General features: G+C 33.0%; 5 protein-coding genes across 5 annotated transcripts; all 5 read left to right on the top strand.

Moving 5' to 3' along the window:
• Positions 1-21,810: 21,810 nt before the first annotated feature.
• LOC145576533 (uncharacterized) lies at positions 21,811-22,788 on the top strand. The gene has a single exon (XM_081634278.1). It carries the CDS (start codon positions 21,811-21,813, stop codon positions 22,786-22,788), a length of 978 nt encoding a protein of 325 aa, XP_081490404.1.
• A 3,486-nt stretch (positions 22,789-26,274) lies between these two features.
• LOC145588853 (gibberellin-regulated protein 6-like) lies at positions 26,275-28,003 on the top strand. Its single transcript, XM_081645452.1, has 3 exons — positions 26,275-26,404; positions 26,528-26,576; positions 27,605-28,003. Exons 1-3 carry the CDS (start codon positions 26,339-26,341, stop codon positions 27,784-27,786), a joined length of 297 nt encoding a protein of 98 aa, XP_081501578.1. The 5' UTR covers positions 26,275-26,338; the 3' UTR covers positions 27,787-28,003.
• A 13,935-nt stretch (positions 28,004-41,938) lies between these two features.
• On the top strand, positions 41,939-43,018 carry LOC145588845 (gibberellin-regulated protein 6-like). The gene is made up of 3 exons (XM_081645444.1): positions 41,939-42,132; positions 42,240-42,288; positions 42,727-43,018. Exons 1-3 carry the CDS (start codon positions 42,067-42,069, stop codon positions 42,906-42,908), a joined length of 297 nt encoding a protein of 98 aa, XP_081501570.1. The 5' UTR covers positions 41,939-42,066; the 3' UTR covers positions 42,909-43,018.
• A 5,766-nt stretch (positions 43,019-48,784) lies between these two features.
• Positions 48,785-50,169, top strand: LOC145601731 (gibberellin-regulated protein 6-like). Its single transcript, XM_081657800.1, has 2 exons — positions 48,785-48,958; positions 49,580-50,169. Exons 1-2 carry the CDS (start codon positions 48,844-48,846, stop codon positions 49,759-49,761), a joined length of 297 nt encoding a protein of 98 aa, XP_081513926.1. The 5' UTR covers positions 48,785-48,843; the 3' UTR covers positions 49,762-50,169.
• An 11,699-nt stretch (positions 50,170-61,868) lies between these two features.
• Positions 61,869-65,445, top strand: LOC145601721 (putative arabinosyltransferase ARAD1). Its single transcript, XM_081657788.1, has 3 exons — positions 61,869-62,106; positions 62,318-63,711; positions 64,687-65,445. Exons 2-3 carry the CDS (start codon positions 62,731-62,733, stop codon positions 65,182-65,184), a joined length of 1,479 nt encoding a protein of 492 aa, XP_081513914.1. The 5' UTR covers positions 61,869-62,106; positions 62,318-62,730; the 3' UTR covers positions 65,185-65,445.
• The last annotated feature ends 6,644 nt before the right edge of the window (positions 65,446-72,089 follow it).

Below are 72,089 nucleotides of genomic sequence, written 5' to 3'. Positions count from 1 at the left end.
GAGAATATCTAAAGGGGTGGTATTATTATATGCAAGGATTTATAATTAACGTTCAAAGGTACTCTGTAAAATATGAATCATATTAGGTGTTAAGTTGATTAGATGAAAATAAATTGCAAAAGGATGAGATTTGAGTATAGTAACATGAGCTCAGCATATCAATTGATAATGACAAGGATTGATTACATGATATCTAAACCAAGATTTAATATAATTCGAGTTGGAAAGACTTGACTTTCTTATTAGCTTCATTTTGGTGTATAACTGTATAAGCAGTATAGTAGCTAATTTTGAAGGGTCGCACTTGATACATGTTCTCACCTGTCTTATAATTGTTATAAAATAGATGACGATATATGCATGAGTTAGCATTTTGTTAGGTTATGATTAAAAATATTTAAATTGAAGTTTTAATACTCGTAATAGATTTATTTATAAATGGTATATGCAAAATTGATGAACTACATAACTATTTGTTCATTTGTTTATTAATAGCAAAATTGATGAACTACATAACTATTTGTTCATTTGTTTATTAATATTACCGAAGTAATGTTTAAGGAAAACAAGCATTTTCATATGCGAGAGTGAGAAATTGCTCAATTACTTAAAGCTTTTATTTTGTTTATACAAGATCTTGATATCGATTCTCATTACTTGCCGTTGTATCTCTCTAAAAAAATTTTTTAAAAAAAAAAATCACATGCATTTGTCTTGTTACGTAATTTCAAATATCATCTGTTGTAGAGATCATTATTAAAGTTCAAATCAGTTAATCTATTACTTAATCATTTAAAGGAAAATATATCAATTTTTTAAATGTCCTAATCAACATTGTGTGGCTATACGCTTAGCAAACACACCATTAATAAATCAAGCTAATAGTATTTTTGCATTTTAATTATTATTTCAACATGACATTATGGTCTTGAAAAAGATTAAATTCTATCATGTGTCCTTGCGAATTAGATGGCCACTAAGTTTTCTTAGACTTTTGTGATTTGAAGTTAATGGCTAAATACCTTAATTAGGTTAATATGTGAATCTAGTAACGGGAGGTACATATATGAACCTTGTAATAAGCACGACACACCAATTTTGCACATGTTACCTTTACTGCTTTACGATAAAAAGAGAGAGAGAGAGAGAGAGAACAATAAGACATGCATTGAATTGACAATTAGTTTGTGCTTCATGCCTCCACCAAATAAATAATTCTAGATTCGCCTCTATAGATTGTTGGGTATGAAAACTGAACATGTTTGAGGCTATATATGGATCCTTGGCACGATTATGCAAAGGCAAGGCACAATAGAATGGTCTTGATCAAAGAGTTTTTTTTTTTTTTAATGGATCACAATAAAGTACACATTGTTGCAATGAACTTTTGTCACCTTCGTTCCATATGCCAACATATCTATGCAGTTGATTGTAGCACTTAAAAATTGAGATTCATAATTTTCTAAAAATTTTCAATCTATAGAGGCGATGTTATAGAGGCGACATTACTGGTCTTTATAATTGTAGTGAATCTATGTAATTCTCCAAAGAATTGGAAATTTTCTAGATATTGTTCATATTAACCATATATTATAAGCAAATGTAATGTCTTGACACCAGTCATAACTCATAAGTGAATTAAGTCTTCGTGAACAATTGAAGTTTTTCCATGCCAAAAATCAACAAGAATATTGGCCAAAAGTTTAGGCCGGACTCAATTTTGGGAAGAAAAAAAATATATAGAAAAAGTGTCAGTCCTTAGAAGGTAATAGTGTAATACAACTATATAAGCCCAATTCTAAAGCCCATTTGTGATCCATATTTAAATATTTTAGTAAATTGGATCATAATCAAAGTTGGATTGATTAAGTACAAATTTTTACCTAGACTCTAGGGTAGGTAGAAGTCCCTACACCCCCTCCCCATTTTATAACCCTATACTCTTCCATCCTTTATCCACCTCTTACAAATTATTGCAACTATCACCGCATCTTATCCCCAAATTATATACCTATCTTTCTTTATCAACTCTAACTATAGCATAGTCCGTCCATTTCTGGCGATTTCACCGCTATTTTCTTCTTCTCCGGCGATATTCTATAACTCGTTCCGTTTGCACTATGAGCTCCGGTAAAATCTCAAGATTGATCACTTTAAAACACTCGATTTGTATAAAGAATCTCGGATCTTCGAAATTAAATTTAGTGGCAGTTTCAGTCGTGCTTCTAGTGGCAACAGTTGTGGTTATGGTGATAGTCGTGGTTATGCGGCGGTAAGCGTATTGAAAGCAGAGAATTAAAATAAGGTTTTGATTACATGGAGTGATGGAGTAAAAGTAGATGTGGAAGATGAAATTTCATCGCATCACCACCACCATGGATCATTTGTCACTGAGAAAGCATGGCAGCTTGAACTGATTTGGCTTGGTAATGGGGCTAAAATATCGAACAAAGGAATTTCGAAATTGTTGGCAAACTTTTTATTATTGAACATTTAATATTTTTTAAATGAACATTTTTTTAATGGTTGTAAAAATGAACATTTATTTATGTATCGGAGCATTAAAATAACCTATAGCGGTTAACGTATCACTTGCAAATTTATTCATTGACGAATGAAAAAAACATCTTTCAATTAAAAACTAAGTACTCCATATCTAAAATTTAATAACATAAAAATAATAAGACATGCTAATTGTAAAATATTCAATAATATGAAAATGAACATTTAGTATTATGAATATGTATTATTTTAATGTTCATTTTTATATGCGTAAGTGTTCATTGTTACATAATATAACAAATTTTATAAATATAACTAATACAGTACATGATATAATAAGTGTTTTAGTATCAAAATGAACCTTTAAATATATGTAACTGTTCATTTAAATAAAATGCATGTAATTGTTTAGTATGAAATTATCATGAATAAAAATAAAATGCATGTATCAATATGAAAATGAACATCTGTATATAATAAAAAAATTCAATACTTTTTATATAAATTTTTTAGAAAGGTTGTTTGAAGGAGTTCTAAAAACTTTATGAGAAGGAATTTGTAAATTAGAAATAATCATATTATCAGCTTTCAAAATTTACATATATATATTTGTCTTTTAAATTGAACATCCTAGTATATTAAAAATGTACATATTCATATTAGACAATTGTTCAAGAAAATGTTTTAAAAAAATGCTAAATCATTACTTCAAGTTGTTTAGATTTCTGAACATTTTTTATCTTATTTATGAACATGTTACTTTCCTAATATGAACACTTTATAGTGTTTAGGATGGAGATCATCCCATAAAAGGTTGGTGTGTCACTAACTCATTACTTTATCCATTTTACTCTTAGAATTTAAATTTATAGTATTAATTTAATAATTTTTTTTGTTGACGAATTGGCTGGCAATTTGGGACATCTTTCCCTAAGATTTTATCATTATTTAGGTAGGATTTATCAATGAAAAATAGTAAAGAATCATGTTAGTAAGGAGTACAGTTAGGATTTATTTTGTAATTTTGATTTTAATCTTATTATTTGATTGTTGCCTTTTCAGTTTTGTGCGTCTTATATGAACATCTATAGTTGTTATAATATTGCTAAACCGATTATTTTTATCACCTTGGTGTGTCATTTAAAAATAATCTTAGTTAAAAAAAATGATCACTTGTGTAATAGTAAATGTCCAATTATGTTTAATGTATGTTTCCGTAGTAAACTATAAGTTTATTGTAGTCGTATACGAAAATATATGTTGTACTTGTGAATTTCAATTATTTTCATTCTTTTAAAGACGCTCATATAAATTTTAACTAGTGAACATAGTTTAACATTTGTTATTCTGTTTTGTTGTATAATAATGTTCAGTTATGCAATTATAAATGTTCATTTATATATACACTTGTGTTTATGGAATTATAAGTTGTACATGTAACTTTTAATGATTATCACTGTTGTGTAGTTTCATTAATAATGTTCAGTTATGTAACTATAGATGATCATTTATATTTTTACATATGGTAATTTTACTGTAATTGATCAAATGCATTATTGTAACTGACCATTATTGCTACTGTATTTGTTCATTTATTACATGTTTAATTATTGCAGTGGAAACATAGGATGCTGTTATTTTTGAAGAAGTAGGTCACTTTGATTTTTGGGGGAAACAATTTTCTTCTGAAAATGATGCTTATGAAATGTATAATGAGTATGCTTTTATGAAAGGTTTTGGGATCAGAGTTGGGAGGAGTAAGAGGCGAAGGGATGACTCATTTTTTATGAAAGGATTTATTTGTTCTAATAAGGGTTATAAAGATAATAAGTGTAGAAATATTAGGTCCTATGAGAAACTTGATACAAAAACTGAATGTTTAACTTTTGTACAGTTTCCTATTGATCGTTCAGGTGTGTTTTTGAACATATAGTGTCAAATATTCTAATATAGTTAGTGAATGATGGTTCAAAGTCATCAAAAAGATATTAGTATTATATATATACTATTTAAATGTTTGCTTTTGAAGGATGTGATTTGTAATAATACTTTGGGAAATAAAAAAGTTTATAACCTTCTTATTAAAATCAAATAGAAATTGTATATCACCAAAAATTAAAATACTGAATATTAAATATACAACTCAATTCTACACATATTATTATACTGTAGGGAATAATTTCAAGCCTTTAAATCCCACTAGCTTGAACCCCACTGTGATCATACACTAAAGTACGGTGGCGTCCAAAAGGGAAGAAGATAGAGCAAAAGAGTCGCCAACAAGTTTTTAAGGAACTTGTAAACCGTTCACGAGGTGAAGGTTACACCCCTTAACGATCCAAGAGATCGTCAACTCCATAAGGTCATGAACCAAATAAGGGTTCGGGGATGATGGTACAAATCCAACCTAAAAGAGATTGAACCTGCCCTAATAATAGGCTTCTACTTTATTTTGCTCGTATTTATGTGCGCTTTCTGATTAACATACAATCAATAGGTTTAACCCTAAACCTGTTTATCTATGTTGGTTGAATTTAATGCACAAATAAACTATTATTGACGATCACTTGAAATTATAATCAATGTTCACCTAACAAGATTATTAATTATCTTATTAAGCGTGATTACAAATACAAATTCCCTTTAAACATGCATAAAAGGTGATCAAGCAATAACAAATAAAATAATAAGCATCAAGCAACATAATAATAATCATGAATTATAATCATAATCATGATAATCATAGCAATCATAATTATAACAATATTCATGTTAGAGCATAATAAAAGTAAGATCCTAGGCATGATACTAACAAGATTAATAACAAACCCTAGCATGTCACTAAACAATAAAAATCAAAGCTTTAACCCTAACATGATACTAACAATCATAAATATTAGGAAGAGAATAAAAGGCATCATAGCAATCATATTTAATATTAAAATTACCCTAGACATGATACTAGGAATCATAATAACAATATAAACATGATATCTACATCATAAAATCAATTAAAACCATTAAAGTACTTACTTGGATGTCTCGTACCTCTTTCTAATAACAAAATACACGCGTTAGTAACTTCAAGGAAAATAATAATCAAAACAATTAAATTAAATAATTGAAAAAGAGATTTGGGACCAAACCCTCAGAAATTAAAACCTTTCACGTCTAGGGCGAAGGCAACTTCGAATATGGCTAGGTGTATCAAGATCTTGTGAATGCGGAATTTTGTATGAAAAAGTAAAAGTTTAGAAAAGAAAACTAAAGAATTAATATTATTGAAAGTTGATGAATGAATGAATGAATGAAAAGAATTGATGAAAGAAAACTTGTGAATGAAGAGAGTAGATGATTAATAGATGTCGATGATGAAGATAGTTGGTAATTGGTGAATGAAGAGAGTTGATGAGAATTGATGAGAGTTGGTGAATAAAAACGGAGTTTTTGATACGGTATTTATAGAGAAAATCATCCAAAAAAGATAATTTAACAAAACAGAGTCTGAAGATCGTAAAACCACATTGGCGCCAGCCCTGGCTAGTTGGCGCCAGGCACCAGTGGCTACCGCCAGGCGCCAATGGCTAGCGCCTGGCGCCAAGCCTGGTTCCAGGCGCCAAGGCCTGGGGTTGGACGCCAAACTGATTTTTAACACGTTTTCGAAAATCCGATAAATTTCCCGTACTGGAAGATAAAATAATATAATTTCAGTCGAAAATGCTATTTGATCTTGATTAAAACTCTGAAGAGTCCTAATTGAATTAGGAATGAAAAGAACCTTCTAGAATGTTCTAGAAGACTAAAACCATTCCTAATGCAATTAGGAATGACAAATTATATTAGGCCCTCCCCTAGATCATTGGGCCGTACATAAAGCTCAAACCGGACTCAGTTTAGTAAATTGGCCATAACTTCCTCAATATTCATCGGAATTGGGCTTATAATATATCGTTGGAAAGGTCTTTGCAAGCCCCATCCAACTACACCACTATTGGACCCATATCATGGACCAAACAAACTAGATCGACTGTTTTCTTAAAATAAAGTTTTCAAAATCAGGGAGAAGAGAAAAGAAATAAAACTTTCCGCAACACTAGACCTTTCCACACTTTCGTTTCATTCGATTATGATTCGACGTGAAAGGTACTCATCACTGGGTTTGGTTTTGGGGAGACACAAATGGGTGTCTACATATACACAATGAATTCTCGATCCAAAATCGAAAAACTCAAGCTAGTGTTATTGGTTGATGTTGCGCAAATCCATGCATTCTTGATTTCCTTATTTTTGTCGTCTTCCTTTTTTTTTTCCTTGCTATCGTGTGGTGTAACTCACTATATCCACGATTCTTTGTATAAATAATAGACAAAAACAAGAATTGTTAGTTAGATTTGAGCAAGAATAAGTGTTGAAATGAACCAATTTTTATATTAATATGAAAATATAACAATTGAAATGATCGATATGGAAATGAACATATATTAATATATAAATGAACATTTATATGTGTCGAAATGATCATCTATTAATATGGAATAAACAACTATTAATACAATAATGAACATATTTACATAATTGAATATGAAAATGTACATCTATTAATATATAAATGAACATGCATTAGTTTAAAAATGCCTATGAAAGATATCAATCAATGTACATGAAATATATACGTGAATAACTCTTGAAGCTATCAATATGTGATTTATCATACATGCATCTGAAAAAAAAAAAAAAAAGACGGACATATATTGAAACTCAAAATTTAACCGAGCATGAAATATTTGAAGAAGATGACCAAAATATAAATATTTATCAAAATTCTAGCAATCGTATATTAATATGGGAAAACCATATACTTTTATGCGATTGAACATATACCAAAATACAAATGAATATTCATCTACAATGACTATGTAGTAATAATTTTCCACTCCAAACTATGAAAAAAGAATGAACATTAATACAATGACTATGTAGTAATATATAAATGTAGTAATATATTTATATTAATCATCTATTAACATGTGAATGATTGTATACTAATATATAAATGAACATTTATTAAAACGGAAATGAACATTTAGTAAAAAAGAAACACTACGAACTAATTTAATTAATGCTTACTTTTCTCCAGATTCTTTAATGTTCTTCTCTGAAACTATTTCCTTCAACTGCAAAAAAAAAAAAAAAAAAAAAAAAAAAGGAATATTTCATAGTTCATACCCAAAAATCAAAAGGTACTTATTCAGATTACTAGTTTTTAAACGAAAATTACTAAAAATTACTAAAATGCAATATTTCATACTCTTTTTCTATGTTTTATACTTCGATGATGATCCTGTAACACATTTGCAACAAAAATTACTAAAACTAGGGTTTATACTCTTTTTTCGAACTGAATATGAACAAAATCACTTTCTCCTTTGAATTTCGACTTTGTTAGTTGAATTCTGTAGTAACTGAACAATTTTTTTGATAATTTGTCATAATTTCATAGAAATTTTCAGATTTGAAAATGCAAAAAATAAATGTAGAGAGAGAAAATGTAGAAAATGGGTGAGGAGAGAGAAAGTGAAATGATAATGACTGTTTTTTTTTTCTTTCTTTCTTTTGTATGGGGTGGGGGAAACAATACGGTTATTAGTCTTAATACTATGTAGTTACTGTAAAAGTGAGTATTTGGGGGAAGGGGTGTTAAACGATGAGTTTAGGGATGGGGTGTAGGTGTAGGGAATAATTCAAGCCTTTAAAATCCCACTAGCTTGAACCCCACTGTGATCATACACTAAAGTACGGTGGCGTCCAAAAGGGAAGAAGATAGAGCAAAAGAGTCGCCAACAAGTTTTTAAGGAACTTGTAAACCATCACGAGGTGAAGGTTACACCCCTTAATGATCCAAGAGATCGTCAACTCCATAAGGTCATAAACCAAATAAGGGTTCGGGGATGATGGTACAAATCCAACCTAAAAGAGATTGAACCTGCCCTAATAATAGGCCTCTACTTTATTCTGCTCGTATTCATGTGCGCTTTCTGATTAACATGCAATCAATAGATTAACCCTAAACCTGTTTAATCTATGTTGGTTGAATTTAATGCACAAATAAACTATTATTGGCGATCACTTGAATTATAATCATATTAACCCTAACAAGATTATTAATTATCTTATTAAGCGTGATTACAAGTACCAAATTCCCTTTAAACATGCAATAAAAGTGATCAAGCAATAAATAATAAGCATCAAGCAACATAATAATAAATAATCATTATAATAATCATAAAAGAAAATAATCATCATATTAATAATAATTGAAATAATTATCATAAATAAAATAATCATCAAAATAATAATATTCATAATCATTATAACAATTATAATTATAATCATAATCATATTCATGTTAATATTAAAGCATAATAAAAATAGCAAGATCCTAGGCATGATACTAACAAGATTAATAACAAACCCTAGCATGTCACTAAACAATAAAAATCAAAGCTTTAGCCCTAACATGATACTAACATGAATAAATATTAGGAAGAATATAGGAAGCATCGTACTTTTAATCATACTTAATATTAAAGTTACCCTAGACATGATACTAGGAATATCATAATAATAATATAAACATGATTTCTACATCATAATATCAATAAATCAATTAAAGTACTTACTTGGATGCCTCGTACCTCTTTCTAATAACAAAATACACACGTTAGTAACTTCAAGGAAAATAATAAAACAAAAAATCAAATTAAATAATTGAAATAGAGATTTGGGACAAAACCCTCAGAAATTAAAACCTTTCACGTCTAGGGCGAAGGCAACTTCGAATATGGCTAAGTGTTTCTAAATCTTGTGAATGCGGAATTTTGTATTTGAGAAAAGGCTAGTTTAGAAAGAGAGAGAGAGACTAATCAAGAAAATCTTGATGAGAGTTGGTGATTGAAAAGGGGGAGATATGACCTCTATTTATAGGAAAAAAGAGGGTCGAAGAATTAAGAAAAGAATCCAAATTCGAATTGAAATAAAACTCGTAGACAGCAGTTTTTACGGGTTTTGTTTTTATCATATCTTTTGATCCAGAAGTCCAAATAAAGCATATAATATGTCGTTGGAAAGATATTGAAGTCTACTTTCTAATCCAATTAAAATCAGATTAAAATATGTTGTAGAATAAAAGATATGAACGAAATAGTGAGACGGTGTCAGTTTTGGATAGAGTTTGATATCTTATTCATATCTTTTTCGTTATAGCTCGGAATTATTATTATAATATATCATTGGAAAGATAATTTCAAGATCTATCCAACCATATAAAATTTGGATAAAAATATGAGGCACGAAAATAATATCTGACTGTCTTTGAACATGTTTACATCCGAATAGAATTAGGACTTTAAAAAAGGAAAGTTTTATAAAAAAGGAAAGTTTATATTTAAATCAAATTCCTTAATCTTATCTTTTCAAAAAAGGATAATTAAGATATTTTAGAAACTTATAGAAGATTCTAATCAATCCTAATTAGTGTAGGAATAGGATTAAACCTTTGGACCCTCCTCATGATCATTGGGTCGTAGGCAAAATCCGGTTTGGGCCCAGTTTAGTATTTTGGCCATAACTTCCTCATTATTCATCGGAATTGGGCTTATAATATATCGTTGGAAATTTCTTTTCAAGCCCCATCCAACTACACCATTATTGGACCCTTATCATGGGCCAAACTAAACTGGAATGGACGTTTTCATAAAATAGAGTGGGTTTTCGAAAACAGAAAGAAAGAATTTTAACAAAAACTAACCGCAACACTAGACTTTTCACACTTTCACCTCATTCGATTATGGTTCGACGCGAAAGGCACTCATCACCGGGTTTGGTTTTGGGGAGACACAAATGGGTGTCTACAGTAGGGTAAGATGCCTAGACTAGAGTCTAGCCATATATAATTATTGTTTAAGAGCTCTACGTTGGGCCGAGTTAAGTTTACTGAGCTTTTCGGCCTTTATCTATCTCTCTTCTAAAATAAGCTTTTACAGTTTGGGCCATTTAAACTAATGTAGTCTCCACCTCATTATTTTTTCTTTTAAATTTGTTTGCTTAATCTAAGAATTATATTTACCAAACCTGATGTTATATGAACTGTTTTTTTTTTTTTTGGTTAGAAGGAACAACTAGATTACCAAGTTAACAGGAGTTTAATACAGTGCGGATGAGAGTTATAATACATGCCAGCAGTAGTTTCTAGTTTTGCCACGCAGGGCCAAAATGCACATTAGTACCCTCAGACCCACCATTACACAAAAAGGTAGGTAAGAAATTTAGCTTAACACCAGACTCCAGCCAGAGCACATTTGGGTGAGTGATGTTGGTCGATCTAGGAAAGACCCTTGTTGCTGCCTTGGCTTGAACGTCCACTAGATTCAGCTTCTCCCTTGGCACTTTCATCAATTTGCATCCCGGAATCTCTTGCATCAGCTCCCTGCAAGTAACATATAGTTGATTTGCTTCATCAGAGGGGTAAACATGATTATTAATCCCTGTTACAGCTCTTTGGCAGTCAGACCATATGGCAACATTAGACCACTGCCTGACTTTAATGAGGTAAATGCCAGCTAGGATGGCTAAAGATTCAGCAATAAGGGGGCTAGTTGCCTGAGAGTGTATAGAAAAACCATCCACCCAGGAGCTATCTGGGGCTGTACAGATACAGGCAATTCCTGCAGACAAGGAGTTGATCTTGAAGGAGGCATCAACACATACAACATAATCTGAGGCCTAACTGAGGGAAATAGGGATATTAATGATCTGATTTTTGGCAGAGGAGGGAGAGAGGTAGGCAGTTTCATAGGCAAGCCATATGCAGTGTTTTACCCAGGATTCTGCTGGGATCGATTTTTTTTCAAAAATCCATTTGTTTCTTCTAAACCAAATTTTCCAGCAGATTATGGAGAAAGCATTGTTCCAGTTGCAGGGAAAAGGTTGAACAACATCAGAGATGGAGAGGTTTAGACTAAGCCAGGAGAGGAGGGATGATCCATTGAAGAAATTTTGGGGAATAGGCATAACATTCCATATTTCTACAGCTCTGGGGCAGTCCCTGAGAACATGGAGAGAGGTTTCAATTTGGTTTGGGCAGAAACAACAGAAGGGTGGAATAGGAACATGCCTAGAGTGCAGAATAGAAGCAGTAGGTATTCTATCCCAAGCTACTTGCCAGAGGAATATCTTGTTTGCTGGGAGAGTTTGGAGATCCCAGATAAGGTTCCAGATTGTAGGATCATGAGCAAGGGGGGCATGCATGGTCTTAAGGTACTCATAGGCTTCCTGGGAGTCAAAGAACTTGCCCTTCCCAAGAGAGCAGAAGGGGGAATCACTCAATAAAGGAAAAATAGGAATAACATGAATCCACATATAGAGGTCAGGGGGTAATTGCACAGACATTCTCTTAGTACACCACCCATCCCCATCAATGATTGAGTCAAGTTTTAGGTGAAGCTCATGTTGTGGGATAGGGCCAGCTATTAGATCTCTCAAAGCCCCTTTCCCTATCCAGTTATCAAACCACAGGGAGCAATGATTTCCTTTACCCACTGCCCACTGATTAAACTTTGCAAAAAGGTCCCAACCCTTCCCAATCGAATGCCAAATGTGTGAGCCATACTTAAAACTTAAGGGAACTTCTCTTCTGCAGTATTTTTCCCTTATGATCTAGGCTGCAAGGTTATCAGAATTATGAAGCTTCCAGCAAAGTTTTGCAAGAAGGATGGTGTTTTGGAGGTGAGAATCCCTGAACCCTAGGCCACCAGCAGACTTTGAGTTACAGAGAGAATTCCAGGCAATCAGTGGGATCTTTTTCTTCTCTTGGTCAGAACCCCAGAAAAACCTACTGCAAACCTGGTCAATATCTTGACATGTTTTCTTTGGAAGGGCAATTGTGCTCATTATGTATTGGGGGATGGAAAGGAGAGAGCTCTTAATCAGCACAGCTCTTCCAGCCTTTGATAGGCATTTGGCCTTCCAAGATGAGAGTCTAGCTTTCATTTTTGAGATGACAAGGTTAACTTGGGAGGGGGTAGGCCTTTTGTCAGTGAGGGGAAAGCCCAAGTAGAGACCTAGGTCTTTGGATTCTTGGATGTGGAGGGAGGAAGTGAAGAAGTCAATGATATGGGCATCAACATTCCTTGAAAAGTAAAGTTGGCTTTTTGAAGTGTTCATTTTTTGTCCTGAGACAGAGAAGAATTAGTCAAGGATGTTTGAAAGGGAGAGGAAGGTTTCATGAGAGGCTTCACCAAAGAGGATGACATCATCTGCAAACATTAGGTGGGAGATAAAGAGAGCATTCATCCTGAGGCTAAAGGGAACCCAAGATCCAGAAGAGCAAGCTTCACTGATTAGAGAGGAAAGGAACTCCATACAAATGATGAAGATATAAGGGGAAATGGGGTCCCCCTGCCTGATCCCCCTAGAGGCATGGAATTTATCAGTTGGTTTTCCATGAACCATCACTTGGAAAGAAGAAGAGGAGATTGCACTCATAAGAAGATCAACTGAATTTTTATCAAAACCTTGTCTTGCCAAACAGGTCCTTATAAAAGGCCACTGAAGCCTATCATATGCCTTTTCTAAATCAAGTTTGAGAGCAAACCAAGCTCTCTTACCCGATTTCTTTTTCATGGAGTGGAGAATTTCACTTGCTGCAATGTAATTATTTTCACAACCTCTGCCTGGGAGGAAACTACTTTGATTTGGAGAAATGATTGACTGGAGAAAAGGCCTGATTCTTGCAACAAGGATTTTTGAGATGATTTTGTAGGAGGTATTACAAAGGCTTATGGGTCGATACTGTTTGATGGTCTCAGGGTGCTCCACTTTTGGGATTAAAGTAATTGAGGTGGAGTTGACCTCATGGGGAATGGAAAGTGTAGACACCCATTTGTGTCTCCCCAAAACCAAACCCAGTGATGAGTACCTTTCACGTCGAATCATAATCGAATGAAACGAAAGTGTGGAAAGGTCTAGTGTTGCGGAAAGTTTTATTTCTTTTCTTTTCTCTTCTCCCTGTTTTTGAAAACTTTATTTTTAAGAAAACATCCAATCCAGTTTGGTTGGTCCATAATATGGGTCCAATAGTGGTGTAGTTGGATGGGGTTTGCAAAGACCTTTCCAACGATATATTATAAGCCCAATTCCGATGAATATTGAGGAAGTTATGGCCAATTTACTAAACTGGGCCCGGTTTGAGATTTAAGTACGGCCCAATGATCTAGGGGAGGGCCTAATATGATTCATTATTCCTAATGTAATTAGGAATGGTTTTGGTATTCTAGAACATTCTAGAAGGTTTTATCATTCTTAATTCAGTTAGGACTCTTCAGAGTTTTAATTAGATCAAATAGCATTTTAGACTGAAATTATATTATTTTATCTTCCAGTACGGTAAATTTATCAGATTTTCGAAAACGCGTTGAAAGCCGGTTTGGCGTCCAACCCCAGGCCTTGGCGCCTGGAATCAGGATTGGCGCCAGACGCCAGCATTGGCGCCTGGCGCTAGCCACTGGTCCTGGCGCCAATGAGCCAGGGCTGGCGCCAAGGTGTTTTTGCGATCTTCAGACTCTATTTTGATAAATTATCTTTTTTTGGATGATTTTCTCTATAAATATCGTATCAAAAACTCCGGTTTCATTCATCAACAATCACTTTATGAATTACCAATAATCAACTCTCTTCATTCATTAATTCTCTTCATTCATCTACATCATTCATTCATCAATTCTCAATAATATTAATTCTTTTAGCATTCTTTTTTCTAAACTTTACTTTTTCATACAAAATTCCGCATTTATTAGATCTAGAAACACCTAGCCATATTCGAAGTTGCCTTCGCCCTAGACGTGAAAGGTTTTAATTTCTGAGGGTTTGGTCCCAAATCTCTCTTTCAATTATTTAATTTAATTGTTTTTATTGTTATTTTTCCTTGAAGTTACTAACGTGTGTATTTTGTTATTAGAAAGAGGTACGAGGCATCCAAGTAAGTACTTTAATTGATTAATTGATTTATGATGTAGGTATCATGCTTACATTGTTATGATATTCCTAGTATCATGTCTAGGTTAATTTTAATATCAAATATGATTGCTATGATGCCTTTTATTCTCTTCCTAATATTTATTCATGTTAGTATCATGTTAGGGTTAAAGATTTGATTTTTATTGCTTAGTGACATGCTAGGGTTTGTTATTAATCTTGTTAGTATCATGCCTAGGATCTTGCTATGCTTTAACATGATTACTATTAATGATATTGATTATTTATTATGTTGCTTGATGATTTATTTATTTATTGCTTGATCACCTTTATTGCATGTTAAAGGGAATCGGTACTTGCAATCACGCTTAATAAGATAATTAATAATCTTGTTGGGTTAACTGTGATTATAATTCAAGTGATCGCCAATAATAATTTATTTGTGCATTAAATTCAACCAACATAGATTAAACAGGTTTAGGGTTAATTCTATTGATTGTATGTTAGTCAGAAAGCGCACATGAATACGAGCAGAATAAAGTAGAGGCCTATTATTAGGGCAGGTTCAATTTCTTTTAGGTTGGATTTGTACCATCATCCCCGAACCCTTATTTGGTTCATGACCTTATGGAGTTGACGATCTCTTGGATCGTTAAGGGGTGTAACCTTCACCTCGTGAACGGTTTACAAGTTCCTTAAAAACTTGTTGGCGACTCTTTTGCTCTATCTTCTTCCCTTTTGGACGCCACCGTACTTTAGTGTATGATCACAGTGGGGTTCAAGCTAGTGGGATTTTAAAGGCTTGAAACTATTTCCTACAGAAAGAGAAGCAAAACAAGACACTGCAAACTGATGAATATCACTCCAGATTTCACCCCAATGTTCCTGGAAAAACAAAGGGTGGTATCCATCTAATCCAGGGGCTTTCAATTTGCCCAAGCTAAACACAGCAGAATAAGTTTCATGCAGCTCTGGAATATGAGAAATTTTGATGGAGTCAGAATATTGCAGAGGTATAGAGGAGGTGTCTTGAGACTCAGAAGTGAAGAGGGACTGAAAATAGGAAACCACATAATGGTGGAGCTGATCAGGAAGGATCAGATTACCCACCTCAGATTTGAGATTTTCAATTTTGTTTCTCCTCCTTCTGATGATGACAGAAGTATGAAAGAAACTGGAATTCTTATCACCACAGGCTAACCAATTCACTCTTGATCTAACTGACCAAAAAGCCTCTTCTTGGGCATAAAGCTCAGAAATTTCCCTAGATAAGGTATCCTCCAGATCCAACATAAAACCATTGTTTGGTTCAGAATCAAGAACTGCTTGCACATCATTAATTCTTCTGGTTAGCCACTGAATTCTTTTGATAGGATTTGGAAAACTAGATTTTTCCCAAGATTGGATGCAGGTTGATAAGAAGGACAGTTTGGAATGAAGATTGTCATTGTTGTGGGGCCAGGATAAAGAGACCATATTTTTGAAAGCAGGGTCCAAATACCACATGGGTTCCAGTTTAAAAGGTTTCTTGACTAGGGGGGCTTGAAATGGTTTGGTAGAGAGTTTGATAAGGGCGTGGTCAGAGGTGGTTCTAGGAAGGTGGAGAATGTGGGCTTCAGGGAAAAGTTGGAGAAAGGGTTGATTAACAAAGGCCCTATCCAATCTCTGTAAAATAGGTCGTCTTTTCTATTTATTTGACCAGGTGAATTTGTTTCCCCTATAACCTAGGTCAGTCAGGCCACAAGAGGTAATACAGTGGTGGAACTTGTTGACTCTTCTCAAATTTAAGTTTGAACCCCCAAGCTTCTCACTATTACAGAGGACATCATTAAAGTCTCCTATAACCACCCAAGGCAAAGACATACCATTTGCTAAATTCTCCAGATCAAGCCAAGTTTCTAGTCTACGCTTAAATTTAGGACTTGCATAAATAGCAGAAATAAAGAAGAGCTGAGAAGATTTCAATACCTTCAAGACTCCATGAATAGCATGTAAGTCCTTGCCGCAAGGTTGGATGTCAAGAACCTGAGAATTCCACATTAGCAGGACACCCCCAGTAAGGCCACGAGGCTCAGCTAGCTCAAAACTATCATAAGGCAACCCTTTGATTATTTGCTCAGTATGAGCTCTGCTTGTCTTTGTTTCAGATAAGAAGAGAAGGTCAGGCATGTGCTCCGAGATCAAGTGATTGAGGTTTGTAAGGAAGCCTTTCCTTGCAATGCCCCTCGTATTCCAAGCGACCACAATCATAGGTTCAGGCACTGGGTTTTGGAAGAACAATTCCTTCCTGGTTTCCCGAGGGGTGTTCACCCCTAGCTCGATAAATTTCCCCTTTCTCCTGCTATATAATTCCTTGTTCCTTGGAGTTAGAGAGGCTTCCAGGACCCACTCTTCCAAATTCACATCGAACAGGCAATTTGCCTGAACTTCCAATTGGCGGAACTCCATCTGAGTTTGCGCAATTACCAGGGCATTTGTCGCTACCCCCGCCACAATGGAGAGAGCACGTGCTTTCAGAGTGTAGAGGTTTCGCGATTGCGGCAACATTGGAGCTGGGTCCATTATAAAGGACAAGTGAGGAGGAATTGCCCATGGTAAGTTTTGGAATTGGGCCATTTCCAGCCACCAGCGGGTGTAAGCTTCCAGGACAGGGCATAAAGCTTTCAAATTTGCCAAATCCGGGGAGGTGAGCTGGGCGAGTCACTCCTCCTTCCCTTTCTACCATCACAATTTCCTGGTAGGGAAAGTCCACTAGATGCGGCCTTAGGATGAACTGGCGGATTTGTTTCAGAGGTACCTTTACCCATTTCGAAGGAGTTTTGAGGTAGATGTCCATTTTGTTGATGTCCGTTTCTGGCAGGGTTGAAATTGGTGGTTCGAGGAAGGTCAATTTGTCCGGAGTTTGCACCTTGGTGTTGCACAGGACTGGGAATGGCGGTTGAAGGGGTGGTTGCTGAAAAGGTAAGAAAAATTAGGGGTTTGGGGTTAAGCGAGCAATTTGCATCTTTGAGACGATTGGGCAGAAGACAATCGACTCCTCCTCCGAGTCGGTCCCTTGGTGACAGGGGCAGCACCCCTCCGAGAACTGTTCCGATCCGTTAGACGAGACCATGAATTGGGGTAGATGATGAAGCAGGAGCTAGAGTTTGAGGGTTTGGGTTTAGGAAAGGTTTAGACTGGGAGGCGGCCGTTACATCTAAGGCAATTGAAAGAGAGGAGAAGGATAGGTGAGCATTTTCAGCCACATGATTAAGAGTTGACTTAGGAAAGTTGGACGGGTGGGGATCTGCCACTTGGTTTGGTGGGGTTACTTTTGAGAGCAGATGTTTTTGTTTTGTTTGGATATTTTTGGGAGAAGAATTTGAAATTCCCGGGTTTTGAAAAGTGTTTTTCCTTTTTTGTGTAAAATTCTTCACAGGCTTTCTGCGATGTTTCTCCACAAAAGTCCACTCCCCTGTTTCAGGTGGAGATTAAACAGGCTCGTGAGTGTTTGACTCACCAACTTTTTCCGGCTGAGGAGGAGGTTGTTAGGTGTTGGAATTCGAATCAGTGGTTTGTTCTGGAGAGGGGTTTTTTGGGCATTTAGCCAAGGAATGTCCAATTGAAGAACATGTAGAGCAGAAAGGAGGGAAATCCCCATACACAATTTGTTGGTGGCATAGACCCAAACAAATATGACTCGGAAGATTAAACCTCAAATCGATTAATACTAAAACTCGAGCCTGGTGGACTTTTTTGGAGGTGAGGGGAGCATGATCAATTTTAAGGAAAGTACCAATAACATTACCAACCTTTTGGAGAATTGCTTGTGAATGGAACTCAATAGGTAACTCAGGAAAGGATATCCAAATTGGAACAGAGGAAATTGATGCTTCAGAAGGCTTAAAGCCAGAAGTCCAAGGTTGGACATGAATGGCGAACTTACCAATAAACCAAGGACCACCCGCAAGAATTGCTGCTAGGAATTCTTTGGAAGGAAGCGGGAGGTTGTAGAAACCTTTTCCAAGGGTGAAGATTTTTGCTTCAGCCGGGATATTCTAGAGCTTGGAGACACTCTGTCTGAGGAAGTCAAAGGAGAGTGATTTTCCGATGACCTTGAAAATGATAGCATGCTGCCAAGGGGAAATTGAAGAGGATATGTCCTTTTCCAGCAAGGGGATAAAGATTTGAGTTGCTGGATCAAAATCCGCCGGAGGTTTGTCCGCCACAATTGAGGAGATAAGTGACGGAGGAGGTTGGAGGCAAGAAGAGGAAGGGGTGCCATTTAGAGATTGAAGGTAGGATTTTGGAGTTTGATTATTTGACGGGGTGGGAAGGGGGTCTGAAGTGGAGGGGGTTGAGGAGGGGTCAGGCGGTTTTTGAGGGGGTGGAACAGGGGGGTTGCTCTCACTTTCTCTCTCTAGAGTCTCTCTCATTTTTTTCAATTTCACTCTCGTTTTTCTATCTAATCTTATGTTATATGAACTGTTATATGAACTGTCTCAACTGACAACTTCTAGCAGCAAACAGTTCATATATGTTATATGAACTGTTTGCTGCTAGAAGTTGTCAGTTGAGACTTGGCACATGCTCCTCTAAGTTCTAAGTTCTAAATCTAACACTCTTAAATTACTAGTAAAAAATTATTCTAAAAACCTCATGTTTAATTACTTATAATGTAATTCAATTAGGTAAGTTGCAATCACTATAAGGGTATGTTCTGATTTACTGAACTGAGCAAAATTGAACTGAACTAAACTAATCTGAAATGAAGTGAATTGTTTATGAAATTATGAGAGAAGGAAATTAGGAACTGAACTGAACTGCAATTAAGCTGAAGAAAAGAAGCCCTAAATTAACTATAGCTTGAAAAAATTTGAAGAAATGAATCAGACCGTAATAGTTGTCAACAATTATATTTTTAATTTATAACACTATTTTAAATATATTTCATCTGTTCCATATTATTTGCGTCATAGTATTTTGACAATTATTTTAAGAAAGAGATGAACGTATGAATCAAAATAATAATTAAAACACAATAAAGAAAGCAATTATATGTTTCTAGTGTTAAAGTTAGTTTACCAATTTAATTGTTTAAGCCCTCAACCTCTTTTCTTAAATGCATTCCAAAGTGCTTCGCTATAAATAATGTGAAATGGAGGAAGTTAAAATGTAACAATGCTAGATTGCTCACCATAGCTAAATCTTAACCTAAGCAATTTTTTTTGGTATTTAGAGAGCCACAAGTAAGGGCGGGGGTGAGAACCAATCCCAGGGCCTCCTGAAATCGAGAAGGAAGCTATAACCACTTGAGCCATCTCTCACTCTCTTAACCTAAGACAATACGCATACTACAATATTTCTATCTCCTAAACAAGCAAAGAAGCATTTATTTTAACATGGAATATCAAAAATACATGCTCTAAGTTTAATTAATTACTTCTAATCCTCTTTAGTCCTCATCAATGCTCCTAATTTGCATCTTCTAATCTCATCTTTAAAAATCAAATTACGTATATTTGTATGTTGATTCTAATTTGGCAACAAGTTGTGCATATGAAAATCTTTCTTATATTGATAAGAAGAAAAAAAGGTCAATGAAGGATGAGTTATTGTAGACAGAGATAAGTGCAAAGTTGAAGGATTCAATCTTTGAAAAATGAATTTACGCAATAGCAAGAAAGCAACAACATTAGATTTGGCGCCTTAAATGCTGGATCTGTGATCTACTTGTACTAGTTATTATTCATATACTTATATGAATATGTTTTATTTTTGGTTGATATTATAGGCACATGCAATTATGCAACCAACATGTTGCAATGCAACTTGTTTATTCCTCAATCCTCCTTCACATATATATTTTAATAATCAACATTTTAGTGTTGTAAATTTATACATATTGTGTATAAAGTTGGTAACAATTTAAATTTAGCAATCAATTGAATAGTTAAAAAGTTGCCTTATTAAATTTTATAAATAGTACGGAGTAATTTACAAAAATATTATATATCGACCTTTGAAATTGTTCTAACCTTACTAAAAAAAACAAAATTAAATACGACCATATATAGAATTTAAGATTAATGTTATGATAATGATCAATCTTGATTATAGATAGCCCCCTAAAACCTTTATCTTACGTATTCAAGTTAATTTGTATATGTTGAGGTTTTCTGTTGACGTTTTGGTAGTTCCTAGATACTAAGGAAATGGCTTTTATTTGGCAATGCTCCAAAAATATCTATTATGGTGCAATAAAGCATCACTAACGCTTACGTTGACGCATGCGAAAGAGCTCTATTATTGCATCATTTAAGCAAAATATTAGCGCTATTGATAACACACTTATATCTCTAACACCGTAATAGCATTGCAACAACTTCATTTTTTATGACATGTATCTACATTTTATATTATGTTATACTTACATTTTCAGTTTTAAAATTTTAGTTATAAATTTAGAGGATTCGGGAGACATGATGATGAGCAGCGGAAGAGAAGATGGGCGATTGTTAGGGAGGTTGAAGCCAAGGTCGAAACCTTTAATCTGATACCATGAAGGAAGATATAATGCAATTGCTTGATTTCATTCGAAATGTTTGGCAGAATATATACAACTGTACAAGGATAGTTAGGCCTATAATTGAGGCTTAGATTAGGGAGCTAACCGAGCCATTCTACAGCTATACTTCTTCCTAAATATATGCACTAGATAAATACAAGGCATAAATAGATATATACAATAAATCAGAATATAATTAATATTATATTCTAACAATATAATTAAATATCCTCTAGTCAAATAAAAGTTGTATTCGAATAAAAGGGAAAGCGAAAGCGAAAGCTTACATCCATAAAAGAAGAAAAGAGTGTACATTTTGTAACGCTAAATAGTTTCTATAACTATGGTTGACACATCTTTAATTAATGACAAGAGTGTGGAAAACTAAATTTTTTTTTAGGGGAAATTTAAAGATGTACAGTATAATATGTAGTTATGTATAGAAACATGTTATTTAAAAAGTGACTGTTAAATTAGGACGAGTTTAAATAAAAAGTGTTAATGTATTATACTACGTAGTAAGTTAATGTGAGACCTAGAATATAGGTTGTGTGAAAGAGAAAGGACACTTTTTTTGTTTGTACCAAGATTGAATATCTTAAAACACTATTCCTTGAATCCAAGTATGAATTAGTTGAAGGAAGTAAAACACTACTTTGAATAAACTACAGATAATACTACAGTCTCGAATGGGTGATATGAGCTAATTTGTTTAGTTGTCAAGTTACATCATGTGTTGGGCTTTCTCAAAAGATGGGCATTACTCGGTCAAAACAGCATACATGATTGGGAAGAAGTGTAATCTGGACTTATTTCACAAGTCCTGGGTTAATTTATGGAAGCTGGAGACCACTCCCAAAGTACGACATATGCTGTGGAGATTATGCACAAACTCCCTTCCTGTGCGAGCTCTGCTGAAATTCAGACACATGACTGAAGATGACAAGTGTCCATGGTGTAGGAGGGAAGCCGAAACAATGCAGCATGCCCTTTTCGATTGTGAAGCAGTAAAAGACTTATGGGTTGAGGCAAAGTGCGAGAAATTGGTGGGTTTCAGCTCTTTTCCAGATTTTAAAGACCAATTTGAGCTGTGGTGTGCAGAGGATTTGAAGATGCAACAACGAGGGGCTGCTCTTCTTTGGCTAATATGGGCAAGAAGGAATGAGAAAGTTTTCAATGGCAAGGAGACACCTCATAACATTGTGATAACGAGAATGCAGCAACTTGTCTCTGACTATGACCAATACAACACCCGTATTTATGGGTCGAAAATTGCTGCAAAAAGGAAGAGCTCTGCTACTTGGTTTGCCCGCAACCACAAGGGGGAGGTTCTCTTTGCTGGAGTTAGGAGAACCAAGTGTAGATGGTCTCCCGAAATAGCTGAAGGCAAAGCTTTGCTTTTTGCTGCCCGTCTCGCGCGTAGGCTGGGATTCAAAGACATCATCCTTGAGTCTGACTGCATGAACATCATTTCTCGCCTCCATAAGGCTAACATTTTTCTCTCTGATCTAGATTCTATCTTAGAAGATGTCTTAGATGTGTGTTCTTTTTTCTCATCTGTTGTTTGGTCTCATGTAAAGCGTAGTGGGAACTTTGTAGCGCACCATTTAGCAAAATTGGTGCCTTTCGGTGACGAGCAAGTCTGGATTAATCTTTGTCCTAGTGATGTAACACCGTATGTACTAATGGACAATTTGTCCGCTTCTTAATAAAGGTTCCCTCTCCTTTGCCTCAAAAAAAAAAAAAAAAAAAAAAAAAAAAAAAAAGTTATATCATGTGTACATATTTTTCACCCCATATTAACAGACTATTCACTTATCGACATTGTTTTTAATGGTATAAAGAAAAAAGTCATAAGTGGTTAGGTATGAATTACAATATTCCCTAATTTAAGTTACAAAAATTATTCTTAATAAGAAATAAACACACCTATTATTTTGAAATACAACAAAATGAAAAATGGAATAAGAAATTGTGACTGCTGGATGAGATGTATGCATTTAGTTAAATAATTGGGAATCTATATAGAATGAATTAAATTGCAAAAATATATAAGAGTTCAATGATTGGAATTCAGATTAAAAATGCAAATAGATTAGATCTTGCATCTAAGATTAATTCCAATTTCATAAGTAAGAAATTGTAAATAGGCATGAGAGTTGTGCTTGGAACACGCACTGAGTAGTGGATAGATCCATGTGATGTAGGGCAAAGCACATGCATTATGTTTTCATGTTTCCATCAATTTCAATTGAAAAAATGTACGGTTTCCAATGTTTACGTTATTGGACTCTTGTTTAAATGTATTCACATGTTTGCACTTTGTACTCCATGTTAGTTGTATAACTAACTTCTAATCTCCATCTTGTTCATACGGACCACTCCGTATTAATATAAGTACAAGTGTACAAATATAGTACTACAAAACTACGTATTATAAGATATTTAATTAATTATGTTGGTGATAGGCTAATTATGTTTTCAACTTTTGCTTCTATAATCAATAACATCGTTTTTAGCTAGATCAACTTGGAAGTATTATTTACAATATTTGAAACTCCACCTTATTTTTTTGACAAATTTGACGATGGAAATTCTTATGTAGAGTTAAATAATAAGAATGAAAATCTATTTTTAGATACAGCGAGTCATGCGGAATTAAGTTCAAAATGAATCTAATATAGGTAAAAGCGAAGAGTTCAAGTAAGGGTATTATGGTTAAACTCGTTCCAAATCCGTTTTTATCTCTATAGAGCTCGAATTTGTCAGGTTCAAAATTTGAGGATCGATATCCATGATAATGGATTTGGATTCATGGATCTGAGTTGGGTCTAGGATTTACGTTACTACCATCTCTACATAACACCTAACGTGACACCTACTTGCGGATATTCTACAAGTACTCAAATTACCTTCAATATTCATATCACATAAAACATACTTGATTATCAGAGCGATTTTTCTCGAATAAGCCCCAAAGGCTATTGATATACATTACCTTTAATTTGTAGGTATCAAACTTGGTTAGAGACACTAACAAGCCCTAAACACATGTTTTCAAACCCTTACAAGAACAACAATGTAACTTAATTTAGATATAAAGTCCTATGAAATACAACCAACCATAAAGTATGGATAAAAATCATTATATAACTATTATTCCTTTATACGGATACTACTCAATACTAGGATTACTGAATTATTGCAATTTGCAAATGATCCCATCTTTTTATCATCTTGCAAAGGAAGAAAAGCACATTGAGCTTTTGCCACTAACTTCAGTGCAAGCTTTTTGATCTGAAGCATGAGTCAAGTTTCGTTACTTTAAGCCTTTCAAATTTTCATAAGATATTAGTATATCGTATAGTATAATTTGAAGTGGCGTATATTCAAAAGTAACTTTCGAGAGATCTTTACAAAGACGGTTTAGCCATGTTCATTTATAGTGAACGTGATTTGAGAGTATTTGTTAGTTGGTGCACTATTTCATACGGAGTTTATGATATGATTAGGTGTGCCCACTTACAATTTGTCAATTTGCACTAGGACTAAATTCAATTTCAACGCAAAAATAAGAGATATAGCGGCTATTGGATTGCGAAATATGGTATTTATTTTACTTAAATTATTAATTGCCATGATGTCATTAATGCAACATGTTACATCATAAATGAAGTACTTTTGTTCGTTTGAGAAAAATAGTGTTAAAGAGAAATTTAGGATGTTTCTTCAATAGGAGGTAAGTTGAAGTAAAGAGTATTTATTAAATTAACTATCCTCCTTATTATTATAGAAATATCCTAAATATAATTAATACTTGACCCTTGTGTAGTTGTGTGTGGCTAGTTGCACAGTTGCACTACTACGTGACCGCATTTGTTTATGGAAGTAGCCCTTTTTATTAATATGAGTAGCCTTATTTATTGATTAGGGTTCTCTTGTTTGTCCATAAGAATAGCCCTTATTCTTTTTATTATATTAAGGCGGCTAACACGCGTGATGTGTATGTCATAGCTAGTCATGTTCGGGAAGCACTTTCGCTTTGACCTTATATCATAAATTTAATTCATTATTGACAAAATTAATGAATGAAAATATGTAAACAAATATTTTAGGGATATAAATGTCCGTCCGCACATTATTTTTAAGAGTTGAAAAAAGAAACAATTAACATTAATGAGGACAAGTAAGTAAATAAACATTTTAAAAATATTTAATTGTCCAGGATTGTGTATTTGTGTATTTCAGTAACAAGCCTCCTATTTAACCTACCTCACTGCACTGACATATGTAGTATCAACGTTTATAATTTTTCAAATCTAATCACTTCTATCATTTCTTTTTTTGTATACATGTTGAGTTGTTGACAAAGGCCATTTTAGTCTCATTGGTACAATTAAAATGCATCCAATTATCCATTTGAATTTATTTGTAAAAAATTATGGATCTTTACAATTAATCTATGAATGATACTGATTTTACTTGGTATTATGAAAATTATAATTAGATTTTGAATATGCAATATGATTTTAGTTACCAACTAAAACATACTTCGTCTAGGTTTATACAATAATTATACCTAATTCATATACTTTTTAAAAAGTTTGAGTTACTCTTACCAATAGTGTTTGGACGATCATATATTCTAAAATTTATTTACTTATTTACCCTTATTAATGTTTTTTTTAAACTCTTAAAAATAGTTTGCTTACATTTATAACCCTATAAATATTTTATTATATAAGTTCCCTCATTAATCCTACCAACAACTAAAGTTATGGCATAAGGCTATATCGATAAACTACCTAAAAGTGACTAGCTATGGTCCGCGCGTTAGCTACCCTAGTCAATACAAGTATAAAATTAGTCATAGTTGTCTTATTTTAAGTGAATCGATCACGCTAGATTCTATAATAATGATTAATTATATTAGATAACCTAATTATTTTCAACATAGTTACTAACCTAAGTTACACTACTCCTCACAACTTCACAAGACAAGCTCAGCGATATTGGCGGGAGAATCAAAGGACAGTTATGGGCTTGTAACGTTAATAGCATGACCATTAACTAAAAGTCAATGCGAAAGTATAGTATGTTCATATAGGGCTTCCAAACATAGTTAATTAACAACTAATTAGTCTATAAATACTCCATTAAGAACACTAACCTTGGCATTCCACATTAAGTGAGTTCAAATACTTTAGTTAATTTTTTCCAAACTCCCTCAAAAACTTCCCTTCCTAAGTTTGAAGCAAAATGGGCAATATGAAGGCCCTTTCTATGCTTTTGGCTCTCCTTGTTCTTTCCATGCTTGCCACTGAGGTAATTTTGTTTATACCTTATTCTTTAGTTTGAGGCATTTGTTACATAAATGGAGTACATTCTTAAAAACAAACAAGCTAATTTTTTTTGTTGTTTTGCGTTATTTTTTTGTCTTATTTCTAGGCTTTCGCAAGGCATTACCAATACGGAAATGGGAGTTTGAAGCTTTACCGTAAGTAAACAATACAATTAATATGATGTTCTATTATACATTTTATGTGACACGATTAAAATTTTTTTGCTCTTCTCATTTGGTATATGTCATAATGTCAACCACGCAATATAAACAGATACATGAAAGTAAATTTTATCAAATAAAAAACTAACGATAATACAAACGTATAATAATTTTACATATTTTATGGAAATTAAAGGTACTACGTATATTGTAATTGCGAATATGATTCTAAAGTAAGGTAACTGGTACGTATATATTGTGATTGCAAAAATTATTCTAAAGAAAAAAGTTTTATTCAAAGAAAATGTACTCATATACGGAGTACATTATTATACTATACTACATTTCGTGATTCCTTCACAAATGAGTTTAAATTTTATATTTGATAGAGTATAAAACATATTTCTGGGCCTCAAACATCAGCTTAACTTTTTGGTTGAGATGGTCTATTAACATGGTATCGGAGCTAGCGTGACACAAAGGTCACGAAATTAAATCTCATTCACCCCTCTTTCAAAGTGAAATTAATTTGCGCCAGGGTATGAGAGGGTCTGTATTGCATACACATTTCAAGCCTAAAGGGTTTTTCATGTGAAAGGGAGTGATAGAGTATAAAACACAATATTATGTAGATTATTAAAGTTTTTTAATCTAAGATTTCATTAAATGACTCACACATGCATGCACATATTTCTATAGAAATCTAAAGCCAATAGAATAGTGCCAATTTGTTGATACAAGTATACAGCATAAGTATCTTAATTAATGACCTTAAAACTAAAATAATATTCATGTCACACATTGGCCTTATACCTTCAAGCTTAGCTTACAAAGTAAATACACTTGTGATAGTCTTATGAATTGTACTTAGTTTTTATTTATTGTTACAACAACAATTACCATTTCTATGTCAACGCACAATTTATATCTTTACTTTTAAAGTAAATTCTTAACAATTCTATAGTGAACTTTATATTTAATTTGTTACATTAATAATATAATTTGAATATGAAAATGAACAGAATGCCCAAAGCGATGTAAGAAAAGGTGCTCAAAAGCTCGAAAAACCGAGGAATGCAAGTTCTTTTGCAATAAGTGTTGCCGAACATGCCTTTGTGTTCCACCAGGTACCTTTGGTTACAAATATCTCTGCCCTTGCTACAACAACTGGAAGACCAAGAGGGGAGGCCCCAAGTGCCCTTAATTACCTTCACGTTCTTCTTAATAGTAATAAATTCCGGTAAAAGAGAATGCTAAATCTACTTAGTAGGTAATCTATATAATGCCCTAATGGGTGGACTACGTAGGGTATTTCCAAAATGAAGGACGTACAAATTCTATCATCTGCTACTAAGTTCTTTAGTATACTAAAATATGTATGTGTGCAACTTCTTCTTCTTCTTTTTTTTTTTTTTTTTTTTTGTCATTGTATTACGTGTTATTACTTCATTGGCTAATTAATCCAATGCTCCATTTTGGGGTCTATATTTGTAAACCCCACAATCGAGAGCGTGATTGGACGATAATTTTTGGCCATTTTGTATTCTGTTTGAATTTATATAATTTTAAACATTGCTTATCATTCAATTCAATGCTTTTTCATCCTGATTTGAATCATATTATGATATACTTATAATTCTCGATTTAGGAACCAATACAATTATAATAACTTGGAATTTTACACCCAAAATTAAAATATTAGCTTATGAATAATTATTGCTCTCTATATAGATAAATGTTGTTTTTACAATAAATTTAAGATAAAATTAGCTTCAACAACACCAACAATATATGGTTTGAGTAAGCACCAACTATTTTTATTTATAGGGTCATTGAATTAAGACTTTAGAACTAAGAAACTTTGGTTACTGATCATTTATGCCCTGTTCTCTTCACCATATTCAAATAATATTTAGTGAAAATAAGTGATATTAAGTACTATTAAGTCGAGTTTAGTAAAAAAAAATGTTTTAACCAGTGAAATAAGTTACTTTAAGAATAAATATAATAGAGAATCAATAAAAATACGTCTTAATTAGCTCAATTATGACGTCACTTATGAAGTATATAATCATTAAAATGTTATGGTAGTCATATTTCAAACGACTAGTATAAAATTTTTAGATTTTTTCTAATTAAAACTTATTTTATTGAACTAAACTTATTATACTGAACTTAACCTAATTTTCTAAAGTAAAATTATTTTCACTATTTATTATTTGAATTTGTTAAAGTGAGCAAGGCCTTAGTAAAATGATTATATTAGTAACTATTGATTATATTACACCAATTGACACGTAATTATATCATAAAATTATCAAACTATATACGGAGTACCAATTTAAAATTGATGTATACATATGAATGGTATGATGTTTATATGCCGCAAGCACAACTAAGTGTTGTAAATATTGACAATACCTGTAAATTTTTTATTACTTTCCTTTAATATTTGGGTAAGAACAAAGAAGTACATATCATATCACTAATATATGAAGCCGGTCATGCAGTCAGGCCACAAGACATCGACACTTGACATTCTAATTTTTTGTCAAGTGTCGAGCCACGTATGCGTTAAATAGGTATTGTTGTGACACATAGGATGCTAACTAAGCGAATTTTGGATAGATTTTTTAAGATACAAATGTTGTATAGTGTTTTATTATCGATATACTTTTAATATTTCATATATAAAAAATTAATGGGAAAATACAAGTTAATCTGCCAGATAAATGAATTTTTGTTAATCTGATGGCATTTTTGTAAATATATTAAAAAAGCAGGGTCATTTATTCAGTACTTTTGGTGAGTTGTCCAATTATTGTTTGCCTTTTGCTTTTACTGTTTGGTGAGAAAATTACACATGTACCCCTCAACTAGTACATGAAAAGACGCATATACCCCTCCACTGGTATTTGAAAAAGACAATTATACCCCCAAATAAACAAATTTTGTTTAATTATAAATTTTTATAAAGATCTTATAACTCAGTACTATTCCCATCATAAAATTCGTTTAAAAATTTCTTTAAAATGAGATCCATTTATAATATGTTTATTAAAAATAATTTAAGTGCAATAAAAAAAAATATCAAGTTAATAATAATATAGATATTTATTTACAAATAATACTACAAAAAGTACACTATATAAATAAGCGATATGATATCGAATGTCTAAAAACGTTACGTAATCAAAATGAAGTTATAATATCGTATTTAACCTTCAAGCAAAAAAGTTTAAGACAATCCGGGTATCGCCCGGACACAAACTAGTATAGTATAACTGTTAACTATTTGTACATCTTCCCTTTTCAAAAAAGATACAATATTAGGTAAATTCAATGTTTTGTTAATATGATACGTATGATAGAATCATAATTAACCTATGCACCTCTATTTAACTATTGGTTTTTTTGGGTAACAAAACTAACAATACAACGGCCAAAATTGACATGTTGGTATATATAGTTAGGTATGAGAAATTGTTGTAAAAAGTTCCCATAAAACTACCCTAAAATACATTCCTAAAATTTGCTCTGATTAATTGAAGGCAAAACGTTCAGAACTTCAGTTCACATTAGGTCACTATATGACTATACTCATTAAACAACCCTCTAAATTTTCTTTTTTTATGCATCAATATATGTGTGCTCTTGCATGCACACCGATCCAAGACCACTTGAACCGATAATTTTATGACTCAAAAGTCGAAGACTGACCAGTAATACACCTTCAAATCGGACCGTTAAAACCTTCAAAATCCATATCGGACATGTTTGGAGTGATCATAGACATTTAAAAACTCGTGATTCAATTCAAGCTTTGTTTGATACATACAATGATTTTAATGTATTCCCTAGTAATCTTTCCAACACTTTTAACTAGACATTTAATCTTTAATTTGCAAACATGCAAAGATTGAGCCTCATTATGACCATATATATATAATTTGGTCTATTTGCACCCCTTTAACAAAAAAAAAAAAAGGTATAATTTGCCCCTTCACTTATGTATTACACTTATCTATACTACTATATAAAGAGAAAGGGTATTTTGGGTGATAAATTTGTCTTTTCCCAAAATGCCCTTCTCAATTTACAAAACTACTTATTCATTAATTAATATTTTTTTTTTAAAATGAAAAAAATTTCATTCATAACTGCTCAAAAAAAAAAATCTATTCTTTCAAATAAAATAAAAAAAAAAACCTAAAAACTAAATACCCACTCACCAGAATTATTATCACTAAAAACAAACAAAAATTATCTACTTTTTATAAATAAAAAAAGGTAACTAACCACAAACCCCATTTACTTTTTTTTTTTAATTGAAAAAAACCACCTTAAACTTTGTTGAAAGATAACTACATCATGATTTTATTAAAAATAAAATAATAATAATAATAATAATAATAATAATAATAATAATAATAATAATAATAATAATAATAATAATAATAATAATAATAATAATAATAATAATAATAATAATAATAATAATAAAAAGGAATATAGTTCCCTCAAAAAAATCTACTGTTAAAGGACCATCTCAACCAAAAGCTTAAACTAATGGTTGAGGCCCAAGAATATGTTTTATACTCTATCACTCCCCCTCACATGAAAGACCCTTTGGGCTTGAAATGTGGATGCAACACAGGCCAACCCATACCTGGTGCGAATTAATTCCACTTTCATGGGCTTCAACCATAAGCTTAAGCTTTTGGTTGAGATGGTCCACTAACTTGGTATCGGAGCCAGCGTGACATAAAGGTCACGGGTTCGAATCTCATCCACCCCTCCTTCAAAGTGGAATTAATTCGCGCCAGGTATGGATGGACCTGTGTTGCATCCAAATTTCAAGCCCAAAGGGCCTTTCATGTGAGGGGGAGTGATAGAGTATAAAAACATATTCTTGGGCCTCAACCATAAGCTTAAGCTTTTGGTTGAGTTGGTCCTTTAACATGGTATCGGAGCCAGCGTGACACAAAGGTCACGGGTTCAAATCTCATCCGCCCCTCCTTCAAAGTGGAATTAATTCGCACCAGGTATGGGTGGGCCTGTGTTGCATCCACATTTCAAGCCCAAAGGGCCTTTCATGTGAGGGGGAGTGATAGATTATAAAACATATTTCTGGGCCTTAACCATCAGCTTAAGCTTTTGGTTGAGTTGGTCCTCTAACATCTACATTACAAAGAATAAAAAACCTTAAAATTTATTTTAAAAATAAAAGGAAAAATTATACATCTATCTAATTTTCTATATACGTACTATTACTGTAGATGTTTACTCTATAATTTTCAATCTTTTATATAAAAACTCAACGATCAACAATATTTTTTAAGGTTAACTGAGGTACACGAAGTGGAGTAGATGTCTTCGTTCTTAAATTTAAAGTTTATGTAAGTATTGATTTTCGAAAAAAATCCACAATAACAATATTATGAGTAACTTAATAAATTTCATATAGTGTACACGCGTAGCGTGTGTCTCGTACCTTGTCTACATAAAACAAAAGGACATCATCGTGCATACAATTTGTGCCTCGTTTTGTAACTATAAATGTATATGACCAACTATAAATGTATATGACCAAATTGACTAGATGAGTAGATGGATCGGACTGTGTAATACGTATTTGATTACAAATTTACCACAAGTAGTATATACATACATAAATTGAGAGAATCATTTATTTTAAACCATTCCCAAATCTAACAAGGTGTGGTAAGCCGGTAACCAACAAAGCTTAAAATTATTGAAGATAGGAGATTTTAGTACGTATATGATTACGACTATTTTTGGATGATGAATGAACATTATTACAGTTTACTTCAATACTCCAATAATCAAATATGATTAATATTAATTAATAGTTGATTAATTAGCCAGCCTACACTAACACAACTCTTCACAAGAGGAGGTCAGCGATATTAGCGGAGAAAGGGACATATGAATATGCATCTAACCAAAAAGTCAATGCATGCATGCTTAACTATACTTTAGTTTATTTCATGTGAGTCTTCCTAATTTAGTAATTGTACCAAAAAAAAATCTATAAATACCCCTTCTTAAACACAAACCTAATCATCCACAATTCTTTCTCTTGTTATTTTTACATAACAATAACCTCAAAATCCTCTTCTTTTCTCTCCTTTAATTTGTAGCAAAATGGCCAATATTAAGGCTATGTCATTGCTTTTGGCTTTCCTTGTTGTTGCTATGCTTGTCTCCGAGGTAATTATGGCCAATTTAAGACATTCTTCCTTTAATTAAGTAGATTATTGTTATTAGCATACTAATATCGATTTTGTAATTTGTCAACAGGCTTTTGCTGGGACCAACTACTATGGGAATAACAGTCTGACACTAGCTCGTAAGTAACAAAAATTATGTTTATACGGAGTATAAATAATAGAATTATAATTTTCACGCCACTTTTTGAATTATATTCTTTTTATTTCGAGTTTGCTATGAATTTTGTGAAATTAAATTACTAGGAATAACGCATGCATGCATACGTGACAACTAACATTAGTTTCATGAAATTGAAACAGAATGCCCTGGACGTTGTGCTAAAAGGTGCTCAAAGGCTCGTAAAACCGAGGAATGCAACTTCTTTTGCAACAAGTGCTGCCGAACATGCCTTTGTGTTCCACCAGGTACCTTTGGCTACAAAGAACTTTGCCCTTGCTACAACAACTGGAAGACCAAGAGAGGTGGACCAAAGTGCCCTTAATTTCATTTCTTAATCTTCTTAATAAAACTATCCAAATTGACTTAATTTTAATTTGAGGCTACATAAAGCTCTAATATTAATGATAGAGGATATATTTTGACAAATCATATTGAAATATATCATCTATCAATTACTATTTATGTATTGTTACGTACATTGTGGTTTTGTGAACTAGTACTTATTAAGCTTTAATTTAGTACGTACTAGAATGTTTTTATTTTGAATTGTAATTTTAATTTAGGAAATTTTGTGAAAAACTACCTATTATAGTCCAGAATTTGCGAGAAACTACCTATTAAAAAAATGTTGTAATTAACTACCTAATTTTCAAAAATTGTTGTAATTTACTACCTTACGCCGAATTATGAAGGAGTTTGACCAAAGTTCTCCGGCGTTGACTTGTTCATGTGACCATCACGTGACACTTATTGACCCTTTTCTTTCACCAAGTGTCACATGACCAAGTCAACGTCAGAGAATTTTGGTCAAACTCCTTCATAATCTGGCGTAAAGGTAGTAAATTACAACATTTTTAAAAAATTGGGTAGTCAATTACAACATTTTTTTTAATAGGTAGTTTCTCGCAAATTCTGGACTATAATAGGTAGTTTTTCACAAAATTTCCTTTAATTTATGTCATTGCTTCATTGAGGGGTATTAATCTTGTAAACCCTTTTATTGAGAGCGTTATAGGGCAAATATGTTTGGCCATTTTCTATTATTTTTTACATTTGGCAATTATATTGTTCATTGGATTGGTTATATTGTTCATTGGATTGGTTATTTAAAATAAAAATATTGATAATATTCTGATCCAAGAGGTTCATTTTTTTTTTTTTTAACATGTATCATTATGATTGGTTATTATTGTTGTAAGTTCATAACACTAATATCTGCAATATGGTAGAATTTGTTATATACACCCAACTAATCCAAGGTTAGTTTTTGCACTTCATTTGATGATTAAATGAAAAACAATCATCAAAATGAGTACAAAATACTCATAGGTGTACCGTACACCTGGGTGTATATAACAATTTCTCACAATATGGCTCTATTAAGTTGTCTAGCTCATAGAAAATCATTTAAATGCCAAATACTTGGAGAAAGAACGAGGCAACAAAATATGCTCATCTTCAGTTATTCGAGTATCTTAAACGATCAATTAGTACCCGGAACAAAAATTAAACAGAGTTATAGATCTAAGAAGTACAAAATCCATAATAGTTATACTCTCCTTAAAAATTTTCTATATGCTAAAACATGCTAAACCAATATTCCCTGAGGCAAAACTCTATTATTAAAAGACTATAACATTATTAATAACTTGATCAAAACACTAAAAATTATATTAAATATTAAGGATCGATATGAATCGATCACCACCATGTTATCTACTCGATCGTACATAATTTGGAGAATAATTAATTAATAATCAAACATTACTTCCTAGAATATTACGTAATGTTCGTTGTCGCCTATTTATATGAAGAAGAAAGTACACTAATCATACAAAGATACGTGTTTACGTTAATCTTTTTTAAACTAATTACACATGGTCTTATTCAAAGATCTGAATTATTGCATAATTAAAGACATAGAGGAGACTTCTGTACCATATACTCCGTATGAGACAACATGATGAATGTTTTACATTTTAAAAAAAAAACTAAATAAATTGAGTAAGATTTAAGATTATTGAATGAGAAAGGTTTCTTATTAGAGAAGTTAAGGTGAATAAAGTGGAATAATAATATAGCTGAAAGTATACAAGTGAGACAGAATATATAATCTCTTATAATCGTCAGTAGCTTAAATAGCTTATATAGATGAGGTACAATAGAGGTTCAATGATATAATCACGAAAACTAATTATACGCCTAACTACTTTCCCCTTTTGTTCATGAATGATAGATATTATAGGATTATTATAATATTTGTCGCAGAGTATGATATATTTGTGATATAGTTTGTATTCTTATCGCACTAGGTTTCCTAACATGATTAGGACTAGTATTGTAACACTATATATATTATTTAATGGTACACACTCCAGTCCAAGGAGTTTTCCCGAAATCTAACATGGTATCACAGCCTAGATTTTTTAGGATTCCACAAAATTAATTTTTTTTTTCCTAAAAAATCCGATCCTTTCTTTCTTCCGCATACTCTAATCTCTCGTGGTTAATTCATCACCTAACTTTGCTACCTTGTTTTTGTCTTGTTTGCTGCCACATCAAGCCCTCAAATTATTTTTCTTTTGATTTACAGTAGCATATTGTTTCGGTTTCCTTAGCAATGGCCAAGGATGATGATCAACCACCCACACCTCCTCCTCCTCCACCCTCCAATGACTACCACCCTGCTAATTCCATTAGCAATATCAAAAATGAGGTTCCAGAAATTCTTGACCTTGACAAAGGGAATTATGGTAGTTGGGTTGAACTTTTCGAAATTCATTGTCACTCTTGCAATGTTATCGATCATATAGATCCTAAATCACCCCGTCCTACGGACCTCACAACGGCGCAGTGGAACCGCCTTGACTCAATTGTGAAAAAGTGGATCTATAACACAATTTCTGCGGACTTACGAAGCACGGTGTTGTACAAAAATGCTACGACACAAGAAACTTGGGATAGGCTTGCCAATATTTTTCAAGATAATGGTGAAATTTGTGCAATTTATCTCGAAAACCAATTTAACAATCTCTTTGTTGGAAATTTCCCAGATGTGTCTTCTTACTGTCAGAAATTGAAGGAACTCAAAGATCAACTAGCTAATGTTGGTCAGCCCGTGTCCGAGAGAACTTTGGTTTTACGTCTTTGTGCAGGTTTAATTGACTCCGACTATGATGGAGTCGCTCAATCTATCACTCAAATTCGACCTCTTCCCGGATTTGATGAAGCAAGATCCCGAATTCTCTTAGAAGAGTCCCGCAAATCCGCAAAAGACAACTCCGGGCAGGCTTTTGTGGCACAAGCTGGCAGCACCACCACCACCACCGCGGCGGCCGGCCAGCAGCAGTAGCCGCCGCAACAGCAAGGCAGGGGTGGTGGTGGCAATGGCCGTGGCAGTAAAGGACGTGGTGGCAAGTCCAAACCCAAAGGCAGGGGGCGTGGACAGCAGCAACAACAACAACAGCCCCAGGCCCAGTCCACCCCGCCAAACCAACCAAGCCCAAGTCAGCAGCAGCTATGGGCCAGCTTTCAACAGTGGGCTCAGCAATCCACTTGGGCCAGGCCGCCAGCTCCTTTTCCAGTTCAGCAGCAACAAAGGTCCATCCTTGGACAGCCCAGGCCACAGCAGGCTTACACGGCCCAATATGGGCAGCCCATGACTCCCACGGATTTGGCAGCATCTTTCTCCACAATGACACTTCCAAATCCCGACAATCAGTGGTACGTGGATTCGGGTGCCACATCTCACATGACAAACAACGCTGGTAATCTCTTACCCCTGTTTAATTTAAGCACTAAAAATCATATTTTAGTTGGTAATGGTCATCGTATTCCAGTAACAGGTTATGGTCATGGCTCCCTTCCCCATCCCAAAACACCTCTCATCCTTCGTGATGTCCTCCTTGCACCTCAACTCATAAAGAACCTTATTTCAGTTCGTAAATTTACAACTGATAATTCTGTGTCTATTGAGTTTGATCCCTTTGGTTTTTCTGTGAAGGATCTTCGTACGGGGACAATACTAACGAGATGTGATAGTTCGGGAGACTTATATCCAGTCAAAACCACTAACTCCACTCCATCAACCTGCCTTGCTACCTCACTCACTGCTGTTTCACCATCTACTTGGCATAGTCGTCTAGGACATCCTGGAGCTCAAGTTTTTAGCTTTCTAAAGTCTAAAAATCATATTTATTGTAATAAGGAGCATGACTCCCAGTTTTGCAATTCTTGTCAATTAGGAAAACATACTAGACTCCCTTTTGAGAATTCTAATAATACTACTATTTGTGCTTTTGATATTATACATGCCGATTTATAGACTTCTCCTATTCGTAGTTCTCAAGGTCACAAATATTATCCAGTCTTATTAGATGATCATACTCACTTTGTGTGGACCATTCCGTTAAAATACAAATCTCAAGCTTTTCAATCCTTTATCAATTTCCGAAAATACGTTGAAACCCAATTTGAACGTCAAATTAAATCCTTTCAATGTGATCATGGTAGGGAATTTGATAATGACCCTTTTAAACAAAAATGTATTGACCATGGAATGATATTCCGTTTTTCTTGTCCACACACTTCCTCACAAAATGGCAAAGCCGAGCGTATGATTCGTACTCTTAATAATATTAAGCATACTATTCTTTTTCATGCGTCTCTCCCTCCCTTGTATTGGTTTTATGCTCACGAAACGGCCACTTACCTTCTAAATATTTTGCCAACAAAAGCTCTTAAAAACAATACTCCTGCTTTAGCCTTGTTTGGAAAAACTCCTTCATATGATCACATTCGTGTCTTTGGGTGTCTTTGTTTTCCCAACTTATCTTCCACAGCTCCTCACAAATTAGCTCCTCGATCTACGCCACGTGTGTTTTTGGGTTATCCTATTGACCATAGAGGGTATCGGTGTCTTAATCTCACCACAAATAAAATAATCATATCACGTCATGTAACTTTTGATGAAGCGACTTTCCCATTCCGGAATGTCGCTCAATTTCGTAGCCTTGATTATGATTTTTTGGGTGATGATTCCCCTTCCCCTCATTTGTTGCATCCCACTCTTCACACCCCGCAACAACAAAACCCACGCACACCCCACCAAGAAAATGGCCCAGCCATTTCTGCCAGCCCACAAACCGGCCCAGCAGTTTATTCCAGCCTTCAACACGGCCCAGTTACCACAAACAGCCCACAACACATCCCTGCCCAACCCAACTCCCCTGCCCAGCAGCCAATCCAGCAGGCTACACCGCAGGCAAGCTGCGGCAACCCAGCGCCAGCCGCGGGTAGCCCGCGGACCCCACTGCCCTCACCACCCTCGGCCAGCAGCGCCACCACACCCACCCTTGCTTACTCCCCGCCACCTATGCGTGGCATTCCGCCCATACAACCCACTCGGCCACCACCTCCCACACCCCGAGTCACCCGTAGTCAACGGAGAATTTTTAAGCCCAATCCGAAATATTGCAACCTTACCGTTCAACCTTCGATCCCCCACCATCAAAAATCACCCCTTCCAAAGTCCTATAAACAAGCTTTAAATGACCATAATTGGAATGTGGCGATGAATGATGAATATAGTGCTTTAATTAAGACAGGGACATGGGAATTGGTGCCTAGGCCTACGGGGGTGAATATTGTTAATTGTATGTGGCTCTTTAAGCATAAATACAAGTCTTATGGTGACCTTGAAAGGCACAAAGCTCGTCTTGTATGTGATGGCAGGTCACAGGAAATTGGTGTGGATTGTGATGAGACTTTCAGTCTGGTAGTTAAACCGGCCACTATTCGTACTGTTCTCAGCTTAGCCTTGGCTATAAAGTGGTCGATACATCAACTAGATGTCAAAAATGCCTTCTTACATGGTGACTTACAAGAAATTGTTTATATGCATCAACCTCCGGGTTTTCTTGATCAGAGAGCCCCCAATCATGTTTGTCGTCTTCGCAAGGCTCTCTATGGTTTAAAGCAAGCTCCCAGAGCTTGGTACCAACGCTTTGCAAATTTTCTTATTAAATTGGGTTTTGTCATTGCTAAGAGTGACACTTCTCTCTTCACTTTCCGGCAGGGTGATGATATGGCATATTTGCTTCTTTATGTTGATGATATTATATTAGCTACCTCATCTGACAGGTTGCGTGCAGGAATCATTTCTCAGTTACAAATTGAGTTTCCTATGACTGACTTGGGCCCGTTGAGTTTTTTTTGGGTATTGCTGTGACCCGAAAACCTTCTTATTTGCTACTTTCATAGGAAAAGTATGCACATGAGATTCTAGAGCGTGCAGGTGTGGCCTCTTGTAAACCTGCAGCCACTCCAGTTGACACTAAGTCCAAACTTAGTGCCGATGCAGGGCCACCTTTTCGGGATCCTACTTTGTATCGCAATTTAGCAGGTGCTCTTCAGTATCTCACTTTCACCAGGCCAGATATTGCATATGCGGTACAACAGGTGTGTCTCTTCATGCATGATCCCCGGGAACCTCACTATGAGGCATTGAAACGCATTCTGCGTTATGTTCAGGGTACCATTGATCACGGCTTACATTTATATCCGACTGTTTCTCATCGACTGATTACTTATACTGACGCTGACTGGGGAGGTTGTCCCGATACCCGGCGTTCCACATCGGGCTATTGTTGTTTCCTAGGGGGCAACCTCGTGTCTTGGTCATCTAAGCGTCAACACACTTTGTCTAAGTCGAGTTCAGAAGCAGAATATCGAGGCGTCGCAAATGTTGTCTCGGAGGCATGTTGGCTTCGTAATCTTTTACTAGAGTTACATTGTCCTCTACGGCAGGCTACTGTTGTTTATTGTGATAATGTCAGTGCAATCTACCTTTCTGGCAACCCGGTACAACACCAACGCACCAAACATGTGGAGATGGATATACATTTTGTTCGAGAAAAGGTTGCTTTGGGAGAAGTTCGGGTTCTGCATGTTCCTTCCAGATATCAGTTTGCAGACATTTTCACTAAAGGCCTACCACGAGATTTATTTCTGGAATTCAGGTCCAGTCTTAGCGTACGCCCTCCTCCCGCTACGCCTGCGGGGGTGTGATAGATATTATAGGATTATTATAATATTTGTCGCAGAGTAGGATATATTTGTATATATTTGTGATATAGTTTGTATTCTTATCGTACTAGGTTTCCTAACATGATTAGGATTAGTATTGTAACACTATATATATTATTCAATGGTACACACTCCAACCCAAGGAGTTTTCCCGAAATCTAACAATGAAAATATCTTCATGTTAGGTTTTGAGTTTTGACATGCATATATATTAAGGAATTCAGTTGGATGAAGTGCAATGTCGTCGTGAGAAAAAAAAAATGTAGGGAGAGGTCCACATCATATAAGTTTAATAAGACTACTTTTTATACATAACTAGAAGTGGTTTTATACACCTGGATGCACGGTGCACTCAAGAGTATTTTTTGCTCATTTTGATGATTATAGCTCATTTTATCATCAAATGAACAAACAAAAACCCTTGTGTCTACCGTACACCCGGGTGTATATAACAATCTCATGCGTATATATATACTATATTTATATATTAAAAAAAAAATAGATCACTTAAAAAAATACAAGAATATTATTATTATTATTATTATTATTATTATTATTATTATTATTATTGAATGAATGAATGAGTAAAAAAGATCTTTAACCTTTTTTTTTTTTTTGTGAATAGTAATATTATTTCAATAATAAAAAATAATATCATACCAAATCTATACAGAAATTTAAATTTAACAAATGCAAAATATATTGAATCAAATTAAAAAATTATAATGATCATGACTTTTAAATAGATCTTACACTGTGTAATTAATATCCTTTGATTCAAAAATACAGTCTTATATGAGAGGTAATCTCACGTTTCTTTGTAGTCGCGTGGATGTTTTTCATCTAATGGTTGTATTTGGAAAATTGGTAACTTTAGAAAACCTGCATTATTGATGTAAACTTTGGTATCTTACACATTAATTTTGTATTTTCCTAAAAAAACAGTTATTCTGTATCTTAATAAGGTGTACTGTGTTTAAAATTCACAAAATCATAATTTAATGCATATATTGGATCGTAAAGCAACTGATTAATCAAAGAAAAGATGTTATAACACTTACTGCGCATTGATGTATTATTAAGATTTTTTTTTTTTTAAACAACTTTATGTTCATCTTGCGTAATGTATACTAACTACAAGTCTACGACTAAGGAAGCTACTTTATGAATCTTTATTCCCTTTTTCAAAAAGACATGCATCAAATCATTAACCTGTTAAAATTGACCATGCATATATTAATTAAGAGTTAATATAATATGGATAATATAATGTAGGTTACTCTGATCCATATTTTTATAGATATTGAAAAAATAATTTAAGAGTTAAAAATTTGACTAAAAAAAAAAAGTTTATCGAATTATCCCAGAAAAAGAACTTAAGATATGAAAACAAGAAATGAAAAGGTGAATCTTGTATTAGTAATGATCGGAACCTCATCTCTTGGGTTGGAGGAGGTGAATCTTCCAATTAATTAAGTACCAACAAAATTTTAAACAATTATTTGAAAATGAAGGAAATACTTATAGAGAATATGTATATTTAGTAATTAAATTTTTTGGTTTTTAATAAATAATTGAAGTATAAAATTTTGATAATAAGAAATTATGTGTAGAAAAGAATCTATGAAGATTTTACATGATAACTTTTTTACTTATAATCTTACTTCGTCTCAAAAATAATTAACCAGCCTACACTAACACAACTCTCCGCAAGAGGAGGTCAGCGATATTAGCGGGGAAAGGAACATAAGAAAATGGCCGCTAACCGAAAGTCAATGCATGCATGCTTAAGTGCTTAACTATACTTTGGTTCATTATTTCATGTGAAGTTTCCTAATTTAGTAATTTGTACCAAAAAATATCTATAAATACCCCTTCTAAACTACAAACCTAAACATCCAAAAATCTTAGCTTTCTCTTGTTATTCATTCATAACAATAACCTTAAAATTCCTCTTCTTTTCTCTCCTTTAATTTGTAGCAAAATGGCCAATATTAAGGCTATGTCATTGCTTTTGGCTTTCCTCGTTGTTGCTATGCTTGTCTCTGAGGTAATTATATATAGCCAGACCAATTTTAAGATATTATTTTCTTTAATGAAATAGATTGTAACTTTAATTTGTAGCTTATACTAATATCGATTTCTTGATTTCGTCAGGCTTTTGCTGGGACCAACTACTATGGGAATAACAGTTTGAAGCTTTCTCGTAAGTTATAGAGCTTATGCTTTCACGTCACAAAATTGTTTTTTTACGTACTCTTTAATGTCGAGTCTATGAATATTGTGAAATGACTAGGAACGACTTGTGCATGCATGCATACGTGACAATTTAACATTACTACCATCATAAAATTATAGAATCTCTTGTCTTAATGGTTTATATCTTGAATTTTTGATCGTATATTTGTCAGTGAAATTTTGTTATAATTCTGCTAAACGAGACAAGCATCGTGATCTTAATAAAAAACATGCTAACTTCAAATGTTACCAAGATGTAAAAAGGAGTTATAATTAAACATTTTAATCACGAAATTCCGTATTGGCCTAGATTAAGTCCTACATATATATTGCTGATATATTTTGGGGAATATATTAGGGAACATTTGTGACATTACTAAATTGATTTGGTTATGAATTTGAACAGAATGCCCGGGACGTTGTAAGCAAAGGTGCTCAAAGGCTAGAAAAACCGAAGAATGCAAGTTCTTTTGCAACAAGTGCTGCGCAAAATGCCTTTGCGTTCCACCAGGTACATTTGCCAACAAAGAAGTCTGCCCTTGCTACAACAACTGGAAGACTAAGTTAGGTGGCCCCAAGTGCCCTTAATTAGAACAATATGAAATTCTAATATTACTAGCTATATACGTACTTAATTACTACATTATGCTTATTTTTGTGAGCTAGTACTAATTAAGTATTAGTTAGTACTAGAATATGTAACTTTTTTTTCTTATTGTGATTTCGAACTATTACTACGAATCACTACTTCATTATTAGCTAATCATCCCATCGCTTCATTAAGGGGTAAATTTGTTGTAAACCCTTCAATTGAGAGAGTTATAGGGCAATTATATTGTTCATTGGATTGATCGTTATACTAAATTTATACAATTCCAAAATGTTCTTTTCAATATGAGTATCATTATAGCACGGTTGTTATTATTGTAAATTCATAACCCGGGTACCTGCAAAGCGAAAGGCTACTAATATTATGCTTAGATAATTGAGAAGCTCTAACTGAGTTAACTTCATGACACTAAAATAGAAAACCATTTAAATATCAAATAATGCATTTAGAGAAAAATCGAGGCATCAAAATATACTCGTCTTAAGTAACTTGTACCCTTAGATATGCTAAGTGGTTGAAATGAGTTTGTTTTTTTTTTTTTTTTTTTTTTTTTTTGAAAGAGTGGTTGAAATGAGATTAAACATGTTATATATCAATATTCCAGAGGGAAAAATCAATAATTAATTAAACATGAATAACGCTTAACCAAAACACAAAATCATAAAAAGTATTAGGATTTGAATCAACACCATGCATGTTATCTACTTGCTGGTAATATGGAATAAGTATATAGTTAGTGATTAAACATTACTTCCGTAGAATATTACGTGATGTTGTCGCCGAATTTATGAGAAGAAAGTACATTAAAGAATAATGTTACATAGATACGTGCTTATGCATGTAAGGGAGTAAGGGACACCCAAAAAAAATCCGTTTAATAAACTAAATCAGGGACATGTAAGTAAGTTACAGAGTAATTGTCACAAAAAAAAAAAAAAAAAAAAAAAAAAAAAAATATATATATATATATATATATATATATATATATATATATATATATATATATATATATATAAATAAATAAAAAAAATTATAGAGTGACTTATTTACCAATGTACCATATACTCCATAGTAATGATTAGTTTGAATTAGTAGTATTATTCAAGCACACAATATTTTCTATATATAATTTCAATAGAGATAATAAGGAAAAGTATAATTAATGTTGTTTTTCTTTGTAATCTGATACATCATTACATCCTATATATGCATTTTTGAGCTAAAAAATTAAATTAAAAAAAATATTTAAAAAAAAAAAAAGAATGAGAGGGGGGGGGAGGGGGAGGTAGAGAGAGACAAAAAAATGAACAAAGATATTTCTACTAAAATCTAAAAATCCTATTCACTCCAACAAAAAAAACAATAGAAATCCTATAAATATCTCTAATTTATTTTAGAAATAAAAATATCTTTCTAAATTTCACAAACAAATAATCTTGTTTGATGATATCTACTATGTATATGTAAATTCATGATAAATGTCTAACGTGTACATAATAATTATTTTGATAATGAAATACGAGTAGCATTCTCTTCTTGAAAATATCCGTAAAGTAGATCGAATAGTTAAATTGAATTCCATCAAGAAAAAAAAAAGCTCCAATATACTATTTCGTACAATATGAGCTTTTAGGCTGGTCACATGAAAACAATATGAAACAGATCGAACATAACTTTGAATTTCCATTTCCTTTTGGGCGTCATTCATGAATGTACTTGCATTATATTGCATGTGCTTAACTTCATATGGGAGCACATGCTCCCACTCTCAACTCTTAAATGGGCCCTAGCACTAGATGCAATTATAAGCTTCACCTTTCATCAATCTTCGTTTGCCTAAATTTTATTCAAGGACCATTAATGAATTAATTATCACCTTCTAATCTTGCCTAGCTAGATACAATTGAGGATTACCATCCATATGGATTTTACTTACCTAAATACAACTTAATTACAAGCAAAAAAAAAAAAAGTTTAACATGATTGTGATGAATGTTTAGACACTAGCTGACAGACATTTTGTATTAGGCTTTGTTCTTTTGAGTTGACTAAACTAAACTGAATTAAAGTTGAAAAATGAACTAAGACCATGTTCACATCAGATTATTTTCATTTCAGTTCAGCTCTAATAAGTTCAGTTCACTTCACCTCCTAATTTCCTTCTCTCATAAAATATTCATTTCGGTTCAGTTCAGCTCTAATAAATTCAGTTCAACTCATTTCAGTCAATGAGAACAGACCCTAAGTTGAGTTATGTTGATCGGATTAAACTAACCTAATTTGAAATAGGTTCAAACGAACAAGATCTTAGTATTCTATTGATTTATACAGAGTACATAATTAACTGTCTTGTGAAGAATTTTGGTGGCACAATTAGCTCTCCCTAGTATTGTATGTCTAATAAATAAAAAATGTGTGTAACACTATGTCGCATTATTCATCTCTATTTATTTGCCTTAGGCCTATTCTGATTTATTGAATTGAGCTGAACTGGACTGAACTGAATTGTTTATGAGAGAAAGAAATTAGAAACTAAACTGAACTGAATTGAGCTAAGTTGAACTAAACTAAATTTAGCTAAGCTGAACCGAACTGAACTGAAATTAAGCTGAAAATTACAGCTTCTTAATACTATCTCTCTCATGTTTAATTAAGTATATGCATAGTATAAAAGAAATATCACTAACTCCAAGCATAAATTGAATAATCTAAAACTTTAACTACTTAAATAAGTTCACATTGGGAAAAAGTATGAACATATAAGCAAAACTTTATCACAAAATAAAAGTATATATAGTGTACTTATTCTTTATCCAATTAGTCGTAATTTTCACTTTACAGTTAAATCTAATTATATATAATCAGCTCTAAATATATCAATCTAACCAACCCCAAAACTTATTTTATGAATATGAGCATAACGCATCCATCCTCATTAACATCAAATGATGGTGATTTTGTCACACAATGTATGTAAACAAAAAATAGCTGATATTATACGATATTTAATTCAAAGATAGGGTATAACAGAAACAGTTGACGTATTTAGCTTTGCGATCTTCCAAATTGTGTGTGAATAAGGATTTTTCTTGATTCATTTATGTTGGAAAATAATAATTCACCGTCAAATTCGAGATTTGCAGTGTTATGGGCCCACAATCCCATTTTCATGAATTAACTCACTGAGAGTCACTGTCCAATGACCATGTTAGCTTCACAGATCTTGTAGTTGTAGGACTCAATTTATCCTTGGCCATAATTTATTTGTTTTTACTTACTTTCTCCGTTTTCTTTAGGATGCAACACACACTTTTTCACAATATTTAAGAAATGTGGAGTTCACACGATATAATGTATTGCAAGTATTGTGACATTTCCTTTTTAGGTAAGTGTTGCAAGTAAAAGAAAACGGAGGAAGTATTATTTATGGGGTCACATTATTTTATTTATTTGGAAAATTCTTTTTAATTTTATAAGTATATTTTTTGAAAAACATGGTTTGATTGGTTGTGTTTCTTCGTTACTAGTTAAGCAACATGTAAAGTACTACGTATAAAATACTCCCTTACAAGTTACAAGAAATAGATACGGAGTATATAACAAGTTTAATGATCTATTAATATGGTTACAAAAATTGTTGTCAGAAGGAGGAAGATAATGTACAAAGAAACAACTTCTAACTCAACTAGTTTGGCTTAGTGAGAGTTTTGTACGTCCATGAACAAATGAAATACTGTTTAATTTTACGGATCATGCCGAAAATAAAATTACATAATACGATAACTTTAGCTCTTATTTGACATTAGCTTTTTAAATAGTACCTAGCATTTTGATTAGCTAGTGAGTATTATTCGTCCAATACATCTTAGGAGTTTATTTATAGTTATTCTAAACTAATAACAAAATAAGCTAGGTCCATATAAAAAACCCAAAGAATTCAGTATACTCCAAAATAAATAAATGGTGTAACAAAAACCATTTGTTCCAAGGCATAGAGGTTATATAGAGGACAAATATATTTAATTCAAAGCATATTCTAGCATGTAATTTCACATATTTTATACTCCATTTGTAAACAACTTTTACATCGATCACTTAGCATACGTACAGCCCTTGGCTAAATTTCAATGGGATGGTGATACACAAGTCTCTTTATTAGTCTATATGTAAGGTCTAAGGTGTAAGGAATATTCCCATATAGACATTACATATAGACAATCATTATATTTATTTTGCGAAAAATATAAAGAGTAATTGCACTTTTGCGCGATTTGCTCAAAACAATCTGACCTACACAAAATTTGGAACCTTTAACCCCGTATGTATAACGATCATTAAAAAGTACTTGATCCGTTCATTTTGCTGGTTTGCCTGGTTACTACGCTTTTTCTTTAACACAAAATATATATATATATATATATATATATATATATATATATAGTAGTTCACAAAAACCTTCTTTAGTTAGTTTTTATAACTCAACAATCGCTCAAATTACCAAATTAAAATCCCTCTAAAGACAATACTGACACAGTGACACATAGTAGTATAATACTCCGTACAATATTCCATAACAAACATTTCAAGGGAAAAAAAAAAATCTCCAAGCATTGCGTTTTGTAGTTATGTGTATATGTGGTAGATTATTATTATTATTATTTTTTTTAATATTTTAATTTTAATTTTAATTTTTTTTTTTTTTACATTAGTATGCATATGTGCGGTAGATTGAGGACACTAGGTTTGATTGATACGATCTTGGAAAATTGACACTCCTCCTAGCTATTTAACTAAATCACAAAATATTTTGGTCTCATAGTGGAAGTGTTAAACTTTTAGATTGCCAAAATCACTTTCAGCAAATTGACTATACACATGGAGATTAAACAAATAAACAAAATACAAAATTATCTTTGTTTGACATAGAGTACTTGTTTCCAATCGTTGGTGTAAACAAAATTGCTAAATATTTAGTACAATATCAAATACCAAATCCAAACCACAATTTGCACAATAAATACAACCTCCATTTCAAATTAATTGAAACAAAAAAATATTTTATCTCTCACAAATAATAACCTTTTGTTGCAATTAATATGAAATGGGAGTAGTATATGATCTTCTTCAATTAGATTTTGCAACCTCATAGGATGTTCAACCTAGTTCACTAGCAATTATCTTGCACTTAAAACTCTAGTTTAAATTACCTTAAATTTCAACTTGAATTCAAAACTTGTTCTATGTTTACAACATTTATGTGCTAATTTTTAGCCTCTCAATAAAAATATCATGTACTCGTATAATATATAGTACGGAGTAGTTTTATTAAAATAAAGTGAGTTTACAAACTAGCAAGCTGAGGTTCATATTTATAACTATTTTTGAGCTATTTTTTAGCCTTCTCACCGAGAAATAAAGTGAGTTTACAACCTAGCAAGCTAAGGTTCATGATCTCACATAATTGCAACATACTCAAACAAATCAAGGTACAGTATACAAAACGAACATCCCTACTCAAACACTGTGCGGTTAGTATTTACCAAGCCACGTTCGAACACTAAATAACTATAACTACAACTACTCGATACTTACCAGTTACCACCCTTCATTAACATTAACCAAAAATGTTAAAGACAACAAATATTAAGGACAAAAAAATAAATAAATTAAAATAAAAGAAAAAGAAAAAAACATAGAGCAAATGGTGGTAAAAGATGATAATTTAGACAATTTTATAAAAAGTAGGGCCACAAAGAAAAAGTGTCCTTATGGGGCAACTCAACTTGGGTGTACCTATTCTATCTATAAATACCCTTTTACTCACACTATCTTACTCATTCCAACTTCACTTCATTTCTTGTTTTTTCATTCAATACTATACTACCCTTTAAAATCTCATCTTTTTGTTCAAATATGGCCAATTTTAAGGCTCTTCCTCTCCTTCTTTTGGCTCTCATTGCCTTTTCCATGCTTGCTACTGTGGCCTTGGCCAACAATCCTTATGGACCCGGAAGTTTGACGATTAACCGTAAGTAACCATTTATACTCGTGTTCTTTTCGTGTCATGTTATTTCGCTTTAAAACGAAGGCTATATAGCTAACTGTTAGTGTTATTTTTGTCTTAAAAGACATTGACAATTTTTGAGCTGTATATTTTGATTTATCACGGCTTTCTTAGTGATATTCTAATATTGTTACGGTCAATTCATAAAAGACTTTGGTCACTGTCACACAATATTACCAAATCTAATTTTTAGTACACTAGTCCTTTTGCCAATAATGCTAACAATCTAACATAGTACTCTCATAATTAATAAAAATCGAATGATAGTACTATATTTTATTATTTTGTCAGTATATTTTCAGAATCACGAGTATTAAAAAAATTCGATATCAACATAAACAACTATTAAAGTATTAATCAATTCATAACGACAGAATAATGCTCTGGCAAAGTATTTAAACATTAAATTTAGATTGACTAGTGTCTTAGAATTTTGAATGGAACAAGATCGGATAAACCGATTACTCTATGTTATAAGACCGTCTCATATAAGACTTGTTCAGTAGATAATCGTTACAAGTTTAGTGGAAAACAGAATTAATACACATTTGCTTAAAATTTATTTGTTGGTTTGTTTGAAAACAGAATGCAGTCCACAATGTACAAGGAGGTGCTCGAACACTCAATACCGCAAACCATGCTTGTTTTTCTGCAACAAATGCTGCAGGAAGTGCCTTTGTGTTCCACCAGGTTTCTATGGCAACAAGCAAGTTTGCCCTTGCTACAACAACTGGAAGACCCAACAGGGTGGCCCCAAGTGCCCTTAATTTCTTTTACGAGAACTACTTACTTCCTCCGTCCCAAATTAAATCGTTACATGTAGTATGAGTCGTGTAACGACAACAAAACAACAACAACGTATGTACTAAATTGGGACAGAGGGGTTCTACTACTTAATTCTTGAGGCTAAGTATTAATATCTCATTAGTACTAAATATATGTAATTTTCTTAATTATTTATGTTGGTGTACGTTATTATTATACCTAAGTTTTTTATATAATTAAATATATGTAACGATCCATTGGGGGTGATGGGTTATGTATCCCTCCAATTGAGAGCGTAAAATGGCTGATAATTTTGGCCATTTATCTGTTAGACACACTTACTAAAATGTTGTCTAACATTATTATTAATTTATTGAATGAAAAAGTTAAAGAATATTTTCAGCTTTTTACTCATTTTATAATCTTTGACCGTTGTCCATTGTCTTTTTAATCATGCATTTGTTACCGTGAACTGTGAGAGGGCGGTGATCTGCCATGACACGTGAAAGTCTGAATAAAAAATGAATGCCAAGCTAATACCAGCGTACTAATAACTACCAACAACTAGTAAACCATGTTTGGTTCATAGTACTGCAATAACAATGTGGGGTAAACAACCAAATAGGGTAAACATTGAGGAATGGTAAATATCAAAATGTTACTCCGTACTCTGCTTTTCACGAGTATCAAGTTGAATTTATTTACTGATTTGTTGGTTTTAGTATTTGTTGAGGTGTTCATTTGGTTTTTAATTTGAATTTGAGAATGATTGATTCAATAGCATGATTTGATTTTGATAGATATTATACTTGTGATAATATTTGTCGCAGATTAGCATAATATTTGTATATTTTCTGTATCCTTATCATAGTAAGATTATGAGTTTTGCAAAACTTAAGGTCTGTTCTCTTCAGCTTACTTTCAGTTTAGTTCAGCTCACCTCTAATTAGTTCAGTTCAGTTCAGCCCTAATCAGTTCAGTAAATCAGAATAGGCCATTAATATATATTGATCAATGGTACACACTTTATTGAGGAGTTTTTCCCGAAATCTAACATATTATCAGAGCTGTAGGTTTAGAGATTTGTACTTTCTTATTTGGCTTGTTCAAACATATGGAGTATTCTTTTGATTCTTTTACTTCAAATTAATCCCTTAAAAGTTAAAATGTGTTTTAAAGTACGAGGTAAGAAATTAGGAAACGTAACCTAACAATTTAATTTAGTTTGAGCTTATATTTTTAATAACCAACACATTAATTCCTTTTTAATATTTAGTTTGAGCAACTTTTATTAAACTGTTCGTCTATTGTATCAAATCTCTTCGTCAAATATTGTGAATGATGAAGATTTATGTTTCAAGTATTTATTAAAAGGAGAAATAAATATTACCAAATTTCCATAAATTACTTCTATCTCTTACTCAGTATTAATTACAACAAATTGTTTTTTTTATATCTCACAAACAATAATTTTTTTTTTATAAATAATAAAAATTAGAGGTAGAGTCTGTGATCTCTTTAGCTTAATTTCAGTTCAATTCAGTTCAGTTTCTAATTTTCTTCTTTCATAAACAATTCATTTCAGCTCTACTTAGTTCAGTTCGGTTCAGCTCCGCTCAAATCTGTTCAGTTTAACTCAGTTCAGTAAATCAGAAAGACTCTGTTTTATTTTTTTTTACATATAAGTAATCTAATTCCTCAAAATGGTAGGAAAATTTCTTTGACTAAGGCCGTATTTCCTTCACCAAAGTAAAGATGCATAATGAAGGAAGACTGCCATGGAAAAGGAAATGAAGTGAAAAATCGCGAGAGACGAAGGAAAAAAAGATGGAAAACTAAAAATTAAAAATCTTATAAGTTAATTATTGGCTTGAAGCCTAAGATGATTAATCTTATAAAAGGTTGGGTGTTCGAATGTCCTTATCCTCATGTTTAATAGCTCCTAAAATAAGAAGGTAAAGAGTAATAAAATTTTAAACCCACACGCAATGTGCTAAACTGCTAATCCAACAAGCCCAAGTGTCTCTCTGAGCTTTATTACTTGAAATAAAAGTGTACCTTAAGAAAGCCCAATCCAATATCCTAAACATCTACGTAGTAAAAAAGGTATCAATTGGCTCATAAGATAAACCATTATCATAGATTGTGCTTAGCAAAGCTTTTATACTTCTATTAACTCTTGGAGCTTCTTGATTCTCATAAATTTTACTTGATATCACCTTGAGATTTTGTTTTTGATCCTAAACTAGTTGCCACGGGCGATGTAATTCCCTTATCTTCCCCCTCTATCGTCCCAAGAGCCTGAGTATGCATAATTGAACTATTTAAACTACCAGAGGTTTTTGGCTACTTGATGTTACTAGAGTAACTTATGAAATATAGTTAAATGTCATAATATGCACCAAAATAATCATCCTAACGTTATGTGCTGAGGGTTTGACTGGTATGTCAAACTCTAGTAACATTGGTTTATACAACTAATACAACTATACAAGTATATGTATTACTTAAAATTGAAACATGAGGATAAATGCTATTTTCGTTAAATGTTATGTGTAATTATAGAATATTTAATGGAGGTAGTATTTAAAGTCTTAAGAGGATACAAAAGGTTTGAATTTTGAGTTGAGGCTGGGCTACAAGTTGCCGATAAATGTATTACTGGTACAATAAATATCGTGGTAAATTGAAGGCAAAGTAAAGCGGCAAGGCCCACAGGCCCACAATATTTACACTTGCGCTGTTAGTTTTTGTCTGCATACCAAAATTTAAGCCCAGGGAATGCGCAAGTCATGACAAAGGCGAAAACCCAATACAGAGTATAATAACAATTCAAAGTTTCAAACGTACCGAAGTACTGGTAACTTAGGGTATGTTCTCATTTACTGAACTCAGTTGAATTGAACTGAATTGAACTGAACTGAGCTGAATTAAACTGAATTGAACTGAGCTGAACTGAACTGAACTGAAATGAATATTTTATAAGAGAAGGAAATTAGGAACTGAACTGAACTGAACTGAACTGAGCTGAACTATACTGAACTGAACTGAACTGAACTGAATTTCAACGTAAGAGAACAGGCCCTTAGTAAGCGTTTAACTTGATAAGCGTTTAAGGTAGAGGTTAACATTTTGACTAGATCAAAATATTACTTGGAAAAAAATATATAAGAGTGTTACGTAAGATAGTGGTTTAGGTAGTGATCAATATGCCACATGGCAATGGCAAGTGAGAAAGTTTTTGTGAATTAGCACGGCATTCGTCCTAAATTCAATTGGTGAAGGTATGAGTATAACTTAATGGGTATTGAATAGCAATGTGCCAATGTGATATGAATTTCAAAATAACTCATATTGACAAAAAAATAGTAGGTAATCCGGTAATGGATTTATTCGAAATATAAATAAATAATTTCTGCATCCACCCGCCTACGTGATCCCAACTTATAGCCACAACAATTTCATAAGTTTCTTTTGCTAAAAGCAAACCCTCCCAATCGGGCACAAGTGGATAATAAGTGGGCTCAAGCAAGTAAAAATATACGAAGTATTTTTGTAATGGTAAGAAGATGAGTCCTATTAGACCGGAATCTCTTATAGGTTTAATCTGATCCTGGTTAATGGACTAGATAATTTGGGAGAGGGAGAGGGGGAGGGGGAGGGGGAGGGAAGGGTAAGAGCCCTACACCAAATTGTCCCTACGGTGGAGTTTGATCCTATAACCTTTTAATTGTTACTAGACTAAACTTTGTTTGGTTTTCATTATACTGGTTAAGCAAATGTATACTTAGTAATTAAATTTATAAATACTTGAGCAAACATGAATGTTGTGGTTTTCATTATATTGGTTAAGCAAATGTATACTTAGTAATTAAATTTATAAATACTTGAGCAAACATGAATGTTGTAGATCTACCCGGCATGAATGTTGGGTGTATAATTTATAGACCCACCTCACGTGTTTTCATCCCTAGCTAGTTACATACACATGGAGATGAAGTAGACCTATGGAAAAGAAAACGATGGACTATTGGACTATATAATTATGAAATAAAGGTCCCTTATATTACTTTGAGGTAGGGCTGGTAATTTCACCCGAAGTCATGGATAATTGAACCACCCGACCCGATTGAATGGATGAAAACCCAACAAAGCATGGATTTTATATGGATGGTGGATGGATCGGGTGACGGATCGAGTCGAATTCGGATGGAGCATCATTTATCAGTCACCCGACCCATCCATCTATCAAGGTCCCTTATATTACTTTGAGGTAGGGCTGGTAATTTCACCCGAATTCATGGATAACCGAACCACCCGACCCGATTGAATGGATGAAAACCCAACAAAGCATGGATTTTATATGGATGGTGGATGGATCGGGTGACGGATCGAGTCGGATTCGGATGGAGCATCATTTATCAGTCACCCGACCCATCCATCTATCCCCTTATATTTTTTTTTTTTTAAAAATTACAAATGTTTTATTATTTTTTTTAACCTATTTGTAATACTACACAAACATATATGACTTCGTATATAGAACTATAATAGTAATATTAGTTAGACTTCGTATAATAATGTGAATATTGGGAAATATAAAGATTTTGTTGGCTATATATCAAATTCTTAGTTTATGTATATTAGTATTATAAATAAACGATGGTGTCTTTTATTTCATCCATCATTCACCCGATCCACCCTATTCATCCGCAAATGATGAACGGGTTGGATGTGGATGAAAATTTAAATGGTGATGGATGGGTTGGATAAATGACAAATGGATAGTTGGCGGATCGGATGGAGGTGGATTGAGCTCCACCTGATCCACCTCCCCCCGATTCACCTCCGATCCTTTACATACCAACCCTATTTTAAGGTGAGCATATCTCACTCATCAACACCCTTTATCTAACAAGGGCCTCAACCAATTTTCCTCAATTTTGAAGGTTGTTGAAGAAAATTAAGGGATAGAAAGAGAAAAGAAAAAAAAATGATTCGAAGTACCTCAAATATCGTACTTAGTTTGATATTGGGTTTAATTTAAAACTAGATGTAAGCCCGTGCGATGCACGGTTTTTTTGTATTTCATTTTGTATATTATTTTTTAATTTCTTATTATCTTTTATATTAGAAATAGAATATTTTAAAAAATAATTAAAAAAAATTAATTTTCTTTAAGAGAATTAAAAAAAATCTTTTGATCGATCTAAATGATTTTATTTAACCACCCGACGAATGAGATAATATTTTCATAGTTTATTTCAATTTAAAAAATTCAAGTTTTGCATACTTGAATAATGAATAAGAATATTTTTTTTAAAAAAAAAAAAAAAAAAAAAACTTAAATTGATTTTTCTGTTTCGTATGCTCAACAAAAAATATTATTCCAAAGCTTTACATAAACTCGTTTCCCCTAATAAATATTTTGATAAGAACATTAAAAAAAATACACATAAGCAAAATGTAAAAAAAAAATTATTAGATACACATAAATATATGTAAGAATATTATTAAAACCTAATAAAAAATATTGATATAATTGTTGCGAAATAGATCTAAAAATTGTAAATGTATAAAATCAAATCTATGCATTGGAATTTTTTCATCATTTATTATTGAATTATTATTTTGTTGTCGATATCACAGCGCGATATTGCTTATTATTTGGAATGACTGAAAAGTTTCTAAAAGAGTAAACATTCCATAGTCTTCAATCAAGTTTGGACGAAAATGTTGAACACAATTGGCTTTAAATTGAGGCATGAACTTGTGTAATCACCCTGAAATTAAAAATAAGAAACTAAAATAATTTAATAAGTTGATTATGCAATCCAAATCACAATATTTGTTTTTAAAAATACCTCTTTGTCCAATATTACCATATCCAGACTTATTAAGCTATTTTGTTTGCAGAAATTTAGTACATCAAACAGGTGAAAATAAAACTCGTACTTTGAATTTTTAATCATTTTTGCTCAAATTTAATTCTCTGATCTGCATGTAAAAACGAAATTCATCAAACAAAACATAAACATATGAAATTAAGCTAAAAAGTACCCTACCATTGATGACCTAAAACTGACACAAAATTACTAATACAAAATTCCCTAGATGTGAATTTTGTATAAATATGAAATTTTGTTGGTGTCGTATAATGTGTCAATTTATAACAGTAGGTATAATAAAATTTAATGTAATTATGATTAATGAACAATTTTAATTTCTATCATAAACACTATCAAAATTTATCTTATAATGATACTTTATCATTTAAATATAATTTTTTTCGGAGGTATTATTTAGTATTTGTGATATAGTGTCACAAGCTAGGGGTTCGTTTGGCATTGTTGCGATTTTCAATTTTTTGGTTTTTTGTATTTTAAAAGTGTATGATATATGTCATATAATGAATAAAAAAATTAGTCAAACTTATTAAAATCATGCTAATTTTGAAAACTGACAACAGAAAGGTGAAAACACCTTTTTCTTGTTTCCTGTTTTTGTTTTCAAAAAAATGAAAACTGAAAACAAAAAACAATGTCAAACAAGCCCTAGATAATTTTCCCTCAAATTTTTATTTGACTGGAAGTGTTAAGTATTAAAGGGGAATTATCATATTTATTATACTTTAATGGTTAAAAAATTAAAAAAAAAATAAAATTCATTTATAAGATAATTTTGATTCGGTTGCATTATTAAAGTGGAGTTGTCATTCCTATTCTACGTTGGTAAAATTTGTGCACTTTTCTTTTAAGATAATTTTTTTCCAAAAAAATTATTATAAGACAAATAAAGATAATGATAGATAAAAATTATTATAAGATAAATAAAGATAATGATAAATAAAATTTGTGGTTTTTAATATACGTGCCATTAAGTTTTTCGTCTACGTGGCATTAAAATTTTAAATACCATATCTTATTCGCTACTTTTACCTATGTGGCGATAAAATTTTTTATTCAAAATTAAAATACAAATCTAATTTATCATTGGACGAAATAATTACTTTTCTTATGTGGCGCCCCGAATGCTTCCGAAAAATGCCTACTTTATTTATATAATATATTAGATTATTCAAGCAAACTTAACGCTATTATGGGTTCTTTAATGATTGAAATCATATAAACTAGGTCGAGCATGTAATATTTTACTTATTGTTCTTAAAATCTTTTCCTCAAACAATAGCAAAGAACTCACTAATGAAGTTTTTTTAAAAAAAAAAACATTATACTATCCTCCGATTCAAATAAAAAAAATAATAAATTGCAAATTTTCACAGATCAATCCAACTTGAATTAGTGACAGAGCTTTGTGGGAGCGGGGGAAAAGGTCAAGGAATTCCTAGCCTAATAAGGGCGTGTTCGGTGTTAGTGTTTGATTAGCTTTTAGGTAGCTTTTAGTGGTTGACTAAATCAAACCACTACTTAACAAAAAATGTGAGTGTTTGGCAAAATAGTGGTTATGGTAGCTTTTAGTGGTGGAGGTAACTTTTATGAAAAGTTAGAAAGATTAGCTTTTGAAATTAGAGGTAGCTGTTGAAAACTTAATCTATAGTTTTAAAATTAAAATATTGATTTTTTATATGTAACAGCTAGTCAACCGCTACTTTACTGAATACTCATATCTAAATTATTTATCTTTACAACTAACAGTTTGTTGACAGCTTACAGCTACCTACACAGCTACAACTACCTTCACAGTCATATATTATCGAACACGCCCAGTTACCTACTTACCTCTAGTAAAATCTGATCTACAATTTTCATGATTCAGAGATAAGGAGTACAATTTAACTACTAAAGCAACTAAGCAAGTACTACTCAGTGTATACATCACGTAATTACCTAGAATGCTTTAGCTTCTAATTTACAGATAAATCTTAGGATTACATTGATCATTTTTTCTATACAAAACAAAAACAATAGGTAGATGTTTTAAATTAGGTGCTAGAGTAGTTAGTTTAGTTAGTGGATAGTTGGATACAGGATGATACTACTACCTCCCCAACTCCAAAATCATGTAATTAAAAATTAAAACTTTCACGCCTTACGTTGGCACGTCAACTAATTTGCATGAGCAAACTGAATCAATTCATGAGACTTCCTCGTGATTCGTTGATACTTTATACTGTACTGTTCTCATGGCCCATGACATAATCATTTGTCTACGAGCAAAATTTTTTAATTCGTTTGTATTTTGAATTTTAATCCTAATCACGAGCTTCACTTTCATCGTTGTTTGTTTCGGTTTCCTCACCCATAATCGGAGTATTCAACACATCTGCCGAGAGGCAAATTGAGTAGTAGATTGGATCGTTAATGTAAGTTATGCGCTTAATATTCTACTTGAAAGTGGAAAGGTGGATATTGTTTTTACAAGGATCCGATGACCCAACTCCAAGATCCAAAGCTCAAGTATATAACCCGCTTTGCTCCTATCGGCCAGATGAGAACCTATACACAGAAAAGAGATTAGCTAGTCCCGGGGTGAATCCAGGGATAACCACTCCGATGATTAAGTCAGTAAATATTTAGAAGATGAAAAGAAGAGACATAATTTAGAGAGAGAAAGAAGAAAGAGAGAGAGTGTAATAAATCTTATGAGGTAAAACCTGATTATTTATAGCTTGATTAAGTGACGGGTGGCTGCGTAATTTGCAAAGTAATTTTCGCCACGTGTCAAATTTGAGGACGACACGTGTCAGTTGCCGATAAGTCGATATGTTCACTTATTCCATAAATGCCGATATGAACCAGAATAGCTGGTGAACCGGATCCGAGTAAGATATCGGCCTACCATAAAATATCTATGTAAATATCTTCCCATACAGATATGATTCGAACCCGTGACCTAAGTGTTAGACCGGCTCTGAAACCATGTTAGAGAACCAACTCAACCAAAAGCTTTAAACTTATGAGTTGGATTTTTAACAATATTGACATTGTAATAGCTCTACCTTATCCCCTATTCTTTCTTCAGATACGTTAGTAATTTCCCTCGTGCGGAGGACTTCCTTATGTTATTTTCCATACATTAAAAAAAAAAAAAAAAAACCTTAATAGTTGTTTGTTATCCAAAATATAATTAAATTTATTTATCTTATCATGATAAGTTTAGTAGAAGAAATTGTTTTATACACCCGGGTGCACGGTGCACCCAAGATTATTTATTGCTCATTTAGATGATTATTGCTCATTTAATCATCAAATGAACAAACAAAAACCCTTGGGACTACCTACACGGCTACACCCGAGCGTATATAATAATCTCTTGGTAAAAAGCTTTATTTTTCAATGATCAATGCAATTCAGATCTGTACTTAAGCTGTTTTATGTGAAGTTTCGCTTCCTCTTTTCCTTTAACAAACTCTTACCTATTGATGATTATTTTACACTAAAAACTTATTAGTAACAGTAATGCACTAATACTCATATGAATGATACATTTCTAATTTTATTAACGATCGTGTTGTTTGATGTTCATCACCACACTTATTGAACTAACAAGTAACAAGTCTAACAACTGTAATTATTAAGCTGATTTTTATTTTTTTAATCTTATTAAATTTTACACGTAAAAGAGTAAAAGATGCCAGCTGCTTGCGGAAAGTGACCCATTTGCGTGGAAAAGTCATCTGAATCGATTCTCTTTTGCTAAATTTTTTCCACTTTCATTAATTAATTTAATTAGTTATCTTTCCTCCAATCAATGCTCTTGCTGTGAAGATTACCCTTTGTGGATTAAAATAATGACTTACATCGAATTGTGAGTAGTTTAATTTTTTAAATATTCTTAGTTTTTAGGTTAAGCTTTAATTTGATCTTAATCACAGAATTGTCGGTCATTATTTTAGCTATAACTCTACATAGAATACACTCGTAGGTCTCGTACACGTATAAGATAGAAACTAAAGATATTGAGAATACGACTTAAATTATCAATATATTGTTTTGTTATAACTTATAAGAATACTTTGTGTTGAAAAATAAACCTCTTAAGTCTCATAACATGTAAGTGTTCCACATTGGTTGAAGAAGAAAGAGTTAAACACTTTATAAGGCTAATACTTTGTCAAAACCCATCATCTATTCAATTGTTAGACCAAATTCAATAGAAGGATATGTTGATTAGCATAATATTTATTTTTTTAGACAATCTATACTCTATACTTTAGTATTTAAAAACACAAACCACATATTTTCACATGACACATGTAATCACAAGTCACTCATTATCCCATATGCCACATGTCACCTCCCTTAATTTTTTTGTTCAAGTCTTTATGCATTCTATAACTTGGAAATTCAAGAAAGAAAATGAAGTGTTTCATTTCCACCATAATTTGTACATATTACATAAAATATAGTATGAATTATAATCAAAATTGTCTTTTCATCTCCTACACTTAAAATATAACTTAAACTAATACGTCATTTCATATTCCACAATCTTCATGTATATATACCTAATCCTTCATCTTCTTTCAAAATTCTACTCTAACTATTTTTTTTATAAGTTTTAGCAATGAAACAATTACTTCGTATACTATATCAAAAGTTTCAACTTATGAAAAGTATACCTTTATTTGAAAATAATTTATCCAAGTAACAACCCGTGCATCGAACGGGTCAAAAGGCTAGTTAATATTGATAGCTCAAATGCTCAACTCTAAACATTGTAACTTTTTGCTACCTATACAAACCTTATAAAGTACAGTAATTAAGAGTTAGTCATAATTTAACTTCATGTTGCTTAATTAGGACTCCTTCCGTCCCAAAAAAAACGACCTATTTGGCCAAAACTTTGTCCCAAAAAGAATGACCCATTTGCATTAAAACACCATCAATTTGCAACAATATTTGTGCAAATTAAAATTAGCTTCCCCATATAAAAATTTCATTTTTTATGTTATTTTATTACTTTCTCTCTCTATTTTTTTACAAACCCCATATAAATTTATCTTTCCAATATACTTTTACTTCTTTTTACTTAACTTCCTTAATACCCGCGTAATCAACCCAAATGGGTCGTTCTTTTTGGGACGGAGGGAGGATTATTTATACATCCGTTTCAAAATAATTAACACACTAACTTTTTTTTACGTTTAGGGTACAAATTAAGTTTGACTATACTATATTGTTTTATTAACGTATTAAAAACAGATGTTATCAGATCATGTAAAATGTTCTTTAATGAGTATTAATATAAATTTTTATGATATCAATTATGAAGGATTTTTTAAAAAAAAAAATTAGATTAAAATATGGTAATTGCTTATATGTAAGGTTAAAATAATGTAGATTTTATTTTTTTCTTTTCTTTTTGATGTTGATATATGGTACGGAAACATTTTTGTTAACTCACAAACTTAACAGATTATCTTTTTTTTTTACAGGAACTTAACACATTATCAAATTGATTACTTTCTGTAGAAAAGTTGCATTTATAAATGAAAAAAATGTATAGTATTAAATTGACAATTCTCCACTTAGGGGGCGTTGTTTAACTCCGTGACTTATAAAACGGGGTTAAATACCAATTGGTTGTTGGTGTAGTGGTGATTGAACTACACTTGGTAGGGAGGGCTCGTGTTCGATCCCCGGCAACAACAATCGGGAGGGGACTGGAACCTAACCACCCAGAACTGATCCCCGAATCCGGATTAGCCCAAAGGGTGAACCGGGTAGAATACCAAAAAAAAAAAAAAAAAAAAAAAAAAAAAAACGGGGTTGAATTTCATTAAACACATTTGAAGAGGAATTTCCCTCGTATGTTCGTATATCGGTCAAACTGTTACGCCTAAATCAACAATTAATTAATCTCAATATTATAAGAAAATGTATGGCAAATATTTTTCTCCACTTAGGGGGCGTTGTTTAACCCCCTGACTTATAAAACGGGGTTGAATTTCATTACACATTTGAAGAGGAATTTCCCTCATATGTTCGTATATCAGTTAAACTGTTACGCCTAAATCAACAATTAATTAATCTCAATATTATAAGAAAACGTATGGCAAATATTTTTCAAACGATAATACTTGTACTATAAAAAAATCCAAAAAAAAATTGTGTTAGCTAAACTAAAAAGACACATGGAATGCACAGGAGTATAATAATAATTGAATAAAGGCAACATGCCTTGTTTGTCTCCTTTTTTCTGGTAGGTTGATTAAAAGAGAGACTTTGCACCTGCCTTAATTCCTCCATTTTCAGTCCTTTAAAAGCTTCTAAACAATCAAAATTAAATATAAAGAGGTCTTATCTTTATTTTTATATTTACTATTTAGAGTGTGGGAAGCCATGGATTCTCCAATTAGGTAGCTCAGATCAGCTGCTTTTCTTGTAAGTTTTTCATCGACCCACTCCATTTAATTTGATTTCTTGATTACCCTTTTCGATTTTTCTTATTTTTCCAACATTATTGATGGGAAAATATTCATTAATTGTATATTATTTTGTATGAAATTTCCTAATTTTATTATCAAAATGATGTTCACATGAGCTAAGAAATTAATTAACAAACAAATAAATTATCTTTCTTTTTTGGTTGCAGGTTGCATTTATGTTCATGATTGTGGCTGATTTAGTAAGTTCTGGGTTTGATTTGGAGACATTTTTATATTTCAGTCATTTTTCAAGAGAAATTGGTGATTATTATTTGAGGATTTGCATGTTATGATCTGGGAATTGAAACTTGAAATTGTTGGAGAGTGCTGGTTGATGGGTGATATTGGGAAAAAAAATAATCTGGGTATAAATTCTGAATCTGGGGTTATTTATATAATGTGATTTTTATGGATAATGACCCAATTTAGTGGGTAAGATATGAAATATTTAGAGAACATAGAGTTGGGAACCCTGTAATTATATGTCATTTTGAGAGATTTGATCCCTTTGGGTTGATCTCATGAATTAGACCTTGAATTTTTTTGGAATAAATGTTTTGTGTATACAAAATAAATAGCTATGCCAGAGAAAACCTTGCCATCTCCAAGGTTACTTCTGAGCATAACAGCCTTTTCCATGTTTTTCCTAATAATATCATCATTTTTTCTATTTCATTCAGTGATTAATCCGTTTATACCGTCTTCGGTTTTTAAGCAATTTGTTGTTGAAAATGAACCTTTTGATTATAAACCTGAAATCAATAATGAACAACCACCTGAACAGCTTCTTGTTGTACCACTACCACCTTCTTCAATAATAGACACCCAAAAGGCAGAGGAAATCCAAGTGGATCCTCATGAAGATACGAGTTCAAATAAGAAAATTGATGTATTGTCCGAAAAGGAGGAATGTAGTCTAGATAAAGCACCCCTAAGGGTGTATATGTATGATATGCCTCCTGAATTTCATTTCGGGTTGTTAGATTGGAAGGGAGGTCCAAACCAAATGTGGCCTGATGTTAGTGATCCAAAGCATGTTCCACGATATCCCGGTGGCTTAAATTTGCAACACAGTATGGAGTATTGGCTCACTCTTGATCTTCTGTCATCTAATGTTAAGAATATAGTTAGACCTTGTAGTGTTATTAGAGTAGAGAATCCTAGTCAGGCAGATTTTATTTTCGTGCCATTTTTTGCTTCCCTAAGTTACAACCGGCATTCTAAAATTTTGGGAAGAGAAAAAGTCAGCCTCAACAGGAAATTACAAGATCAATTAGTGGAGTTCCTGATAAATCGGCCAGAATGGATTAAGTCTGGTGGGAAGGACCACATTATCGTCGCTCATCATCCAAATAGTTTGCTGTATGTGAGAAAGAAGCTGGGTTCTGCTAGATTTATTCTTGCAGATTTTGGTAGATATGTTGCTAAGACTGCTAATTTGGACAAGGATATCATTGCTCCTTACCAGCATATTGTTTCTAGCATCAGCAAGAACAGCTCAGCCCCATTTGAGCAGCGTCCTACATTAGCATATTTCCAAGGAGCAATTTATAGGAAGGATGTGAGTAATCTCATCTATTTGCACCAAAATTAAGCTTTATAAGTTTCTATATGTGAAATATTCATGTCTTCTTGTTTGATAATACATTTCCTTTTTTGAAATTGTTTCCTCATTGGGAAGTGGTGGTTTGTAGATTCAAGGTATTTTTTTTTCTTTTTTCTATAGAATAGGTTAATAGACCTCTTTTTCGAGCCAGAAGAAGTTAACAGAACCAGATGCTTTCACTTTCCATATTAGATAAGGAATATTGGAATAGTTACAACACACAATTAGTACAAGGCACTTCTTTTCTATTCTGGTTATAAGGCAACAAAGAACATCTGCATTAGCAAAATTATTGAGAAGATATAGTATCATTAATGTGTATTGTTTGTTCTAGCTGTTCAAAACAAATGTGTATCTAGCTGTTCAAAACTTTTATTCAGCAGAATGAATGAAGTATAAGCTCAGCCATTTTTAATCAGGTGGTCTTCTTTATATTTTGCTGCTTATTCTAGTTTCCTCTATTGCAGATGAGGCCAGTCTAACATACATATCATGAAGTATAAAGTATTGTTTGTTCTCCAGTTCTCCTTACATTATCACCCATGGAGCAAATAAGCTATTATGCTAGTAGTTTTAGTACTGAGATAACCTATAACTCCTATACTGAAATTTGGAGTATGATAGTATAGAGTATATGAAAATCTGCTATAGATTAAGGAATTTTATTAAAATTGCTGTTTTCTGATGGAATTCAGCACAATTTTTTCAAAAAGAGGTGGAAGAACGAATTAAGAGTGGAGTCGTGATTAGTTATGAGGACTAAATTTAATATCCCCTCTTTTCAACCTTGTCAAAAAAAACTTTGAAAATGTAATTACTTCATCATAATGTCCTGTTTGAGCAATTAACATCACTATTGTTGTTCAGCCTCTCTAGTTATTTATTTGGTGTCATGCTACTTTGACTAACTCTGCCTGGTTATGTTTGCAGGGAGGAGCTATTCGCCAAGAACTTTTTTATCTCCTCAAAGACGAGAAGGATGTACACTTCACATTTGGAAGTGCTCAAAGGAGTGGAGTCCGTCAAGCAAGTCATGGGATGGGATCTTCCAAATTTTGCTTGAACATAGCAGGAGATACTCCTTCATCCAATCGCCTTTTTGATGCGATTGTCAGCCATTGTGTCCCCGTCATTATTAGTGACAACATTGAGCTTCCATATGAGGATGTCTTGGATTACTCAGAGTTCAGTGTGTTTGTCTGGTCATCATATGCTGTAAAACCAGGGTTCCTGGTAAATCTTCTAAGGGGAATTGGGAAAGAAGAGTGGACAAAGATGTGGGAGAGACTCAAGGAAGTTGCCCTACATTTTGAGTATCAATACCCATCTCAGCCAGGGGATGCTGTAGATATGATTTGGCAGGCATTGGCACGAAAAAAATCTGCTGTAAAGATGAAACGTACAGAACGAAGATATCGAATGCCATAGCTTCAAGGTATGAAAATGAGAAATGGATAAAAATGCTTGATTTTAGTCAGAAGAATTGGAAGTTAAGCCTTCCATAATAGAAGAATTATTCAAATTTTGCTTATAGATTTTCTTTTTACCTGTGTAGAAATACTTTGCTTAAATTTAGTAATTTATGTGATTCCTTTCGTAATTTATTTCCCCTGATCTTCCCTTTGAAGAGACCTTGATCTTAATGGTTCGTCTAGAAAATATGAAATGGATGATATCGTTCTTTATGAATCTTCTTTGGCTCATGGCACCCATGCAATGCATGATATATCTGTTTACTAAAAGCAGGGAGAAAAAAAGAATGTTCTTCAACTGATATATGATATATATGTTTACTAGTATAGTTGTGCAGGTGAACATCATGATAATTTCGGCCTCGAATTCAACTGTAGAGATTCTATATATTCTATAACATTGCTATATGGTTTTACAAAATGGAGATGATCTGTTCAGATCTACTTACTACAGTATAAGAATTTGATAGCTCCAATTTCTTAGCAGAATAATTGAAGTTTCCATTCCAAAGCTTTGCCCTACATGAAACTCTGCACCTACAGTAGCATAAAATATGTTTACATAAGACCTACCTCACTTCTTTGCCAAAAAAAAAAATGTATCTTCTCCTACTACCCAAGGAGAGAGTTTTGGCGCGCTTCAACATCTATTATGAATCGGGTCTGATCCCCTTCGGACTCTTCGTTTGCTCGATTGATCTGGATGGAACACTACTGATGGAGCTGGAGCTTGACTCGGAGGATGTACCAAATCAGTCACAGCAACTCGCTGTAGACTTTGTGATCTCCTTGGAAACAAGGAGTACCCTTTTAGTGCAAGGTCTATGCTGTTTAACCCGGACACCGTGTGTGGTTGGCTAGCAACTAGAAGTATCAAACATACTAGAAAGATGAATACTTTATGGCCAAAACAGCCCATTATTTCTCTGAATTGTTTGAAGTAAGAAGAGAACTGATTTGACACAATACAAAAGAATGATGAGAGAATGAAGAATACTTTATATACTCAAAGATGAAAATTGTTCAAAAATGTTAAGTGAAGAAGAAGATTAAAAAAGAAAAAAGCAAAGAGAAGAGAAGGAAGTGGGGGACCCAGAACAAATCCAAAGAAGGTAAATAAGATTGAGTTAATTAGCCAATGATGAGGAAAGAAGGGAGTATATATAGTGTATGCCAAAATGTGTAGGAGAAGAATAGAAGGGATAGTGTTCTTTTTGGGAAGGGAGTTCAGTGAAGTTTGAACAAAAAGGACAAGTTGGAACACCATTCTTGGGAAGTTAAGTATCTTTTCAATGGTTCCCTACATTCCTATCATTTGCATTTTTGCTCTTTTAGACCAACCAAAGACTGTCCAATATTTCTCTTTAATCTATTTTACCTTAGCTGGTTTTATAGATATATCGTTAATGGGTACCAAGCTCTAAATTATCGTACTTCCAATTGAATATATACTAGATCCCTTTGTCTAGATTTAGGCCCGGATCTTTTATTCTGCTATACAGAAATCTGTTATGCTTTGCTGAAAGCTGCTATGTTCTGCTGAAATTTGCTTTGTAGAGCTGAAAGTTGTGCTCTGCTCTGCAAAAACTCAAAAGAACAAAGCTTAGTTGTCATTACATAATGATTATGTATGGTTGGAGGATAATAGGATGTATACACAAATCATTTTTATCTACTATGGTTATTTTTTAACTTGTGTTCCTCTTTTTTAAAGTTGTTGTGTGTTGTTAAATATGGGATAGATCTCTATGGACTATGGCCTCCAAATTTCTGAATATGTCACCATAACCAATATGCATGTCAAAATCATAGATTAGTCAGATCTTAAGTAAAAGGAAAAAGAATAGTCTCTCAAAAACAAAAGCAGCTACCCACTTCAAATGATCAAAATCACATATTCCATGATCCAAAGTAATAGTAGGGTTAGTGATAGCAACCACTAGGATGTCTTTACAATAGGTATGCCTACCATAAATCTCCTAATCTCAATAAATTAAATAAATTATGTATCAAACAATATTATCCAATATCAAAAGAATGCTATTTTGATATTATGGCAACTTAAAAAGCTCTATTGCAATATAGCAATTAAGTAGCCTTTGATTGTAGCAATTTTAAATAAGCATTCAATTAATTGAGACGACTATAGCAAAGTAAAAAGAGTCTAAAACAACATTATTAATACAAAGTATCAATTATCCCATCTGTATTTGCACGTCTCTATAGTTAAATGAAATTCAATTGGTCCATAAATATTCATTGAAATTTCGACGACCTTCAAGAGAGGAAACCCTTCTTTATCCATATCAAGCGGTAAGATTGTAGATAAACCAAAAAAAAAAAAGGTTTTTCTACGTAGTAACCCTGTAGTATTGGGTTTTCTAAGGTGTGCCCACCCTTTTGAGAAATTCTACACTGTAACTATACGGTAACCCACATCATCCTATATTTATGACGGACGTCAGAGGAGCATTAACTCCGTCAGCTAATTTCACCTTTAACAATACATTTCTCTCTCCTTAAAACTAAATCCCTCTCTAACCCTACTCTCTGTTTCATTTTCTTTCATTCTGATCAAAAAAATAAACCCTAAAACTTTAATCTTTTACTCAGAAACTCGTATTTCCCTAAAATCAATATCTTTAAAGAGCGAATTCTAAGGGTTTTGGACGGAGAAAGTAGCAGTAAGTCGGAGGAGAGCTTGGAGACGACTGTGTAGCTCTGCATTTGGCGAAAGTATGAGCGTAATTGACCAAAAATTGATATTTGAAATGATCAAAGTTGTTAAATTTACTGAATTATCGTAGTTTGTGAATTTCCTTTTGTTTTGTATAAATTTTGGGCATATATGATATGAGCGTAATTTGGATTTGTTTAATTGTTGCAATTTGATGTGGTGTACTGGTTGTTGTTGTTGATATGATTTATTTGATTATCTTTTTTATTTGTTTTTTAGTATAATGTGAATTGTTTGATAGTTGGGTTGCTGTTGATATTTGTGTTGTTGGTTTATCTCTTTCAATTTGCAGATGGAGGATTCTAGAATTTTGAAAATTCCAACCCACAGCTCGAGTTTGAGGAGAACGAGCACCGAGAACTTGACATGGTAAATGGTGAATGAAGAGCGATTTCAAAAAAAAAAATGGTGAATGAAGAGCACTACAATGGAAGTGTAAGAAAAAAAAAATAGAAAAGGAAGGAGGGTTGAAGCAGGGCTTAAATAAGAGGAAGGAGAAAGGAATAAATTGGAGGGAAAAATTCCCACCAAAATGAACAGCCAATTAAATGGCTGGAACGATAAAACATAACACCGTTAAAGTAAAACTAACGGCAAGGGTACATAGTACCATGGGGTTACATAGTAGAATTTCTCAAAAGTGTAGGCACACCTTAGAAAACCCGATACTACAGGGTTATTATATAAAAAAACCCAAAAAAAAAGTATCTAATTATCAGAGTTGTATTTTCTCTTAAAAGTCTAATTATCCAACTAAAGATACTACTAGTCTACTACTATAGTGCATAGGGATCAGCATCAAAGATACTACTACTACTAGAGATGCAAAATGAGAATGGAATATAAAAATAAAATAAAAATTGGATGTTCTGTTTAAATCTTAAGGAAGCAAAGTCATGAATCATTCTCTATAGTTGCAAGAAATCCTTTAAAGTAGAACAAAACTGAGAAACAAGATTTTAGGAGGAATAGAAACCACTTGAGAAAGCCCCAATTGATTGCTTTCATCTTAATTTTACTTTAGAAATTATAAGCTCTTCTCTCTATGCATCAAAATTGTAGTCTTGGTTTCTTGTGCCCATTGGATTTCTCTTTATGCTTTTCCTTCCCACTCCTTTGGATTTTCCATCCTTAAGCCCTACGGGTACAATTTATGTTCAAAGCTATGTTGCTTAAGGATTTTATATCGGGTTTGACACAAGTACATGTTCAAATGTTTGCTTCGGCTAATATTGTTAAAAAATATATAATTAATATTTTAGTCCAAAATAATAAGTATATGTGCTCTATCATTGTTTGAACTTTGAATGTTGGGGTCCTTTGGGATGGGACAATAATACTTAAATAAAATAAAAGGTAGAAACATAGATTTAATATAGATTAAGGTTTCAAGGATACACCAGTCCATTATCCCTAATAACGGAGTATATATGCTTATATAGGGTGTTCATGGGGTCTGCCATGTGGCATGCGGGCTAGCACTCTTGTCAAGTGATCGAATTGAGGTGAGTGTCCACATATAGACATTGGTGAGTCGTTTATGTTAGTGTAATATATCTCATACAATTAGCCCCTAAAGCGAAAAGAGAATACAGCTACGTAGTGATTATACTTTGTTTGAATATGTTCCACAAGACTCTAATTTTCCCTCCTTAGAGCTTGTTTAGAATAATTAATCTGTACTAAGAAATATAAGACAACTTTATAACAACTTAATATCAATCCATAGTATACATTTTATTTATTTATTTAGGGAAATTCTCTTTGGTAGACCTCTAATAATAAACATTCTCAGTGGTCAAATGCAAAAAAAAGTTATTATCCTTGGTGAACCATGTTTTAAAAAGTTTAATCAATGGTAACATTAAGCAAGGTAATTAGGCATTTCTTAACCATGGTTAACCATTCTAAGTAAAAAAAAAATTGTGATGCCTAAAATACCCCCATTTTAAAATTAATTAAAAAAATAAAAAATAAAAACACTACCCTGCCACCATCTTCCCCACCATTCGCCACCATTCCCTCTCCCCCTCCCCCTTCTACACCCCTGCCGATGCCGGCATCGGCGCCCAGCTCTACTTTCGCTGGTGCGCCGGCCTCCCCCGGTGACGCTCCGCCTCCCCCGCCCCCACCTCCTCTCTCTCTCCCCCCTTTTCGACCCTTCCTGTTTTCCCCACCCAATGCCCACCCGCTGATCACTCTAACCACCACAAAACCGGCGCCCTTCCCCGACGACCCCCCCTCCCTTGTTCGCCGACCAAAAACCCTTAAAAACCCCAAAACACCAGAAAATACCCAAACCCGTTTAGGGTTTCGAAACCAAACCCAGAAAATGGGTTTCGGTTTTCTGGTGGTTTTGGGTAGATTTCAAGGGTTTGTGGTGGTTTTGTCGGGGAGGGGGTTCGTCGGGGAGGGGTGTTGGTTTTCGTGGTGGTTTTGGGTGCGATAAGGGCCCACGAACGGTGGTGGGGGAACTGGGAAAGAGAGGAGGTGGGGCAGGTGGTGATTGATGGGGGAAATGGGAAAGGGAGGAGGAACGGGGCCGAGGTGGGGCGTCGCCGGCCGGAGGTGGTAGAGGTCAGGCGTCGCCGACCGGAGGTCGGAGAGGGGTTTGGGTTTTTTTTTTCCTTTAAAAAAATCTAAGAAGGGATTAACCATAGGGTCAAATTAGTCATTACATCATTAGTTAACCATAGTTACGCTTAAAATGCCTAATTACCTTGCTTAATGTTACCATTGATAAAACTTTTTAAAACATGGTTCACCAAGGATAATAACTTTTTTTGCATTTGACCACTGAGGATGTTTATTATTAGAGGTCTACCAAAGAGAATTTCCCATTTATTTATTATTATTATTTTTAATATGAGGTACTCCGTAGCATTATTTATATGCCTTTTTCTGTTGGAAAGCATTTCATTTTACAATTCTCTATATGTATACTAGGCCTCGCAAGTAAACTTAATGGATATTAACTCATTTATAATCCATAGAAAATTTATAATTCACGGGGACCATGTAATTAGGAGTTCATAATTATAAGTTGCTTTTTTCTTGCAAGTTGTAATGTACTACATACTTGTTATGATCTTGTTGGTTAACAAATTTAGTATTGACCTATTGAATTGGATGTTCATTGCACATGTAACATGTTTGTTATATCCTCTATTAGTCCTTGTAAATGTCTAATAAGTAACCCATTATCACACGCTAAAACAAGTGGATTGTGTCACTGACGTGTACACATTTCTTCTTATATGATCATTATCATGTATTAGTATTTATTAGATTTAAACATCAAGTACTTTAGCTCTTTATGCTTCTATAAAATTTAGTATCACTCTAATTTTTAGACAGGCATACAATGGACCCCCAATAGATCCCATCTTGAGGCAATCAATTGAGTTGAATGCCAACGGAGAGCATTCAAGGATTTGATCTCACAATTTTCACAAATACAATACTGAATTTGATCTCACTTTAAGGTTATCAGGTAGCTACATATATATATATATATATATATATATTCATATATATATATATATATATATATATATATATATATATATATATATAAAAATTAATATTGATTAAGATGGTTAGATATGTGGTGAGTTACTATCACTCGAATTTGACAAACACTACATCCACAAGTAATATTTATGTCCTTCGCTTAGATGGTTCAAAGTTTTACTATAGATGAATTTGCACATGTGAAGAATAAAACACATTCAACACAACATATATATCTAGAGTCCTTATATACAAAAATATTGGCGGTGTAGGTAGAAATAAATTAGACATTTCCTTGGATAGAATTAGAAAGAAATGAAAGTCTCTAATCTCTAGCAATTCTTGAACTTGCAAACTGTCTAAGATTTACACTTTCTTTAACTAACAATTTTGACACATTATGAAATTCTTAGTCACACTTGCAAAACAAAACTTCAAGAAGTATAAAACCTAACTACAGCTTAGATTTATTAAATAAAGATGGGTATGGTCCAACGGAAAAAGAATAAAAAATAAAATAAAATAATATGCTTCTAATATTGTGGGTCTTTAGTCCCTCTCTTTGCTTTAGCATAGTAAGTTAAAGTGAAGCTGAAAAAAATAAAATCAAA

Source organism: Chenopodium album, chromosome 2 (genome assembly GCF_948465745.1).
Source record: "Chenopodium album chromosome 2, dcCheAlbu1.1, whole genome shotgun sequence".
NCBI lineage: Eukaryota > Viridiplantae > Streptophyta > Magnoliopsida > Caryophyllales > Amaranthaceae > Chenopodium > Chenopodium album.
This window is presented reverse-complemented; position numbering and strand designations above follow the sequence as displayed.

Bases quoted from the DNA above. Each gene is read 5' to 3' on its own strand.
- LOC145576533 (XM_081634278.1), top strand. From the start codon at position 21,811: ATGTGTTGGGCTTTCTCAAAAGATGGGCATTACTCGGTCAAAACAGCA.
- LOC145588845 (XM_081645444.1), top strand. From the start codon at position 42,067: ATGGCCAATATTAAGGCTATGTCATTGCTTTTGGCTTTCCTCGTTGTT. The intron at 42,133-42,239 runs GTAATTATATAT...TGATTTCGTCAG, and splicing joins TTGCTATGCTTGTCTCTGAG to GCTTTTGCTGGGACCAACTA. The intron at 42,289-42,726 runs GTAAGTTATAGA...GAATTTGAACAG, and splicing joins TAACAGTTTGAAGCTTTCTC to AATGCCCGGGACGTTGTAAG.
- LOC145601731 (XM_081657800.1), top strand. From the start codon at position 48,844: ATGGCCAATTTTAAGGCTCTTCCTCTCCTTCTTTTGGCTCTCATTGCC. The intron at 48,959-49,579 runs GTAAGTAACCAT...GTTTGAAAACAG, and splicing joins CGGAAGTTTGACGATTAACC to AATGCAGTCCACAATGTACA.
- LOC145588853 (XM_081645452.1), top strand. From the start codon at position 26,339: ATGGGCAATATGAAGGCCCTTTCTATGCTTTTGGCTCTCCTTGTTCTT. The intron at 26,405-26,527 runs GTAATTTTGTTT...TCTTATTTCTAG, and splicing joins TTTCCATGCTTGCCACTGAG to GCTTTCGCAAGGCATTACCA. The intron at 26,577-27,604 runs GTAAGTAAACAA...GAAAATGAACAG, and splicing joins TGGGAGTTTGAAGCTTTACC to AATGCCCAAAGCGATGTAAG.
- LOC145601721 (XM_081657788.1), top strand. From the start codon at position 62,731: ATGCCAGAGAAAACCTTGCCATCTCCAAGGTTACTTCTGAGCATAACA. The intron at 63,712-64,686 runs GTGAGTAATCTC...TTATGTTTGCAG, and splicing joins GAGCAATTTATAGGAAGGAT to GGAGGAGCTATTCGCCAAGA.